This window comes from Cupressus sempervirens, chromosome 4, assembly GCF_028749045.1.
Source record: "Cupressus sempervirens isolate cs-2001-9-10 chromosome 4, ASM2874904v1, whole genome shotgun sequence".
Lineage (NCBI taxonomy): Eukaryota > Viridiplantae > Streptophyta > Pinopsida > Cupressales > Cupressaceae > Cupressus > Cupressus sempervirens.
Window position 1 is genome coordinate 351309101 of NC_143121.1, and position 72089 is coordinate 351381189.

The following is a 72089-nucleotide window of genomic DNA, read 5'->3' on the forward strand; positions in this document are numbered from 1 at the left end:
TCTTGAACCTTAGACACACCTCTAAGAAGTTAAGTACATTCTTCTTCCCTTTAAAGTACATTCAAATCTTGTTGAAGTTGTTGAGTTTTTTTATGTAATATCCAAGTAGCAGTAGTTAAATTATATACCATGTCTTCCTGAGTATCTTCAAATCTTAAATTGGGTTACATAATAGGGAAGACATCATCATGCTATAGGACCATTGTAATTCATTACTACCTCAAAAAATCTAATCCTATTCTTCATGGGACTCTTTCCCTAGAAGATTTGACAAAAATATGTTAGTGAACAAATTGTCTTTTCTAACTTAAAACAAAAATATACTCTATGCCCCTAGGTGGGACAATTCAATAAAGTTCACAATAGTGGGGCAGAGGTAAATGTTGTATTATTCATTTCCCTCTAAATTTTTATGGGTACAACTCCCTTTTCAAATGATTTATCAATGAATTCAAAGAATCAAAATTAATTTAATGCACACTTTTTCCATAAAGTTCTTAAGGAACACTCATATACTCATGCGTACTGAGGTAATGAATTACATATTCAGAACATCAATAAATGGAAACGTTTACAGTCTTTTCACAAGCAAGCAAGATTTAACTATGAATTCCAACTTTGCAACAACTCAAACTAATCTTTGGGAATGATAAATATATATGAACAATAAAGGAAATAGTAGTAGATAGCATACAAAATTAATCATCACATCCCACAAAGTAACCATGACTGATTTTGCTTCAAATGCAAAGTTTTAAAGCACAACAAATAAATAAATAAATAAATATATACATGTATACATCTATATACATGTATGTACATATATACATGTATATACATGTATATATCTATATACATGTATATACATGTATATACATGTATATATGTATATACATATATACATATATACATATATGTACATATACATATATATACATACATGTACATATCTATATAGATGTATACATCTATATACATGTATGTACATATATATATGTATATACATCTATATACATCTATATACATGTATATGTATCGATGTATATACATATATATATATATACATACATGTATATATATAGACATGTATGTATATATATGTATTTATATATACATGTATGTATATAGATACATGTATGTATATATATACATGTATGTATAAATATATACATGTATGTATGTATATGTATACATATATATACATACATGTATGTATACATATGTATGTAAGCTCTTTAATTCTATGGCTTTGTCCCAACATGAGGTTCTTGTTCAGATACAACATTAATTCAATGTTGGCTAGGGTGGTGAAGTCTTCAAAAGTGGGTATGTCTTTCTCCCTAATTCCTGTCACAGCATCATTAAAATTTTTGGTTAAAACCTCACGGTTCATATTGCCATCTTCAAACTATAGGATCCCTATAGGGTTAACAATCTACATATCTTTTAGGAGTTCTTATGCATCCCAATGATTTTAGCTTCTAATAATCACATTTCTTCAATGGCTCCTTTGTAAATCAATTCCTTCCAAACCATATTTCTTTTGAGGACAAACAACATTTTGGAAATATTATGGAAGGATAAGTTACTAAGAGGGTAGAAGTGAATTAGTAATTGATATAACTTTGAACTTTAATTACTAATCAATATTTTCTTAAATATTCTGATCTAATTGCATGCATGAGAAACTGAAAACATGAAAACATACACAACACTTTAACACACAAGATTTGGTGACCCAGAAATCTTCAAAATAGAAAGTAAAATTCGGGTGGGGATGATACCCACTAGATTTAGTACTGTAGTATGAAGTTGGCTAGGTAAGGCTTACATTGATCACTTTTGATGATCTACCCTATTAGAAGCAATAAAGACTACTAGGTCCACCCTATTAAAGGATTTACAAACATAAAATAAAGTATGCACTTAGAAAAGAGACTTGAACAAGGCTATTAGATCTACCTTGTTAGAGGATTTGACTAATCCACCTATTAGGATGAAGCAATAGTTGATCTTTGATCTACAACTAGGTTTTTTGAATGAGATTCCACTGAGTGTACAAATCACCTTACTGTGATAGATCAATATATGCTACTCCTTATATTGTTGTAGCCTTTGTAATTTGCTCTTCTACTTTTCTCTAATTACATTCAATTGTATTTCACTTCCTTTCACTTACATTCACAATTTGGATATGATACAATACAATACATATATACCAACCAAATTATAGAATTACAAAGTTGACCATAATACAAATTTACACAAATATTACAAAGTTGGCTCAAATGTAGACACTCACATTCTTAAGACTGACTTGATGAGGTTTTGGTACTCGGCATCCATTGTCAATGCTTGAGATCCTCATGCACTCAATAGATATAGAAGCTTGGTCCATATTGATCACTTCCAAGTATCCTTGAACTCGGTCTCCACTGGTGACTCAGTGAATATTGTGAAACTTGACATAAAACTAAATCACTTGATTCACACTACATGACTCAGTCAATGCTTCCACTATGAGCTCGGTATAAACTAAATCACTTGGTTAACTCTGAGTAGCTTAGTTAACACTAGATTCACATCATATCAAATATGAACTCAGAAAGCACTGCACAACTTTTTTTGCACTGGTAAACTCAACATGCACTAAGATGCTTGGTTTAAACTTCTAATCTTTATCATAATAGTAACTTCTTGGATCCAACTGAAATCTATCCAAAGGACTTGGTAGCAACTGTAGAACTTAGTAACAACTGAAATGCTTGATTTACACTCTTAACTATACAATAAGCATGGCAGATACTTACAATCTAAATAATTGTATGTCACTAATAAAAAGCTTGACTATTATGTCAACAATATCCGCCTTTGGCATTAGTGACAAAAATACTTATCATTCAAAACTGAATGCAAAAAGTTAATGAATGCCTTTATCAATAACCTTTTGATTCCAACATGGTAGAGTATACTATTTTTGAGATTTTTTAAAATTGATTTTGCAAGAGATATATTTCTATACACGGTAATGCTCCTTCATAGTATAATATAAAGTATACTATACATTTGATATGTACATCTAAATACATCTTCTCTCTGTATACAATATACATTTTCTTTACACTCGTCTTTCAATCTTATTCTGTTATCTTCTTACATATTTCTCCCTGATTTTCTTTAAATCTTTTTTTTTACATCTCCTCCCCTTTTTTGACATTAATGCCAAAGATTTATTCAATATATTTACAAAGTAATGCCAAAATGAGAGTAGAAGTTTGAATGTACCTTTAGAATAATCACCAAAGTCTTGTCCCAATTCTCTTGCAAGAGCTTGCAAGTATGTAATGCAATCTATACTTCTGTTGAAAATTCAATCATGTGGTTTGCAATGGAGAAGTTGTCATCATGGTTGAGCATTTTAGAATATGCAATATGCTTCTGCAATGCATCCATGTTTGGGAGAATCATGTTTTGAATATCTATCAATGTAGATCTAATTCTTGCCTCTTATCTAAGCAATTCTACCTGTATATATGTCAAAAATTTGATCTTTTTGAAATGAGCAGAGCTTTAACTTGGGTCAGGCTACAAATGATATGCGCTTGCCTTAAGATCCTCATCAATTTTAGACAATTTTTCATTTACTTCCTTTGCAAAATTTGAAATATCACACAATTTACCAAAAATTAAAGATTTACTTGTACAAGAGGTTTCTAGAGAGCCCAAAATAGTAGATAATTCTACTTGGTAAATAGAAATTTGTTGAGCAATAAGTTCTAAAACAAAAATTCTCAAACTTTTTTTTAGCTTTCTAAAATAATTTCTCTTGTCCATTTAAATCTTCATTATATTTATGGACTGCCTCTACTAAGTGATATAAAATTTGTTGAGAAGTATCAACCACTATGCCTAGAGCCTCTGCTAGAATATTCTTGGCATCCTCAATGATCTTAAATTCCATAACTCTTTCCTCTCTTAGCCTTTTTTGCTTGGTTTTCTTTTGGAGTAAGTCTCCAAAGTTTTGCATATGATCAGGATTTAGTTTAGAAATATCACAATCAGGAATCACAATTTCCTCATCAAGATCTACATCATCCTTCTTTTCTTTACCTTTACCCAAAAATTTTGTGCTTAGTTGAAGCTTAGTTTCAGCTATCCTCCCACTTATTTCTTTCTTGCTAGAAATGGAAATAGTTGTAGAAATTTTAGGATTCACTGTAAAAATTGATACTACACTCATTGAAATACTAGTAGTACAAATACCTAAAGTATCCAAAACTGATGTAGAGTAAAGAGTCTATAGCTCGATAGATGAAGTGTTTGACACTTCAGTCAATGTAGTGTTGAGCTACATCGGTGTAAAGATTGGTTGAGTGCTTCTATTTTTAGTGGTGGTCACATTCAATCCTACCGAGGTTCTCTCTGGGCTTGATGTTATCAATATTTTGCTAGCAGAGTGAGGAAGTGAGGCTATGATTGCTACAACAATCTTTACTGGGTCAGTCTCCTATGTATCCTAAGTATCTTCCTTGGTAGCCTCCTACCCTTGTTCTTCTTCATCCTCTATGTTATCAAAATTAGTTACCTCTTCATCATATTTGTCTTCATCTTTATCACTAACACTAACAACAAAATTGCTCTATTTATGAAGAAGATATATTTTCTTCCATGTATTTCTAGCATTCTTCACAACATGCTCAATGCCCTTCAACAATACAAAATAGGTGTTGAATCTCAAAGTAAAATTTTCTTCATTTTTCTTTAAAGATTCTTTCACCTCCTTCTCAGTTAAGCTCGGCATAAGTTGCCTCAGTGTCTGCTCTTACACACACACACACACACACACACACATATTGTAGTTTTCTTAGAAAATTCCCATCTTGGCTTAATCTTATCCATCAAAACACTTGGAATTTGAAGTGCAAGCTGGTCAGGTGAGTATTTCCACTTACCCATCTTGTCTATGACCATGTCTTCAATCTTATTTTTCTCTTCTTTAGTTCTGGTTTCATATTTCAATGCCTTGAAGTTTGTTATACCGGCTTCTAACTCCAAATCCTTCAATTTGTATCCTTTGTTTCATCAATATTGACCTCATATCCTAGAGTTTTAACCGATGCAATTCTAGGCCTAGCTTCCTATTGAGCTATCATTTTGCATGATGCTTAACAACATGAATCCTTTCAAACTCTTCTCTTGAAAATTTAATCTTGGAATTAACTCCAAGGTTTCGGGTGATCTTGCAACCTATTGGAATCCAATTAGTTAAAGATAAATGTGTTTGTTCACAAGGAGATCTTTTCTTGTTCAAACCAATTTTGAATAAAGTGATCAATCTACTTGAGGTTTCAAAATTAACCACAAAAGAGATATGTTTTTTTCTTTGGTATTTTCTATTTTTATGATGAATGCAATCTAACAATGCAACTATGTGAATTCCTAATTTAGCAAGGGGTTAGTAAAGAAAATAATGAAGGTAAGGTAACAAGAAGTTTAAGAAAATAACATGAAAGTAAAATCTTAACAAATATAAGCCATAGAAACAACGTGTCTGGGAGTTAAGATTTTGAAGAAATTTGTGGGTAACCAATGAAAGTAGGAGTGACACTTCCTTAATTCCATTTGACGCAATCATCAATGGAAATTTAGTAACCATAAGATGTTTCATTTTTTATCAAATCGCAAGGCCATGGAAAGTATACTCATGCGAGACAAAAAGTTATGTAGGAACAATATGATGATCTCTTCTCAAAAAAAGTACATTAGATGAATTTTTAGAACTGTAGCAAACACCAAAAATAAAAGATCACACAACTAGAAATAATGCAATAAACTTTTGGCTTAATCACATTCCATGAACATACATTCACAAAAATATGACACACTTAGGCAAGAATCACTACACTCCAAATATGAGCACCAAAAGCATATATTATTGCAGAATAATGATGGCCTTGATTACATATTACAATCTTGTATTTATAAGAAACATCTCCTAAATTTGTATTGAGATTGAGAGATATCTCTATGCAGTCATATGCTTCTAAACTAATAAAAAAAATCTAGTTATGTACAAATTAACTCTCTAACTAGTGCTTAGTAGGACTTCATACATATTTATATCATTAATTAGATGTATGAGTGTTTACATGTCTTAAAAAAAAGAATATATGAGAAAATAAGAAGAGGAAAGCCTCCAGTTGATGTAGGAGTGTCTAGAAGTGTCAAAAATAGAAGCTCCATTTTCACTAGGTGTATGTAGGAGTTAAACTGCTATTAGAATGTATTTTTGATGCATGGAAAGATCTAATTTTAGAACTAGCAGTTAACTATTGGTGCACCTTTGGAGAAGAAAACCTGGCACAATAGTGCACTAGTGCACCTACATGAATTCTTCAAAATCTTCTAGACATCATTGAACAAGTACACTTGTGCAACATCGCACTAGTGCACTTGCATGAATTCTTCAAGAATCTTCCAAAACACCATTGAAAAAGTGCACTAGTGAACCAACGCACCAATGCACCTTAGAGAAATTTGTGTAAGGTGCTTAGTTGACCAAAAAGTCAAAGTTCTCAATTTTGAAAATGGTTTCTGGGTTTTTCTCAAATGGGGTTTTAGATCACTTATGCATGCTTACTTTGATCCTTTTGATTATTTGCATCATCTTTATAGACAAACACTTTTATACATTTGAACTACTTCTACTTCTTCTATCTGAAATTCTAAGGCCCTCATGTTGAATCTTTTCATTTAATAGTTGCGTAAGATAAGGAACAAATTATAGTTCATGTGTCCAACCTCTATATCTTTGATCTATTTCTTCTCTCCAACTGCCCTATCCTTCCCAATGATAAACTAGGTGATCTAGATTAGCCAAAATGATCAAATGTTCAAAACCTTTTCATATCATTTTCTAACCATTTTCCTAGGTCTTTTTAACTAGGCTTTTCGGAGGTCTTCTGCTCAAAATTTCAAGTTGAAAGTTTCATTAGTCCCTAAAATTGGGTAGTCAAAGTCTCACAAAAGGCTCTCAATTTTAGGGACTGAAATTATATTTTTAGTTCTTTTTTACTACGGTGTAAATGATTTTGATTTCTGAGCTCTAGGTCAAAACTTATGACACAAACAAGTTAAGGATGCCTTTTCATCTACACAAAGAAGAAAACATTAGTCCAGAAGAAAAAAAATCAATTTAACTAAGCCTTAATGATGATGTGGACAAACACTAGAAATCCTAACTATTGAGAAACATCTAAAACTTGATTTTAATCCCTAAATGCACAAAATTATGCACCAGCCACATCTGATAGGTGCACTTGGTATGCCTTATTCTTTGCACAAGCTCTTAAGATTGGGTGCACAACAATGAACCTCATGGCATGCATTGATGTGCACACTATATTTACTTGGGCACAAAGATGGTAGGCATTTTAGGTATATAGCAATGCACCTAATTAAGTGCACTACTGTAGACCTTAATGTTGCATTTAGTTTATGGTTTTTAACTTTTTAGTCAAGGTTTTGATTCTTTTACAAATAGGACAAGGTGCATAGGTGCACACCTAAATAGGTGCACTACTGTGCACCTTAATTTAGCCTTTTGAATTCTTTTTGTGTTTGTTGTTAAGTGTAGGAGAAGCAAAGGAGGCACACCTAAATACGTGTGGTGCTGCAATGGTTGAAACTCATGAAATGAAAATGGAGGGAGAGAAGGGGGGTCAATCACACCACTTGGTGTTGCACATCACCAGGTGTGATTCGCTTGGTTAGGATCATTGGCACACTAGTGCAATTGATGAGGTGCATTGGTGCACCTTTCTTCTTTTTTTTTTTAAGGACTTGTTATCTTACAATTTTGATTCTCAAAATTTTAGTTTTCTAGTTGGGACCCAGACTTGACTAAAAACACTAGATATAAACCCTAAAAGAGACCAAGGCCCAGACTAGGGACCCGAAAAGCTAAAAAAAGTAGGGTGTCCCCATTTCTAATTGAAATGGGGTATGCATTTTAAAACCACAACAAATAGCCCAAACAAAAATAAATAAATGACAAAGGCATTTCTTCATTAGAAAACATTCATTTTCATATGTATCAAACACCAACTAAATCTTGGACATTCCAAGTGTATTTTGAGTCCTTTTATAGTCAAAACCTTAGCATCTCAAATCTCCAAGTTTAGTGTCTGTTTAGTGTATCCATTTCCTTTGACATCTTAGAATGTAGTCTACCAAAACTTCTGACAACTTGGAAATAATCTTCCACCCCATCTAATTCATTCGTCAAGAATCTTCACAAAAGTTGTTTATCAATCCTTTGTCTAACTAGATGAGAGAATTAATTCTAAGGGCTCTTAACGAGTTATCACTTTTCATTTGAAGTCCTAGGTAAACTTTTGAATATTTTTTTCATTTAGCTCACATGTCACCATTTGATTCTTCGATGAAGCAATTATTTTGAAATTGGATAGTTTATTTGGAGTGTGTATCGCTATAGCCAAATTACCTTGGAGTGTGTATCGCTATAGCCAAATTACCTTTCTCAAACTATGTAGAACCTTTCACTCAACACATTTTTATTTTCTTTTTGTGTCCTGACCACACTTAGACTATGTGGCCAAGACGTTGGTGTCATTTCTCAAATTTGATCTTTTGTGAACATCCCTTGCATTCCTCTTTTAAGAACTTTTTAGAAACTCTCACACCAAACAACAATCTTAGCAATTCCTATGAGAATATCCTTCTATTTGAACTATTAGGGTTTGGACTATCCCTTGCTATCTTCAACATTAGTTTGAAAACATCTGAGATAATTCATCTTTAAATTTGCAAAAGTATTAAGAACTTGTTGATCTGAAATCATGAATTCAAGACTGAAAGTCCCCTATTACTACAGGTAACATCTGTTCCTTGGTATAAGAAACAAATTCATTAAAATGTTTTGGCAAAGAAATACCTCTTCCCAAAATTCGAAACCAAAAAGTTGTGTAATAAGATACGTCAAGATAAAATCTTGAGTGCACCTAACCCCCAGACTGATGCAAGTTTGAAAGACAAAGAAACAAAACCCAAACAAAAAGACTCGACTCAAAGAGAACTAAGACCCAACTGGAAAGACTAAAAAAGACTAAAAAAAAAAAAAAGAAATAAAAACAAAAACACAAGCAAAAAAAAAAAAAAACAAAAACTTATATAAAGAGAACCTTGAATAATAAGAATGTGGGGTGGTTGTCAGTAGATTTCTCATGATGTGCAATACTAATGAACCACCTCATATAGTCCTAACAAAAATTGATTTGTCTTTATACTTAGAAAAATAAAATTTGGACAATTTTAGCTCAAATTCCAAGCACATGAAAATCAAACAAAATCATAAGTTGTGGTAGCTCTCCATGACCATGATTAATCTGGAAACAAGTTCTCATACCTTTAACATCATATTCAAATTGAAAATCATCAAATTGAGAGAGATAATACAAAAATATCACTTGATCTAGTGAGTCCCCCACCATAGGGGTACACTCACACATTGTAATCTCTCCTTCTAGTGGTCTTATCTCATGGTACAAAACTTCAAATGCATATGGAACACTTTAGGTTCCTTCAAACTAGAAAAAATCAATTGTCAGCCCTCCTTTTGAACTACATGATTCATTACTATCATCGACCAAGATGTTTTCTACCTCATATCCCAAATAAGCCTATTTAGAAACATGCCTTCCCTCCATTGTAATCTCCCAAGCTAACAAGAAATCAGGACAATTTTCTTCTAAATGGAACCCAAATGGATGGATTCTACATGACTCATTTATTCCATGGTTTGATATGTATGTAGAATACCTACAAATAAACATTTCCTCAGTCAAGCTTGAGACCAAATTGAGCACTCTATCCATCTCTTTTAATGACAAATCTTGTTTTGAGGGAGGTATTTTATCATTATCCAATGGGGAATCAATATCATAGTATGAAGAATTGGTATCTTCTTCTTGATGAGTTTCTGATTCAGAAATCTCATCAACCTCGAGATCATCTATATTTTCATCACTTTTTGCAACTTCAATGAGTTTTGGAACTTCAAATTTTTTTGTGTTCTTGAAATTTATTGGCATATCCACACTTATACAAACATCACAACTTGAGAGAATTTTTTTATTGAATGGGAATGCAAACTCCTCTTGATCATCTGTATCATTTTTTCCTCCTGTAGATTTATCACATGATTCAAACACCATTGTACGAAACTGTAAAGCTTATTCCTCTATGATTTTAGGAGGCTAATCCAAGACATCATTTAACCCGTATCCATTTTCACTTGGTCTCATACCTGTAATAGCATTATTCTCATTAGTGATGTTACTGTAAAGGCCAAAAATTTTGCTTTGATTTTGAGAATAATTATTCTCGAAAACAAGTCATCTTGGATGATTTCCTTGGTTTCTTGAGGAATTTAGCTTTATTTTGAGGATTTCATTGGATAAAAGAGACATCGTCTCCTTCATGGTCTTAAAGTCTCTAGCAATATTATTTTCTACTTCAACGAATGCAACTACCTTTTTCTCAAAGAAAGTAGTCTTTTGAGATTCATACCCTGAATATGCAATTGTTGGCATTAGAGTAGCAGTAACTTGCTTTGTGAATGTAATAGCCTCTTTGAAGACCTTTTCAATGGTATCAATTTTTTTTGTTGGGAGTCTTCTTAGAAAAATATAAGTTAATGAATCCATTGTTCGAATATAGATTTGGATGGCAACCTCTTGTGGTACAGTTTATGGAAACTTCATTCTTTGATATATCCTATAAAAGTGATATTAAACTATGAAATAGTCTCATGGGGATCCCTCTTAATTGAGATGAATTGATGATATAGGATAGCTAGATCAATATAAATCTTTAATTGATCCAAAAAAAATCTCTAAAAGGAGTTCCAGTCCCTTATTGATGCTGGTGGTAGATTGAGGTACCAATTGAATGTTATTTCCCCCAAACTGTAAGGAAAAAGGTGGCATACCATGTCCATATGCTGAATCTAGTTTTGATTATAGATCTCCTTGAAAATTTTAATATGTTTTCTATTGTTCATGATTCTCCATACATGAAACATGGGCAAATTTTTTTAGGATTTTTGGTTAGTCATGCAATGGACCAGTTAGATTCAAAGGCGAACTTTGGGCATTGAAGAAAGACATGGTTCATAATGATGGGAACGTGTGAAGTAGATTGTAAAGTGAATGAAGATTATGTAATATGTAATGCAAATGGGTGGAGTTCTTGGTATTCTTTTATCACTATGATGCTTGTGAAAGTGACTAAGTTCTAGGAACTTGTGTTTATTCTGGAAAAATGTAACTTTGAAGAAGCGCACTTTCTCAAAATAGTGCCCCTAGCATGCCTACACACCTAGCACACCTAACACACCTCTAAAAATTCACAAACTTAGTTTTTTTTTCTTCAAAATTGTAGAACTTTCAAATAGTAACTTTTTTTTTTGAGCCAAATGGTTTTTAGGCCCTCCTTCTAGCACCACTTTTGTTGAGCTATCATTTTGTATGATGCTTAATAATAGAAATCCTTTTGAAATCCTCTCCTGAAAATTTAATCTTGGGATCAACTACAAGGTTTCGGGTGATCTTGTGACCTATTAGAATCCCCACTTGAAGATAAATGTGTTTTTTCATGAGATCTTTGCTGGTTTGAACCAATTTTGGATAAAATGATTAATCTACTTATTGTTTCAAAATCAACCACAAAAGATATATATATATATATATATAAAATGATGAATGCAATATAACAATGCAACTATATGAATTCCTAATTTAACAAGTGTTAGTAAAGCAAATTAAAAAGATAAGGTAATAAGAAGTTTTTGCAAATAATATGTAAGTAAAATTCTAATGGACATAAGCCATAGAAACAATGCCTGTACAAGTTAAGCTTTTGAAGAAATCAACGGGTAACGAATGAAAGTAGGAGTATACTTCCTTAATTTCACTTATGCAATCATCAATGGGAATTCATAAATTGTAAGATGCTTCACTTTTCACCAAATTGCAAGGCTATGAAAAGTGCACTCATGCAAGATGAAAATTTATGTAAGAACAATATGATGATCTGTTCTCAAACTAAGCACCTCAGTGAAATTTGTAGAACAAATATGACACACTTAGGCAAGAACCACTATCAGGGTAAACTTTAAGAAAGCCACCTCCAAATCAAGAAATAAAATATTGGCGAATCTTTCATTATTTTGAAAAAACAAAATTATATCTATTGGCGAATCTCTCAATTTTTTATTCTAAATATGATTAATATTGGCGATTATTTTTTATTCATAATTTTTTTTGTATAAAATATTCATGAATCTCAATAATAATAGGAAGTTCATTAATCCCCATGTAATATTACAAATCAAAATTGAACATTTTTTACCTCATGGAATATTATGAGAATCATTACATATACTTTAAATCAATAATGAAAAATAAATATTGGTGATATATACCTAAAGTAACTAATAATTATGATAATTATTGGTTAGCTCAATTTAATTTCTCCAATAATATATTATATTTAGGTAATTCAAATCTATTCATGTAATGAATATTGTGGAAAATATTTGAGTTTAAATTTTTTAATAAAATAAATTATTGAGTGATTTTAAATATTCTATAACTAAATTTTATAAAGCTATGGTGATTTAGGTTGTATCAAATCTTAAATTGTTAGCCAAATTACTAGCCAAAAAATTCTAAAATTAGCTAATTTACGAATATTAGCCACTAAATTATACCCTAACCACTATACTCCAAATGCGAGCACCAAAAGTACATATTATTGAAAAATAATAGCGACCTTGTTTACATATTACAATCCCATATTTATGAGAAATTATCTCCTCAAATTGTGTTGAGAGTGAAAGATATCTATATGCACTCATATGCTTCTAAACTAATAAAATAAATCTAATTAAGTAGAAATTGACTCTCTAGCTGCTGCTTAGTAGGACTTTGTCCATATTTATATCATTAATCGGATGCATAAGCCTTTATATGTCTTAAAACTAAGAATACATGAGAAAATAAGAAGAAGAAAGCCTCCAATTGATGTAGGACTGTCTAAAAGTGTCAAAAGTAGAAGCTCCATCTTTGGTAGGTGTCTAGAGGAGTTAAACTTCTATAGGAATGCATTTTTGATGCATGAAAAGCTCTAATTTTAGAACTAACAATTAATTATTAGTGCAACTCTAGAGAAATGCACCTTAGAAGAAGTGCACCTGGCATAGTATTGCACCAACACACCTACATGAATTCTTTAAAATCTTCAAGAAATCATTGAAAAAGTGCACCTGCATGAATTCTTTAAATATCTTCGAAAACACCATTGAAACAATGCACCAACGTACCTCTAAACCCTTGAAAAAATAACAAAACACCATTAATAAAGTGAATCTATGCACCTGGCGTAGCAATGTATCAGTGTACCTCAGAGAAATTTGTGCAAGGTGCTTAATTGACAAAAAAATTAAAGTTCTCAGTTTTGAAAATAGTTTTTGGGTTTTTCTCAAATGGGGTTTTAGATCACTTTTGCATGCTTACTTTGATCCTTTTGATGATTTTCACCCTATTTATAGTCAAACACTTTAAATCATTTCAACTCCTACTTCTTCTATCTAAAATTCTAAGGCCCTCATGTTGAATCTTGTTATTTAATAGTTGCATAAGATAAGGAACCTATTTTTGTTCATGTGTCCAACCTCTATATCTTTGATCTTTTTCTTCTCTCCAACTGCCCTATCCTTTCTAGTGAGGGACTAGGTGATCCAAATTATCAAAAATGATCAAATGTTTGAAACCTTTTCATATCTTTTTCTTGACATTTTCCTAGGTCTTTTTAACTGGCCTTTTCAGAGGTCTTTTGCTCAAAATTTCAAGTTGAAACTTTCATCAATTACTAAAACTAGGCAGCCAAAGGCTCCTTTTTTTAGGGACTCAAATTAGATTTTTAGTTCTTTCCAATAGTGTAAATGGCTTTGATTTTTGAGGTCTAGGTCAAAAGTTATGACCCTGAAAACTTAAGGATACGTTTTCATCTACACAAAGAAGTAAACATTAGTCTGAAAGGTAGAAAAAATTAATTTAACTAAGCCTTAATGATGATGTGAAAAACAAACAAAAATCCGAAGTGTCAAGAAACATCTAAAACTTGATTTTAATCCCCAAATGAAAATAATTTCACACCAACAACACCTAATATGTGTGCCTAGTGTGCCTTATTCTTTGCATAAGATCTTAAGATTGGGTGCACAGAAGTGCACATCATGGGATGCATTGAAGTGCACCCTATATTTAATTGGGAGCAAATATGGTAAGAATTTTATATGTACAGAGATGCAACTAATTAGGTGCACTACTACACACCTTAATATTGCATTTGGTTTATGTTTTTTAAGTTTTTAGTCAAGGTTTTGAATGTTTTGCAAATAGGACAAGTTGCCTAGCTACGCACCTAAATATGTGCACTATTGTGTACCTTAACTTAGCATTTTGAATGCTTTTGGTTTTTTTTGTTAAGTGTAGGATGAAGGAAGGACGCACCCCTAAATAGGTGTGGTGTTGCAGTGGTTGAAACTCATGAATTGAGAATGGAGGGAGAGGAAGGGGTCTAGTGCACCACTTGGTGCTATGCATCACCAAGGCTGATCCGCTTAGTTGAGATCATTGGTGCATTAGCACATCTAATGAGGTGCACTGGTGCACCTCTCTTTTTTTTCGCAAAAAAGATTTGTACTCTTAGGATTTTTATTCCTGGAGTTTGGGTTTTCCAGTCAGGACCCAAATTTGACTAAAAACACTAGATAAAAACCCTAAAAAAGACAAACGCCCCAAACTAGGGACCTAATAAGCCAAAAAAAAAATAGTGGGTCCCCATTTCTAAGAGAAATGAGGCATGCATTATGAAACCAAAACACTTACTGAATGTACACTTTGTCACTATCTACCATGAAACAAATATCATCTTTATAATTATCAACTAGTTTTCTTGGAATCTAATATCTATTATTTATTTTCTCTTTGAATGCATCAAAATAATTGTCCATAATACTTGTTTAATTCTCACCCATTTTAGCAACGTAATCAATTAATCTGATAAAGGACTAGCAGATCTTTTCTCCAAATAATAGTAGCTTTTGATGGACATAATTTCTGAACATAGAAGAATAAACATATCAAGAGTGAACCAAACTTACATGAATTTTTCTTTGAGGTTCTAATGCTTTCCATGTTTTTGTTGAATTGGTTCAATAGTAACTCATCAAGGTCAAGAGAGAGGTTATTTTTTGACTACCTTGTAACCCAAGTCTATAGCTTTACATGACATGCTATTCAACTTGCTAGAGCTATATAGTTTGTGTGCTATGATGTGAATACTAAACTTCAGCTCCATATCAGTTACAATACTTATTTTCATTCCCCTTCCATCCCATTTGACAAGGGTTTTCTTCTCCAATTCAACCTAACTTAGGGTTTTAGTCATGTTTTCTTTGGTTAATGTGGAGAGACCAGTGATCCTATGGATAATATTATTTGTGATGAAAATTGGATATATACCTAACTAATGATGTATCTTATCCATTTGATTTGGAAGTCTCATAGAATTTTAGGAATATGTGTTAAACCTTTCACTTCCAAATGTTGGTGTTCTGGTTTCAGCACGACATTAACACATAGTCTTTCTAGGTCTTTATCCATTTCCAGAGTGCCAATATTGTGAATTGTGCATTTTAAATAAGAATGAATGTTGTTTATCAAGAGTACCTTTGGGAGGATTTGAGATTGCACTCCAGTTAGATCTAGGGTTTTTGCAACAGTAGGAATTAACTTGAAATCTAGCATCTTCCATTCCACACCTTTGATCAATATATCATAACCTTTCTTTGTTTTTTTACTGGTGACTTCCATCATTACTCGATAGGGCTTGAAATTCTTTCAACAAAAATTCATAGAAATTTCCTGGATGCTCAAAATTGCTCTGCACAAATAGCTCTTGAAAATTCACTATGAAAAATGACTTCAATTTCACCTTTTAATCAAAATTTTCCATAAATGCTTGGTACAAATGTTTGTTCAAGTTAATAGACTATCATCCACTTCCTTTTATTGAATGCTTGGTGAAGTCTTCATGACTCAGTATCCATAGACTTTAGTTACTCCCAACCTTGTTCAGTAGAGTCTGTGACCTAACCTTTCTCGGTAAAATAGTAACCCAAATTTACTCAGTAGTAGTTCCTATCTTTTACTTGGTGATCCCCTTGCATCTTGAATGCTAATTCAAATCTTTCATTCTACTAAATGGAATTGATATATGATGTCTTCTTTAGTATCAAAATTATAGTTCTCCTTTGAGAGATCAAGTGGAAAAGGTGGAGTCATCTAGTTCTTGAGTGACTTGTTCATCACAACTCAGACTTTAATTATTACTTTTTGAACCCATTGTTGTCTCATTTGTTTTTTGATGTTATCAATTTTTTTATTCTTTTCATCTTCAATTCTTCTAGTATACATATAGTTCTTGGAAAGATGACCAAGTTCAGTACAAATAAAACATTTTCTAGTAGTATCTCTTATTGTCATATGATGCTTTACACAATTCATTCCAATGTGTCCAAATTTTGCACAATAATGACATCTGCACCAGGCATTGTAGTCCCAACCAAATATAGCTTTCACAATATTTTCTACTAGATTCAGTATCTTCAATTTGCATTTGGATGAATTGTTTTCATGTTTGTTGCATTTGTAGCATTTTTCTTCAAACTTAGGTTTCTCTTTGCATTCATTAGCCTTATGACCATGCTGATAGCAAGTGTAGCACTTTCCATTGAATTTTCCTTTCCTATTGCTCCAACATTTATTTTATGTATGACCTATCTTTGCATAGTGATTGCAAGTAGCTCTTTGATTCTTTTGAGCTCCTTGTTTGAATGATTCACCTTCTTGTGTATATCCAATTCCTACTTTTCCTTTCTATCTATAATAACTTCACTCATTCAACTGATTTATGTCTACTTGGGATTTCATCATTCTTTCATTAGTTTTCCTTTCAAAGTTTAGATCATTCTACAATCTTTCATTTTATGATCTTAGATTTAGGATTTCTTCATTTGCATTAGTGAGGTGATTAATGAAGTCAGTTTTTTGAAGGGATAGATGTTGAGTCTCATTCTCTTTTCCTTCTATTTCTTCTTTAATCTTGCTTTTCTCTTCCATAACTTCACATAGCCTTACTAACTAAATTTCTTCCTCTCTTCTTAGTTTTCTTACTTCTTCTTGTAGTGAACCATTCTTTTCTAAGAGGTATTTTATTGCTTCATTGGCTTCATTTGAGGTGCTTGTTGAATGAAGGTCTTCAATTATTTCTATAGTGTAGAGAAGATTGTTGGTGTTTTATTATGATGTTAAAACAGTGCTAAAACTACTAGGCGACAAAAGGCTTAATACCTAGATATCAGTACATACACAACCTAAAGAATAGCCAATTCTCATTATCACTTGCATATGCAAAGTACTAGGACCCAACTCCAACAAAACCTTAGACCATTTTCTACTCTTTTGGCTCTGTAAAAACCAGTGCGGGTGTACCCGGGGATGGTTCAAAGATGGAACAATTGTATGAGAATTATTCTTAGTTCCATTTTGATTCTCATCTCTAAATCCTCAAACATATACGTAAATCTTACTGAATTGATAAACACATCCCTTGAACAGATATGGCCAAGAAATCTTCTATAGCTCTGCAGATGTTTCCAACAGCAATGGCTAAATGAAGCTAAAACAATCCATGCAGGCAAGTGCTAGCCAACTTTGAATATCTTACAAGAAATATAAGTAAAAATTGATTTTATGATGTACTTTGAAAAAACCAGTCATAATATACTTCTCTTTTGGCTGAAATACTTTCGATCAGTACCTAATCCATTGGTGATTCAGAGTCAAGTAAATTCTTAGATCTAATTTGTTGCTTTGCAACAAATTCTTATCAGCAATTCTTACCAGAATTTATCATTCAAAAATCCTTTTTAACACCTAAGCAACCTCATCACATTCATCAGAGCCTTTATTTAATCCATTGAATTAACAACAATAACAAATGGATGTACAGCCTTACTATATTGCAATCAATTGCATAAGCTTTTACTCACACAACATCAAGGTAGCTAAGTATTTAAAAGGAGACAAAATTCAGAAAAGAACAGATATGGGGACAGTTCATAATTTGTATTCATTTCCTTTGAAAATGGTATATCCTTTACAATAGACCCAGAAAGACCTTCAGAGAAGAAGCACAGTTCTTTCTACATTCATCTATATCTCAGAAATTTTGACAGAAAAGTATACTACAAATTTTCTTTCCAAAATGTTTGGACCAAAAACAGAACTAAGCACAATACTTAGTAAAAATAGAATTTGGACCATTCTTTAGCCTTGAGATCTCACTTAAATAGTGTGAGATGCAACAAGCTTCAGGCTAAAGAAGGTGACAGGTGTCCTTCTTTAGAAAGACAAAAACAAAAATAACAGAAAGGTTAATTACAACAACAATTCTTGGCGAGTCCCTTTCTGTTATGCTTCTTGGTTGTTGTGATATGATCTTACAATCATTCTTCATCTTTAGAGTACATACCCATAAGGTCTGTAAGTGATGTATCATCTTCTGTTACCTGCAAACTCACTTTAACCTGGGGATTTTCTCTGTCATCATTGCCGATTACAAAAGTAACTATTACTCTTACATCTTCTTCCTCATCGTCTCCTGGCATCTGCTCACTAAACTGATTTTTCCATCTATTAAAAGTATCATCATCTGGCCAATCAAAACTTAGGGTTTCTCTTTGTATCTTTATTAAAGAATTGGCATTTTCCTCTAAATCATCGAATTCTTTTCTCATAGCAGCATAGTATAATTGTACTTTTACCAGCTCCTCATTTGTCTTTGCCCAAAACCAATGGCCAGTCTCACTGATGATGTTTATTATTCTGTTATCAAATAATTCATCCATTTCCTTTTCCATTTTTCTTTTTCCTTTACTGTATCAACTGATTCTAAAGCACAAGGAAATAGGGTGAATTTTTTAGCAAGATATTTTGAAAAACAGAGTATCAATTTTCTCTGTAAAGAATCTCTTTTATTCTCAAAATTATCTAATTGATTCAATAAATCAAAAATTCTTTCAACCTGATGATAAGGCATTTGGACTGTAGATATACATATAATTGTGACATCATTATTTCTATATCTCCATTTATGTGCAAGAGAATCTAGTCCATCCTTTTCTTTATTCAACTCATCCATGAGGGTTACAATCCTTGTCAACTGATCATAAAAAGTTGACCATTGTATTTTATCCCTCAAATATGTCACACCCTACCTCCATTTCTCTTCCTGCTGATTTCTAAATTTTATCTGCCACTCATGTAATTTGGTTTTTTCTGCTTCAAATTCCTCTGCAGTATAGAATTGAGGTCTTTCCGGGGTGTCAGGTATCTCAATAATAGGGGTTAATCCCACAGATGACTGTGGAGGATATGCAATTCTCAGTGCACTGGATTCTCCCACTTTCCTCTTTCCATGTACCTTCTCTAATTGAGATACCTTGTTTTCCAACTCAATTCTCCTTTTTACCTCTTGGTTATAAGCATCCACCACTATTTCATATTTATTATGCATATCAATCATTTCCCTCTCTTCTCTTTCTGCAGTAGCCAAGGCAAATTTAGAATAATCCACATTCATGTGGGCTGCCTGTACATTTGAAGTATCAGCAACTCTCCTTACAATGATACTCCCTGTTAGTCCTGAATCATCAGGCTATGATGAAGTAGTTCTGGATCCTCTTCTCAGGGACCACATAACAAGGGCAGCTTGATCATTGCTGAATGTTGTACCCAAGAATTCCTCTTTATTTGGATCCTGGAGTCCTAAATTATTTGAAACGGAATTAAAAATTAATGCGTCAGCAATATCCCAATTGGGCAATAATAAAACATTAGCATTTTTTACCATCTGTCTTCCCTCATTAGGGGTTATATTTTGGAACTCTTGCACCATTTGTTCCTTTATTTGGTTTTGAATGGAGGTCTCATCCGTTTTTGGATGTTCTGTTTTCATATTCTTACACCTTTGCTAAAAAATGTGCATGTTTACCCTCCACGCAAACTGATGGAAAGCCCTAGATCTTACAAAATTGTTATCAGACAAAAAATGCTGACTAGCTTGTTCCAAAATAGGGTCCAATTCCCTTCCTCTGAAATTTGCTATAGTTAATTCAAAACTTGGCACAGGGGGTTCCCTTCATCAATTTCTGCTTGTGTAACAAAAATTTCTCCTTGTGACCCCATTTGTTCGAATTGCTCATTGGTGAGCTGTTCTTCCTCAAGTCTTATTGGGGTTTGAGATGGTGAGTAACTTTCATCAGGGGATTCTTCCTCCCTTATTATTTTTCTTCTTTTGGGAGAAGGTTCAAGGGGTCTTTCTTCTAGGACAGTGCTGGTGGATTCAACTATCTATTTTTCTTTATGTACAATGGGCACCTGCTGTCGAACAATAGTATATCCTATCTTCTTTCATACCACCAGTGGACCCATTCCAATGTTGGGGGTGAAACCCAATTTTCTCATAACTTCTCTGGCTTTATCTGGAAAAGAATTAATAAAATGCTATTTCTTTTCATTCATTACTTCCATTATCTCAGAGAAAGTACTCATGAGCTTATTTATCTTATCTGCATTGGTTGCAGCATTACTAAGAGGACTGTAATCTTTGTCAAAACAATTAATGAATTCTAAAAATATTGAATAGACTCTCCATTTTTCTTTCTTTATTTCTTGCTCATGGAGAGAATATTCATTTCTTATTATATCTTCAGGAAAAGAGAATTCATGCTAAACTAGACGAAGCTTGATTCTAAATCTAAGAGCAGAGTTAAAGAAACCTTCTATATCACAAAAACGAGAATGAGACACTGCCATCTTATATTGATCCAAAATTTTGTGGAGAAAGATCCACCCTTCTTTAGTTATCACAAACTGGTGGGCTATAGTACAAGTAGGAAAAATTGATCCTGTCCCCCTTTTGTGCAAAAAGGCCTCCTCTACTCCTCCCAACTGCCACAAAAATTCAGCTATCCCTACCTTTAAAGGTACCTGATAGGGTAGCACATGGGTTGTTCCTTTGAATCCATAGACCCTGATGATAGTTGAGACTGAATATGGGATAATATCTCCCCAATTATGTGAAACTTTTAGATTATGAGGTTTGTCCATAGGCCTAACAAGGTGCATTAACGCCTTAGGGATTCTGGGATTATCACTCAATATGAGGCATCTTAGTTTGGAGGCAAAGTGCCTATCAAATCTAACAAAGCTAGCATTTTCTGCTTCCCAGGTCATGTCTGCACTCCATAATTGGACTGGCAGTGCCTCCCCCTCTTGTTCTCTATTTAAAACCATTTCTTTACCAAAATAAGTGGCCCCTTTAAAAAGAAACATATGCATCAATAAGGATTATTGACCCCAAACCTTTTCCACCTTGCCCTTTGCAATCCCCACCAATCCCTGGTGAATCTCATTTGCCAAGTAAGATGAAAAATCAAAATTATTTCCACACCAAAAGAGGAGATTTGGGTGATCATATACATGAAGCTCACCGGAATAAAATCTTCTTCGCCCTCTCCGAAGACTCTGCACAAGGTCCTATATATCTCTACTGCCCTGGCATCAAAGCATGATTTCTTGAATGGTTCTTTAGAAGATGATGTTATGGTTGGGAGGCCTCCAATTCGGCCTATGTGGGCTTTCAGTGCACCCTATCTAACTATATCCCTTTTGGATATATATTCCTTTTCTAACTCTACCAAATTAATGGGCACATGATACATGGTGAGAGGTCCCAGACTGCAAACCTTCCTAATCTCCTCGGGACTGATGGTAACTAAAGCCTCACCATCCATTCTTCTCACTACCTTAGTGGCTTGGTCATAGATTTTTGCTATAGCTTCAAGCAGGTCAAAATCCATAAACACGCTGGGGACAACAAGCTTCCCAAGATCAAAATTCCATATATTGGCATGAGGGGCATATAACTTCCTTTTCGCAAACCATTTTTTGAATAAACTCAAACTGGTTTGAGAAGTTTGAGCATCCTGGACCCAATTACCCTTATCATACAATCCATCAGCTATCCTTAGCCTAGGGTTCAGTGAGGTTAACCTCTTAACTTGCACCGTTTCTACAGTAGACTCAGGAAGTAACTCAAGCAAATCATCATGCACATTTCTATCCAAATAGTTTATTGCACCTGTAAATCCCTTCTTTGGAGGCATCTTGGGCTATCTTTTTAGAACTAAAAAGCTCACGAAGATGATGGTAGTTTTACTTACTTGAATTTTGTCTCAATACTCCTCTGTATTCCTGCAAATTTTCTGCGAACAGACAACTTGACAATTTTTTATCAAACCTTGGCACGCTTTTCTTTCAGTAATGGCTTCTGCACAAGAATGGCTCCAAATCTTTTCTCACGTGAAATGAAACTGATGAAATCTCTCTGTATTATACTCTATTTTTCCTCACGGACGAAGCTTTCTTGTCTAATTAATACAGAGAGTGGCACTACATTTTTCATTTAAAACTGCACCGTCGATCTTCAAAGATCCTACGATCATGCGGTACAGAGAGAACAACTAGGAGTTATATTTGCCATGTCAGTTATTTTACCCAATGAGAACTTGCCACGTACAGAATTCTTTCTTTTGATGGTGCTTATATTTGGACCCACTGACAACAGAGAACACGTTTCAGAATGTCGCTACTTTGTTATGCATAAAGAACAAGCACCTTGCCATGGCAAAGCAGTGATAATCGTTGATCAGATCAAGAAATGATCGAAAGATACGCTACAGGGCTTCTTAAGAAAGAAGGCGGTGGGCCCAACTCGCTATGTTGCTATAATTATCTCCCTTGCAACTCTTCATAGCGAGGACACGATAGCCGTTGATCACTTACCAAATCAAAGGTGAAGAATAAACACAAGATCTCCTGATTTATATTTGCTATGTCGCTATAATTATCTCCCATGCAACTTGTCATAGCGAGGTAGCGAGCTCCGTTGATCCACTTCAAGCTGACGTTCAAGATTTTTTGTACATTCAGTCAGATAGGTATTAATGAGAATCAGATCTCTGCATAGTTGGCACATGTCAAAATTTATCATAGTCATCTATCATTCCACGTCATCAAAGATCTTGCCAATATTTTACCATTTTACGGGGCCTCGCTAACTCACTAACGGTGAAGCACCTGAATTTTCCGATAGCGAGGTAGTGAGCTCTGGCACTTAAAAGGATTCCGAGCCGGAGAATGCAAGGGTTACCCAGTAATTACTTCTGTTAACTAAAACTGATTCTGACAACGGTATTTATTACTGGTCATGCCACTTGGTGTAATTATGATACAAGCAAGATGCAATGTCATCATTTTCAGATTTTCACGTGGCCTCGCTACTTCGCTAACGGTGGAGTGTCTGAATTTTCTGATAGCGAGGTGGCGGAACGTCCAGAAAAACCAACATTCCAGCTCTGATGTCAAATATTCTAGTGGGTCCCTATCCTTTTTTGGATGGTGAATTGTAAAGTGTACCTGCACAATAAATCATTTAATAAGCAAATCTCTGATCACCGCATCTTCACTTTACGGTCCCACCGCTTAAAATATCTAGTACTCATTATCTTGCTATACTTAATAAGCATGCAACTCGTCATAGCAAGGTAACGCCAACGGTAGATCTAATCGGATCCGATGGTTGGGACAAATAGGAAGAAAGGTAATCCGGGAGAAAGGAAAAGGAATATGACAGCATATTCGTCTCTTTTGAAAATTCAAAATTTTGCGCTCGACAATTTATGAAGAGAGATGATACAGGGTTTATATGACGATTATTTCTTATGGATGGTTTATCCAAAACCCTATGCTTCACTTAGGCATAAAACATTTGACTTTTCTATGATTTAACTGAAAACTTTTACTACACAAAAAGTCAGACCAACAAAGATCATTCATTTTAATTGCAAGATCTTTTCTTCTTTTCAGGGATTGAGAGAGTTGCTCCTTTGCTTTCTTGAGTTGGGAAATAGCCATTTCCAAATCTAGCTTCTCATTCTCAATAGCCTTGTCAAGTCTGAATATCTACATTGCCTGTGATCTTTGCTCAAGCTATTAGACTTTTCTATGAGAACCACAAAAGCTCTAACACTAATTGTTGGAAATATTATGAAAGGCTAAGTTACTGAGAGGGGAGGGGTGAATTAATAACTAATAAAACTTTGAAATTTAATTAGGGTAAAAGCATAGATTTTGCATCACTATTTATGACACAAAAACCTATTTTGGTCAAATGTCATTTCTCTATCAAAACTCAATTTAAAAAAAAAAACTAAAAATACCCTTTTATAGATCTCAGATTCAATAACATCATTATATAATTTTTTTAGTTTTTTGATTCATTATAATATGCTATATTCTCAAAATATTACAAGTTTATATTTTAACATTTGAAAAGATGCTCCCTCAAAAAAGGAAAAGAAATAGTAAATCATATCAAAAAATTAAATAATTATATTTATCTCTAGAGGAGGAAATCCTCTTCACAAATATGTAATTTTTTTTCAAGAAGGTATAGATTTGATAGGGAAGTTTTGACAGGAGGAAAAAACTATTGGATTCTAATCAGGTCAAACTTGAGTACTTATAACAAAGAAAATATACATAAAAAATAATTATTTATTTATTTTTCACTAGCTATACATGTCATCTATAAGATATTTTAAAATCAGAACAAAAAAAGATGATTTGCATATACTTGTTTGATGGGAACTACACCCTATATTTTTTACAGTTAAAAAAGGGACTTGAAAATCAAATAAAATGAATAAATTATTACTTTAAAAAATTATAAAAATTATACGCACAAAATTCATCCAATTCTACACATTTCATAAATTTACATCATCTTCATATTTTAAACACAAATACCACTTTTTTGTTATTAATTTTGAACTATCACATTCTAATATCTTGTTTCTTTATAAAAGGTGACATAAGTTTGTGCTTTTACTAATTACCAGTTAATTCCTTCTTAAATATTCTAATCTTATTGCATGCATGAGAAACTAAAAACATGAAAGCATACACAAAACTTTAATGCACAAGATTTGGTGACCCAAAAACTTTCCAAATAGAAAGTAAAACTAAGGTGGAGATGATAGCCACTTGCTTTAGTACTTTGGTATAAAATTGGTTAGTTAAGGCATACATTGATCACTTCTAACAATCTTCCCTATTAGGAGCAATAAGGATTGATAGGTCCACCTTGTTAAAGGATTTACAAACATATAATAAAGTATGCACTCGATAAATAGATTTACACAAGACTATTAGATCTACCTTGTTTAAGGATTTTACTAATCCACCTATTGGGTGAATTAGTAGATTATCTCTAATCTACAACAAGGTTTGCTGAATGAGACTCTACTAAGTATACAAATCACCTTATTGTGATAGATGAATCTTTGTTGCTCCTTATATTGTTGTAACCTTTTTAGTTTGCTCCTCTATTTTTCTCTAGTCACAATTCACTTCCTTTCACTTACATTCATACTTTGGATTTTATACAATACATTACATATATACCAATCCAATTATAGAATTACAAAATTGACCATGATATAAATTTACACAAATATTACAAAGTTAGCTCAAATGTAGACACTCGGGTTCCTAAAGATTGATTCAGTAAGTTTCTGATGCTCAACATCCATTGTTAATGCTTGGCATCATCATTCACTTAGTAGACATAGAAGCTCGGTCCATACTAATCACTTCCAAGTAGTCTTGAACATGGTCTACACTAGTGACTCGATGAATATTATGAAACTTGGCATATAAATTGAATCATTTGATTCACATTGCATGGCTCGATATAAACTTAATCACTTGGTTAACATTGAGTAGATCCGTTAACATTGGATTCTCATTATATCAACTGTGAACTTGGTTAGCATTGCAAAACTTGGTTTGTACTAGTAAAATTTCCATACACTGAGATGCTCGGTTTACATTGTTGATATTTATCATAGTAGTAACTGCTCGGCTCCAACTAAAATCTATCCAAAGGACTCAATAGCAATTGTAGAACTTGGTAACAACTGAAATGATTGATTAACAATGTTAACTATAAAATAACTATGGTAGATACTTACAATCTAAATAAGTTTATGTCACTAATAGAAAAATTCATTTTTATGTCAACACAACATGGATGAATCCACAATTTACATAAGATTCTCATTCGAAAACTTCAACACTCTGTATTTTTCAACTTCATGAACTTGGAAAACTATAGCTTGGCATTGATTTATATCAGCCTCCCATATTGGCACAAGGGTCTGAATTTCACTTAACAACACTTCTCCTTCTATGTACATGGTAGTAAAATCTAGAATAAATTTACTACCTTCTTTAACTATAGATCTCATCCATTCTTTTATTGCATCTAGGAGTAAATTACCCTATTGCATTTGTTTAACTGATTGTTGGTTGTCTGATGAATTGGGGTTGAAAGATTATGAAGTCTAAACCAATGGGAGGGTGACCAAATTCGTTAGAGAATCTATATAAGAAACCATAGTTACTACCAGTGCCTTTACATCTTTCTTTTCTTTACTATCCTTTTGAGACGTAGTCGACATGTGGTCTACAAATTGTTTGAAGAAGTGATTACTAGTGTCTCTTGTATTGGCCCCCTATTCTATAGTGGTAACTTAAAAACCTTTAATGTCAATTTCCCTAGGCTTGCCTTTTTGTTTGTAGGTAACGACCTTTGCTTTTAATTTTCTAGTCATCACGTCCTTGACCAAACACACATCAATCTTCATCTTATTTCTTTTAGAACCATAGGCTGCATATTTGGTGATGATATTTTTAACTAGTGTAGACACTAGCTAGGGACTCCATTTCTTACTGACCAAATTAGCCAACCATGATAGTGGGAGAAGTTATAGGCCCTAGATTTTGTCTAGGAGGGTTCATGAAATTAGGCTTATCTATCTTATGAGCTTCTATTAGCTACACATGACCATCTTGAGTATCCGAGAAGGAGAGGTCTTCCCCTTGATCTTGTTCTTGAGTCATCATTTTCTCCTTTTGAATATATTACTACATGAGTACCTCATATTTATTTATAGACCTGGTCCTAGGGGTCATGATTTTTTTAGGAGACATTAAATTATTTTTTGTTTGTTGGGAGTAAGGTTTCAACTGTAACATGAGATGAAATAGGGATGCTAGAAGTTAATGATTCAGAGAAAGAAACCACTTTTGAGTATTCTACTATTTGTTTTTCATTGATAGTTTTCATGATTCTTCTTCTTAACTAGTTATCTATATGGGTGAGAATAGATTTGGTTCTCAAATTTATATCATATTTTTCCCGTTGACTCCAGTCCACTTTTAATTTCTTTAGTTCACTTTCCTCCTCCCATCTTGATTCAATAATGTCTGAACCATCATTAATTACCCCTTCTAGTCAAAATTTCAATTTGAGAGAATTAATTTGTGACCATTTTAGTCTTGAATAATACCTTTTTATCACATCTTCCTCATCATTACAATCTTGCCACAAATCTTCCAGCTAAGGAACTATCAGTGATTGACATTTTAAGCCAAATATTTTAGCTATAAACCCTTTGCTATAAAAATTCCTCCTTCCCTGATAGGATCCAAAATTGAAACTAAGTAAATTACTTCCAACCACTGAGGAAGTGATCATTTACTATAGGTTACATAGCCAACCTTAATAGGGAAAATTTTCTCCCACTTCTTCTAAGGTAGTTTATCCTTAATCACTGAGAACAACTTCCTATAATTCTTAGCTATAATAAAACAATCTAAACCATATCGACGTAATCTCACTGGTTCTTCTTTGGATCCCCTTATTGATAAGTATGTGAACTTAGGAAATTGAATGAAATATCTCCCATACATTTCAACGAGTCCTTGGGCCTATGGGGATATCCTTGGCATGGGTAGTTTTCTAAGGTTCAAATGCACACATTTTAGGATAACATCATGTATTTTCTTGAAATCTTCTAGTATGCTATCTCATTGAAGTAGGGGATAATGTTGATAGAGATTCACATTTTCCTTCCAAGTTTAATGAGGAAGAGAAGTGATATTGATGACACATGCAATACAATAGGTCATATAGGAAGACATATAAAAATATTCTCTAGATACCTTAGAGTGTTTGAGTTGAGTTCTTAATGAATTGGCTATCAATTCTTCCCAATCCAATTACTGTTCTCCTTTTAGGATAATTTATATATAATGGTACATCCAATCCTCAAAGAGAAAAATATTTGTAGAACCTTTCACCAGATGCAATAAAACCATTAGGTCATGAACATCAGGCTTCATATGATCCTTGGTAATTATTTTGGGCAATCTTGAACTACCTTTATAATTATTCTTTGTCTATTTCCTAGCAAAAATGTTATGTTATTTGTCTGGACTTTGTTGTTATTCAACCAAGGACTGGGTAGAACTAAAAGTAAAAAATGTACATTCAAATAGAGCAAATACTAATGAAATAGTCTCCAAAGAAATGAACAACACTAGTTCCTTGTATTTATTTAGAGTACTCTTGGTTCTAACATCGTAATGATAAATGCACTTTGGAGTAACTCGGGACTCAAAAAGGTAGTGGGAAAAGCCATAGCTTCAACTAAACCACTTATTATAATTTCTAAGCAACCATTACCCTCATTAGCTTGTTCAAGGAAATTTTCCTATAGCTTTTCAACTTTGACACCTTCCAAATTAGTATAAAAATGATAGGCCTCTTACACTCTAATTTGGAAATAATTAAGTAGAAATGCAAAACAAACCTCATTTTAAGCAAAGGAAATAAAAACCCAACACTATTTTTGTGCTTCAAAACATATAGAGAAGAATAACAAGTGGCTTCTTTTATTCTCACCTATAGTCTGCTTAGAGAAAACCAATCCTCTTTTCTTTTCTTATTGTTGTTCCATCTTTAATTTTCCTCTTAGCATGATAAAATAATTAAGTTGGAGACATATGCATCTAAAGGAAAGGAGACATACTGGTGAAAGTACCACCTCATAATGAGGTATTGATGGCAATTTCATTGCGGCCTGATTTGTATGCTTGAAACTATGACAAGAAACCTTCATTAAATGATCATCTTTGTGGATGTCCCTGCAACAATTACAAATCTCTGACAAATAATCTGACTCCCAAATGAAAGATTCCCCCTTTTTGTATCATGATGGAAATGGATCTTTCATCTCAAACAAAAATAACTCAAACAAGATTCTCAATCATTACTCCTAACATCTCAATTAATTCCTCGAGAACTTGTTGCCCTTTTCCAATCATTAGCACTCATGCGCAGAAAGGAAAAAAGCCTTCAATGAAAGAACTATTTAAACTACAAACTAAATTTCAAAGAGGTTCAAATAGATATCTCTAATATAGTTAGGGGGTCTAGCCTATAGAAAAAAATTAGTACCAAAATCGTTTAGTCAAACTAGTTTCAACTACTTCAGACCAAGGTTCAAAGAGGTTCAAAGCAATTCAAGAAATAAGAAATATGAAAGAAATCATAGGATTAATCTCTATATACTAACCCTGATGATATTTATAAGATACGAGACCATGAAGGGCTATTTTAATGTCTAATTTCAAGTTTCAAAAGAAACTAGAGAAAGTTTTTTAAATATGACAACTCAAAAATAAGGATAATAGGGGCTTTGATTGGGGTCTATGAATGGGGAGTATAGAGAGAACTTAGAATGTTGGGAATAGGTATGAATCAAACTAATAGGTGTTGAGTAATTGTGAAAGAATTTTCTAGTGGATGCCAAGCAAACTAATAGGTGTTGAGTAATTGTAAGCATGTGTTGAGCACCAATAAAATCTAGTTGATGCTAAGTGATTTTACAATAGATGTTGAGTAACACATTATGTGTTGAGCATCAGTAAATTGATAATGTTGAGCTGCTACATTATGAAAAAGATCAAAGATTCTCCAAATAAAAGCCAACAAGTTTGTTTTCTTGGAACTTGTGAATTAGGAGGAAGATAAGATTGATGAGTTGGAGGCACATAATCTTATGTAAACCATTTTGGAGGCAAATTCAAATGAATTCTAAGAGAAGTTTCTAGAGAAGACAAGATATGGGATAGATACATTGTATCTTGCCTAATCCATCGAAAACCCTAATTGATGAGATGGATAATGAGAGGAAAAAAGAGTTCTAATTCCCTATATCTAGGAATGGCTGGTCATAAAGCAAACAAAAAAGGCAAAGGTCAAAAAATTATTTTGGATGTGAAAATATAACAAGGAGAAGGAAGAAGGGTTTGCTTCATCAAGTGATCTAAGTAAGGAAGTCTGCAATGGAAAACTAAGCAAGAAGGATTAATGAAGATGAATGCTTGAAGGGTGAAAAACTTGTTAGAACTAAAAAGATTGGAAGCCAAGTAGAATTGAGGATTGAATAGTGATCTGTAATCTACAAGTAGGGTTGCAAGTTGTATCAGATCAAAATCTATTATTACTATCTAACAATTGTATTAGATTAGGGTAAATCTTTTGGTGAAAGGTTGACTTAATAGTCATTGAAAATATTTTAACAGTGTGGCATTCCAAGTGAATGGCCTAAAGTCCTCTAACAAGGCTCACTTTTAATAGGGTGATTGAAATCCCTTAATCGGGTAACATTTAATAGTGTGTGATGTAACCTTTAACAAGGTTGGCCTTTAATAGGGCATCCCTTTAAAAGAGTGAGAAAGGAGTAGCATGTTACTGGTGGTTTTTCACAAATTGGGTTTCCACGTTAAATCACTATGTCATGTGTACTGATGGATGTGTTATGTTTTATTCTTTACATTTCTACATGATAGTTTAAGTCACAATGATTGCATGGATTATTAAGAAATTTTTATGCATTTACTAAATTATAAAAGTTTTTTTTGGACATCTGGACCTTGAATAACTAATTCACCCACCCCCCCGCCCCCCCTCTCTCAGTTATTCTAAAGAATTTCAACAATTGGTATTAGAGTGCAGTTGCTTAAGAGGATTAGTTTCAAGGTACTAGAAGCATAAAGATCAAGATGTCAAAAAGAGAGGTACCCAAGCTAAATAGAGATAACTTTCCTGCATGGAAAATTTTGATGAAGCTTCTCCTTGGAGGACTTGGAGACTATGCACACACTTGCATTATAGCAGAACATGTTGATCCAGCATGATGTAGGAAAATCTTGGGTTTCCTTGCAATCCTACACTTTTGTTCTTTCTACTTGTTGCAGCCAAGTTCTTAGTGGATCTCAAGCATTCAGTTGATGCTGAGTCATTCCTTTGATTGTTGAGTTCCTGTGGTTACCAAGTAAACTCTTTAGATGTTGAGCATTCTTAGTGGCTAACAAGTTCCTTTAGTTTCTGAGTGAATTCCTTTGGGTGCCAAGTTCCTATTGGTGCCAAGTGATTTCCTTCATGTGCCAAGCTTGTGTGGGTGCCACGTGCCAATTTTTTGGTAGTCTTCATTTGTCGTGTTGTCTATGTCTGGTTCTAGTTTGGGCCGACTTGGATTGCATTTAATTTTGGTATAGATAGTTTTATTTTTTGATCTAACTTGTGGCTTTCAAGAATCTTTTGTAAGCCATTTTGGCAAGTATTTAAAGAGGTCTAGGTTTGAGTTTAGGAAGAAGGAAGTAGGAGGAAGGGGGCAGTTAGTTAGAACTTAGAGAACTTAAGAGGATCGAGTAGAAGATGCAAACTTGAACTTGGCTGTCTAAAATGAATATATTTGGCTGTAATCCAAAAGGCCTTACAAATGGGCATGTATGCTAAGTATTTGATGAATCAATAAAGATATTCTTGTTCCCTCTCCCCTTTGTGCTATATTTTGTGTTGTTTTTTATGTTGTGTTAACTCTTGCAAGGTGGTTTGGATAGCTGGGTGAGCCCTTGGCCCTAGTTATTTGTCCCTTTGCCTACATCAGGTTGTATCTAAGCTCAAGGTTTGTCCTTGTGAAGATTGGATTATGTAGAACCTTGATTTGGATTTGGTTGTAGGGTTGTAGATTTGTATATTTGACCTATAACTTGTAGAGGGTTACGATCTTGCAAGAACCTAATTTGTAAAGACGGTTCATGGTAGAACAAATGTCAATGATGCTATATTGGATACATTGAGATAGATTGCAACTAGATTAGATGCTATGGAGATAGCCCAAAGGAGAGGAGCACATCTTGATGATGTAAGTGATGATGAAGCAGTAGCACCAAACCCTAATCAAGAACTTGAAGAAGAGCAAGGTGAAGCTAGATTGTTGAGAGTATTATCTAGAGAAAATTCAAAACCTATTGTAGAAGTTGTTCCTTATGATGGGAAATTGGATAAAAATGTTGTGTTGGATTGGATCTTTGATATGGAGAAGTTCTTCAAGTATGTAAACACTCCTGATAATAGAAAAGGTGAAGATTGCAGTCACTAGGTTGAAAGGTAATGCATCACTATGGTGGGAACACTTGCAAACTAGTAGACAAAGGAGAGGAAAGGAAAAGATCAAAACTTGGCCAAAGATGGTGAACAAGGCAAAGAACAAATTCCTTTCTACTGATTATCAAGTTAGCTTGTTGAGAAAGATGCAAAATTTGAGACAAAGAGACATGAGTGTGAAGGAGTATATTAACGAATTTTATAGATTGAATATTAGATCTAGACATGTGGATGATGTTGTTGAGAAAATTGCTAGATACATAAATGGATTGAGATCTAGAATTCAAGATGAGATAAGTTTTCTGAAGTTGGAAAGTCTAGAAGAAGCATATAAATATGCCTTGAAAGCTAAGGAGATCTTGACAAAGAAGCATGAATAGAGGCAAAGAGGTAGATGTGGTAGATTTCATAGAGGTAGAGGTAGATCTTATGGAGAAAGTGATAGACCTGATAGTTCTATGTAGGACAAAGACAAATCTAAATGGAAGAATGAAGACAAAGGCAAGATCAAATGGAAAGGTGGTAATTCTTATCGAGGAGGCACTAGTTCTTACTGAGGAAGAGGTAATTCTTATTCTAGAGGTGGATTTCATGGTAATTGTTTCAGATGTGGTAAAGAGGGACATAGATATTTTGAATGTAGATCCTCTGAAAGTGGACAAGGTAATAGAAATGTTATGATTCAAGGAGATGATGAGGGTTCACCAAGTGGGCCTAAGGCTAGAGAAAATTTGATGGTGAGAAGAACCTTATGTAATAAGGGAAGTGATGAGGAACCTATTTTAAGGAGAAGTCTTTTCAAGACAAGATGTAAGATGGTTGGAAAATGCCACAAAGTGATCATTGACAGTAGAAGTTCTACAAATCTGGGATTAGAAGAGCTAGTTACAAAGTTGTAGTTGCAAATGCTGAAACATCCCAAACCTTATCATGTTTCATGGATGAAAGATGAGCATAAGATATTGGTACGTGAGCAATGCCTTATGAAGTTCAAAATTGGACCTTACTTTGATGAAGTTGTGTGTGGTATTATGCTGATGGATTGTTGTCATATTTTTTTGGTTAGATCTTGGAAATATGATAGATATGCTATGCATGATGGAAGATTGAATCAATATACCCTTTGGGTGAATGGGAAGAAACAAATATTGTTGCCTTTGATAGAAAGTCCAGATGAAGTGAATCACCTCATCAAATATTCCACCCTTTGAATCATAAAACACCTCATGACATCTAGTCAAATAAAATATCATAAAAGAGTACAATGACTATGGTTCACATCCTATTTTGGCCAAGTAAGAATGTAGTGCCTACCCCTAGTTTGCATTTTTGCTATTGTGGATGAACTCTTTTAGGATAGTTTTATGTTGATGATTATTAGTGACATTATTTTGAGATTATTAGATATTATTTCAGATTCTGTTGATATATGATGAGATTACTTGGTACTTTATATTTCATGTATGTATGATGATTATTATAGTGTTTGTAGTTATTAATGATGATTACTAAGATGATTTATTATCATATGTGTTCTCTTATGGATACTTACCCCATAATTGCATGTGTATGGTGTGCGTGTTTTTTTTCTTTCTATATGGCATTTTTGATGTGGTTAAGGAAGGAAGTTGTAGTCACCTGCTAGTCGGGATCTACACGATGCACCACTTCCTACCATTGCCTATTTAGCTTAGTTATATTGTGTATGTACATGTGTGGATTTTATGTAGGTTGCAGGTACTGAGTATCAACTTCCCTGAATTTCCTAGATGAGTGTACCCTATCGCATTATCTCAATAGTAAGAGAGGAGAGATAAAATTCTCAAGTCTAAATCCCAACCCTTTAAGCCATTTGTCTTAATTGAAAATTAGGACAAGTATCCGAGTTGAGTAACCTTTGAATATGTCAGATGACGTAATTCATGATATTAACCCCTTAGTTTGATTTTGTATGTGTTTTGCTATGATGGGTTTTTGTATTTTACTTTATGAGTCTTTGGGGTATTTTCTACTAATTAAGTCTAATTAAAATATTTAATTAAATAGAAAATTATTATGGTATTTTAATATTTTAATTTTATTTAATTAATTAGGAAATTAATTAAATAAAAAAAATTAAATTTGAAGATAAAAGTTATAAGTTTAAATTTGGAACGTGATAATATTTATTTAATTTAATAATAATATATTTAGAGTTCATTTTTAAGTAAATGCTAAATAATAATATTATTATTTAAGTTAATAAATATTTTATCAATTAAATTTTTGAAAATAAATTTAAAACTGGAAAGGATATTAAAATTTATTAAAGATTCTAGATTGCGTGATGTGTGCATGTGATTAAAACATATATATATATATATATATATATATATATATATATATATATATATATATATATATATATATATATATATATTAAGACAAAACAAGTGGATTTATTAAAGTGAGTGAATGAGATTTAAAAATTAATAAATTAAATTGAAAAGAGTAAAGTGAATATTAAATTCATTAATGTGCATTATTTTAATATTTATTCACATAGGAGTTTGCACTCTAATTATGCACATGTTGTCTACACTTAGGAGTTAGCATATTATTTGAGGACATGGTGTCTACAACATTCTAGAGACCTCATCATATCTATCTTCTTGTCGTGGAAGTTACATGTTTAGTTGTCATGCTTATCTGCTATTTCTTTCTAGACACATTCTAGATGCATCCTAGAGGCCTTTATATAGAGGCTCTCCTAGTGTGTATGGACAAGCTTACATGCATTCAAGAAGCTCATATGCTTCTACAAGCACTTCTAGTCACTTGGGGGGGTTCAGTTCTTGGAGGAATTGTGAATGTTGGAGAAGGAAGGAATCTTTGGAAAGGAGAAGGTTCTAAGAGGAGGAGTTTCTCACCAATTTTTTGAGGCATAGCGAATGAGTATTAGTGTTCAGGTAGGCACTCATGATTATTTTCCATATTTTATTATGCTCTTTCCCTTCTTATCTTCGTCACATCTATTATGCATGTCTGAATAATTCTCTATGAATGAATCTTCAATTTTGTAATTCGGGCATGCATAATGTTTCATCCAATTATGGGAATTAAAAATATTATTGCAATCTTCCCTTAGTAGAATCAAGATTTGGAAATTGATTCGGGTTTGGGTTCGAATTAAAATAGAATCTTATTATTATTATGCATTATTAACTAATTAAATTAAATTAAATTAAATTAAGATTAGTTAATAGTAGAAGGAGTCTAATTAATTATTAGTCAATTTTAGTAAATGGATTTTTAAATGAGGGAAAATTAAATGAAAAGAGATATTAATAAGTGTTTAGTGGAATTAAATAATTGAATTATTAACGAGATTGATTTTACTTAAAATCAATGAAGATTATTTTAAATAAATGATTGTTCTTGAAGTGTTTTAAAGAAATTGTAAACTAATTATTTGAAGGTTGATAAGTATTCTTCTAATAATTTGAATAATGGGAGATGCTTCTTGGAATTATTAGTAACATTTATTTTAGTAAAATAATGCAATGATTTTATCTAAAAGTCAGTGGGAACTAGTTCAATGATTTAAATAAGTAAATAATTATCTTTTGACTATTTTAGAAAATTAGTTTGAAATAATGGAGGGATAACTGTATGTTTTAGTCGAAAAGATAAATGGGTTGACTTGGATATTAAATGAAAAATCTTATACACTTGAAGTATACTTGAAACAAAAATTGAAACCTAATATTTGGCTTAACCAAGTGATTCTAAAAGAAAACTAAAATATTTGTTTGTATCTTGTTCTTTATGCTATCCATGTTTGAGGTTTGGGTGGTCCTAGAGTGTTGACCAATTAGGATGTCTACCAGAGGCTTGGGAGCTATGCAAATTTGATGGCATGTTGATGTTATTTGATCTCGATCTTTTTAAAACCCAACCATGGTAATGGGATGGTATGCTCTAAGAGATGTTGGTATTTACTAATTGTTATTGCTTTCTAGTTTTCTTGTGTGAAGCTCAGGTGTATGTATTTGAGATACTTGACTTAACCATTTTTGATTCATCGATCAATCATACTTGGATTACTTTCTAGACGCCATAATGGGAATGAAGTGTTGATTTATTCTTAATGTTGTCATGTTGTGACATGTTTTGACTCAACCATTTTGGAGTCTTTGATCAATATTATTTATTTTGAGATGCTTTTTGGTTGCTTTTTGAGAACCAATGGATATTGTGATTTATTTTGAAATTCCTTACGATTGGTTGTTGACAACTGATGGATATTGCGATTATCATTGATACCTTTAGTTTCCAATAGAGAAATATTGTGGTCATGATTATCAATGGATGCTTTTTAGTTGCTCATGGAGATTTGATGTTCTTATTGTGGATTATCTTTTGGTATTTTTTTAGTCGCTTGTATAAGACTGAGGTGATTTTTTTGATTTATGATTCCATGAGCTTAGAGTAGGTTATCTACTTGTAGTGTTGAGAAGTGGCTTGCAATGGGGGCCAGGGCCCTAAATGACTACTAGGGTAACTCATTGTAGGTTGTTTTAATAAGTGAACACATTTATGCTAAATGGGGATTAAATAAACCTAATAAGATAATTGTATGTTCTCACCCATGCCTCAAGTGCTAGTATAGACTAGGATGGGAGTAGAGAGAATGCTTGGTTATGAGCTTGCATTCTGTAGTATGCCTCATTAGTATGAGAGGATACTAGTGGTCGCATAGGGATCACTAGGGGTTTGGGGTCTATTAAGAGACTACCAGGGTAACTCTAGCGTGATTCATGTGATGACACTTTCCTGCTTTCATAGTAGGTTTCCTACGTGTCATTGTGTGCCTTCAAGAATTAGATGTCATTTTGTGTTAGAACCTCGAGTTAGTGTACTTTTAGGATTCTTGGTCTTAGAGAGTACTTGTGTTATGTGATTTTTTATCTTGTGTTATGTGATTTAATATCCTATTTGGGAGTTGAGACTATCTCCTCAGCACGATGGCAATGGGCCATTTAGGTTCCACGCGGTCGAGTGGTAGTGCTTTCTCACTCTTACCATTTGAGATCTGTCTGAGACACTGTGATTGATGCATTCTTTGTTGGCATCTATCTTCATTCTGTTCATGGATTATGACGGTGGACACGTATCCTTATATTGATGATTAACATATGATAGATGATGTTATTTACTCATCTTATGCTTTATTCTTGAATGTTAGATTTCTTTATGCATATGATGTATTATGTTTTAGGAGTGATATCCCTACTATGATAATGCTAATGATCTATTCGGTGACTTGGGATGTTACGCGCAGGGGATGGCTAGGGCCCACGATGGTCTGATGATGCTATTTATGGTTGGGAGGAACCGTGCATTTAGATAATTATGTGTTGTGTTTATGATTTATGGTTATCTTTTACGATGGATGTTTATATCTTCTATGATGATGTATCATGTATGGAATTTGGTTTCATTTACTTTATTGCACTTGTATCATGGATTCGATGAGGATGATGTATCTTTATTTTTACATATGTATATTGTTTTAAGCCTTTCATACCCTATCTCATGTATAGTGGATGATTGAGCATCCTACATTTAATTGTCAAGAGGCATTCAAAAAAAATGTGTAATATGGACATTGGACTTTCTATTTATTCTTTCGTGTGGATGTGGTAGTTGTTAGTCTTAGTTTTAACTAAATTAAATGTGACTCAACATCTTGGGATCCTTAAGGAATGTAACCTATTATGTATGCTTATAGTTGATTGTATCTTATTGTTTTCACTACTATGTGTTTGATATGAATGGTTTATCTTTCATGTTTTAAAAAAAAAATTGTTTGGAAAACTTAGTAAAATTTTAGATTAATTCTTTTGGATCCCTTGGCAAGGCATTACAAAGAAACTAAAAGCTCATCATGAAATAATCACAATTAGATTCCAAATCAACCATATATAAATACTACCTCATGGAACAAGATATACCAAAAGAAACTGAAACTATTTCCAATTTTAAATTATTAGAACAAACACTTTACTATTTGAAATTTAATTTCACTATTATATATCACACCCAATTTTTTTTTAAAATAAAAATAAAATTGAAAATAAACATTCTCTTATTGATTAACAACATTAATTAAATATATTATCATATAATTTTATAAAAATATAAATTAAAAAATTTCTAATGTTTCTAATTAAAATAGTATTATTCAATAATTACCAAAGAAATAATCTAAATTACTAAATTAGTTAATAACTCAAAACAGTATAGACAAAACAAATCAAGTTTAAAAACATAATAACTTTTACCTACCCCAAATAAAGTATATCAAACAAAACTTCAGTTTTAAATTTAATGGGGAAAAGGAAAGTGACGTGCCTTCCATATAAATTTAAAAGAAAACTTTAACATTGGTTGGGGAGAATAGTCACATAGCCCCTACCCAATTTCCTTTGGACTAACCAATTAAATGGTGCTTTATGATTTTGCCTTTTTTTTAAAAATATAGTAATTATACTTTTTAATATTCTTTTTATTATGTTTATGAATTTATTTATTTAACATATATATACAATTGGTTGATTTTTATTTTTTGATGGAATGTATTGACTGATGTAGAGCCACACCTTGGAAAACTCAGGAGGAATCAGTCACTCAACTGAGTTGCTTCAAGGGGCATCTACAACCTTCAGGATCACACACTAAAATCCAACATGACAATATATTAAATGAGTTTCTTCATACACATTTAAAATGAATTTACATGGACTCCCTGTCGTCTCAATCATGTTCTATTCCCATACAATATATATGTGTAACAACTGCGACATGAACTTTCAAGAACATACTATTGCCACACCGATATATTACAACCACCCATTGTGATTTGAACCGACTATTCTTATCATTATTATTATTATGAAAACACAACCAGAGATACCCTAGACTCAACTCATAAGACTCCTATAACCATCCACTAGATTCAATAAAAAAAACTTTGAAAATAAATTCCCCAAAATATCTTCTTGCTACCTTCGGATAGACCCGCACTCAAACATGAATAAATTTTGAACAAGAAAATATTTACTCAATCCAACCATTGATATTTGGCATAACTATGTTTCAAACAACATATAAAAATTTGAGAGAAATCCAACGGTTCAAACCCGAGATACTGACCCCGCATCAGAGTACATTTTTTCTGCAATTGTTATTCCCTAAGCTGATTGCCATGAGAAATATATGAAGCATAACAGTAGAACCATAATCTTGGAAAAAATTTAGGAAACCAAAGGAGACATAAAACTTTCCATTCCTCCCCAAGTTTGAATCATTTTTTACATAAAAGATTGGCTTTTTAATAACCAAAGATTGACTGGCCTTGCTGTACAGTAGGAATAAAAACATTTTCTTTACCATCTAAGAATAGGAATCTGAAAGACGTTTTACCATCAATACCATGCAACAATCATGGATATTCTTGTAACTACCTATTATTTATCACCAGTATTCGATGGGATTCTCTTTAATTATTTAGCACAACTATGAATTAAAACAACTATTCTAATTTTAAAATCCACATACCTGGTTCTAGGTGGCTATATCTGGAGAGCTCATCAAATTGCTACTCCAGGTATGCCACCACATGTAGGACATTATTGAAAACATTTAAATTTAAAACACACACAAAACATAAAAGATTACTTATCATATTTTTTGCTCTGCTACTGCAGCATACTCCCCTGTAGAAAGAATCTCAAGTCCACTTGAGATGAGATTTTGAACGGATGAAACATACTTGTTGATTTGTTTCTCATCCATCCAAATAGCCTCTATCACTGGTTTGTTCTTCCATTTGAATAAATACTGAGTGTATTTTTGTCTGCGAGTCTTCTTTATTTTTGTATCTAGGATTTTCTCCAATTGAGGTCGTGTTGGTTTAGGTACTTGTTGCAGATCTTCTGATACCGAATCTTCATGTACGGCTTGTGTTTCAGAACCTTTGTATTGTGTGAGATTACAAACATTAAATATGGGTGAAATACCAATGTCTGTAGGTAACTGAATTTTGTATGCATTATGTCCATATTTTTCCAGAATTTGACAAGTACCAACCTTCTTGGGTAGTAACTTTGTATTCTTCATTTGAGGTAACCTTTCTTTCTTCAAATATGCCCATACTAAATCACCAACTTTGAATTGTACTTCTCTTCTTTTTTGATCGGCAATTTCTTTGTACTTCTGATTTGAATTCTGTAGCTGCAACTTGACTTGATCTTGGACCTCTTTAATAGCCTTAGCAAATGCTTCACCATGTGAACTACTCAAAAAGGTGTTGGGAAGTTCCCTCAGTTCGAGAATTCCTCTCGAATGTGTACCATACACGATTTGAAATGGAGATTTCCCTATACTTCTATTCACTATGTCATTGTATGAGAATTCAGCTTGAGCAAGTACGGAATCCCACTTTTCTCCATGTTGTTTTGTAAAGCATCTTAATAGATTTCCCAAAGATCTATTGACAAATTCTGTTTGACCATCGGTCTGTGGGTGATATGCAGCTGAAAAAGATAAGTTTGTACCAAGTTTCTTCCAAAGAGTCCTCCAAAAATGACCTACAAATCTGCCATCTCTATCTGAAACAATATTCAATGGTAGTCCATGAATTCACACTATCTCCTTGAAGAATAAATCTGCAATGTATGATGCATCTTTGGTGGATTTACATGGTAAGAAATGTGCCATTTTACTGAATCTATCCACAACAACAAAAATGCTATCATACCCCTTCTGAGTTCTTGGTAATCCCATAACAAAATCCATACTAATACTTTCCCATGATCTTGAAGGAATAGGTAAGAGCTGATAGAATCCTGCATTGGTACTTTTACCTTTACCTTTCTGACAAATGGTGCATTCTTCCACAAATTTCCTTACATCCTTTTGTAACTTTGGCCAAAAATAGTTTCTATGAACTAGCTCTAAAGTCTTATCCAGTCCAAAATGACCAGATAATGCCCCACTATGTTTCTCCTATATGATATTATTTCTCATTGAACACTTTGGGATGCAAAGTTGTCCTCCCTTGAACAATAATCCTTCTTGAACCAGAAAATCAGAATATTCACTATTGTACCTCTCATCCAAATTAATACATGCCTGATAAATGTCTTTGAAATCAGCATATCAACATACATACCTTTCAGATTTGAAATGCCTGTAGTTTCCAACTGAATTTGGGATGTAGTTAGAGTTCTCCTACTTAACGCATCAACAACCTTGTTGGTGACTTTCTTCTCATGCTTAATAGAAAATATGAATGCTTGCAATGTCTCTACCCATTTCATATGCCTATGATTCAACTTCTCTTGACTATTTATGAAACTAAGTGCCTGGTTATCTGTGTATACAATGAATTCCTTGGGTAGCAAATAGTGTCTCCATTTCTTCAGGGATTGAACAAGGGCATACATTTCCAAATCGTATGATGAATATCTTTGTTTGGCTTCATTGAGTTTCTCACTGAAAAAGGCTTTAGGTCTGTCTTTTTGACTAAGAAAACCTCCTATGGCTATGTTGCTTGCATCACATTCTATTTGAAAGACTTTATTGAAATCAAGAAATGCAAGCACTAGCTGTTGGGCCACTTTTTGTTGAAGAAGTTCAAAGGCTTTATTGGCTTCTTCTGTCCAAACAAATTTACACTTTTCCCCTCCTTTTATGGTGTTCAAAATAGGTGCACAAATTAAACTAAAATTTTTGATAAACTTTTTATAAAAAGTGGCTAAGCCATGAAAACTTCTAACTGCTGCAATAGTTCTAGGAGTTGGCCATGAAAGAATTGCACTTACCTTATCTTGATCCATCTTGAGTGTTCCTTTTGAGATCACAAAGCCAAGGTATGTTAGTTCCTCTCGCATAAAACTACATTTCTCCATATTGATCATTAACTTTACCTCTTGTAACCTTCTCAACATTGAATCTATGTGTTTCAGATGCTCCTCTTTTGTTTTGCTGAAAACCAAAATGTCATCTAGATACACTATCACAAACTTTCCTGTAAAATCTTTCAAAACTTCATTCATCAACCTCATAAACTTACTAGGAGCGTTAGACAATCCAAATGGCATTACCTTCCATTCATATAATCTCTCATTTTTCTTAAATGTTATTTTCCATTCATCTCTTGGCCTAATTCTTATCTTGTGATACCCACTTTTTAAATCAATCTTTGAAAAATATCTTGCTTTCCCTAAACAATCCAGTAAGTCTTCTATTCTAGGCATTGGAAATCTGTACCTTATAGTGATCTTGTTCAGTGCTCTTGAATTTGTGCATAGTCTCAATGTTCCTTCTTTCTTTGGTGCTAGGACTGCAGGTACTACACATGGGCTTACATTTTTACCAATCAAACCAGCCTCGAGCAAATCTCCAATTTGTCTTGCCATTTCTTCATTTTTTTGTGTTGTTAGTTTAAATGCCGCATTGTTGGGTAATGTTGATCCTGGTATGAGATCAATACAATGACTAATTTCTCGCACTGGTGGGAGACTTCTTGGTATTCCATCAGCTATAATTTCTTTGTACTTGTTCAGAATTGGTTCCACTTCTTTAGGCACCTTTTCCTTCTTCTTTTCTGTCACTTCCACCTTCAAGTTTGAAGACTCCATCTCTAAATTTTCTTCCTCAGTCTAATTTTCAGCATCATTCTGTAATTTATCTTTGAGTATAGGAACCAGTGCAATGAGTGGACACTTCTTTCCTTTCACTTCTTTCAGAAATTCTTTCTTACCCATCACCATAACTTTGGCTTCTGCGGGTTTGGATTCTTCTTGACTTGGCTCAACTAAATGTATCAATTCAATGACCTTTCCATTCTTTGTAATGGTATACGTATTCTTCACTCCATCGTGATGTGCCTTGAGATCATATTGCCATGGTTTGCCAAAAAGTAAATGGCATGCATCCATATTAACAATATCAAACAATAATCTATCTTTATAGGCTCCAATCTGAAATTCCACCCAAGCTTGCTCTTCTACTATAGTCTGTTGTCCTTTATTTAACCAAGATACTTTTTAAGGATACAGGTGTTGTATTCTTGGTAGCTTTAACTTTTCCACCATTTCAAGAGACACAAAATTTTCTATAGAACCAGAGTCTACCAGTACCTTACAAACTTTTCCTCCAGATTTATAAGTAGTTCTGAAAATGGACTTCCTTTGTGGTGGTTCTTCTTTGACAGGCATTTTCAACAGTGTTCTTCTCATCATAAGTGCTTCCCCCTTTTCTGGATAACCATAACTTTCAGAATCTTCTTGTATATCAAATTCTTGTGTCAGGTGTATTCTCTTTTCACCATGAGTACTAGAGCTTGCTTTTACTGGACATTTGTGTGCCATATGACCTTCCTGATTATAGTTGTAGCATCTTATTGGTCCATTTGTTCTTCCTGGTGATCTTCCTCTAAAATTTGGCCTTCTACCTCTAAAACTTCCTCTGAAATTATCAAATTTGTTAACTTCATTATGCAGCTCTGTTTGTGGTTGAAAATTTGGACTTCTTCCTCTAAATGTACCTCTTCCTCTGAATGGCTGCCTTCCTCTGCCTCTATTGTTATTTTATTGTCTCCTTTTGATTTTATCTTCCACCTTTAAAGCCAGTTGATAGCACTTAGCTACGGTGTTAGGACTCAGCAACTGCAACTCTTACTATATGTTCATCCTCAAACCATTCAGGTATCTTACTACCTTGATACTCTCAGGTTCTACAAATTTTGACCTTAGACTTAACTTCTAAAATTCTTTTGTATAAGTACAGACATCCATATCCCTTTGTCTAAGGTTCTGCCTCTTCTGATGCAACTGTACCTCATAGTCTTTAGGGAGATACGCCTCTCTTATCATTGACACCATCTTCTTCCATGAAAAAATCTTCCTTTTATCCTCTTTTACCCTTTCTTCCTGTACAAAATTCCACCATGTAAGGGCTACTCCCTTCATTCTGGACTTAGCCAATTTAACTTGCTGTGATTCTGAAACTTTCTTATATTCAAAATGATTCTCTAAGGCTTCAATGTATTCCAACACTAATTCAGCGTTCATCTTTTCTGTAAACATAGGTAACTCAACGGGTTTTCCTCCCAAAGCCTTTAAAGCTTTAAAAAATGGCTTCTCATTCTCAGATATTTCATCTTCCTCATCCTTGGGTACTTCTTCCTCCTCTTCTACTTCTTCTTTCATTTCTTTCTTCTCAACCATAGTCTTCATGTGTTCCAACTTACTGGCTAATTCTGCCAATATCCCCTTCAACTCACTATTCTCTTTCTGGAGAACTTCTTCTTGCTCCTCGACTTTCTTCGCTAACTCTGCATTGGTCACCATCCTGCTTGAACCTATTGAAGAATCTTGATCAGGGACACTCAAGATATAATTTTGCAACCTGCAACTCTTTGGCTTTGATACCAAAAATGATGCATAGCCACACCTTGGAAAACTCAGGAGGAATCAGTCACTCAACTGACTTGCTTCAAGGGGCATCTACAACCTTCAGGATCACACACTAAAATCCAACATGACAATGTATTAACTGATTTTCTTCATACACATTTAAAATGAATTTACATGGACTCCCTGTCGTCTCAATCATGTTCTATTCCCATACAATATATATGCATAACAACTGCGACATGAACTTTCAAGAACATACTATTGCCACACAGATATATTACAACCACCCATTGTGATTTGAACCGACTGTTCTTATCATTATTATTATTATGAAAACACAACCAGAGATACCCTAGACTCAACTCATAAGACTCCTATAACCATCCACTAGATTCAATAAATAAAACATTGAAAATAAATCCCCCAAAATATCTTCTTGTTTCCTTCGGATAGACCCGCACTCAGACATGAATAACTTTTGAACCATAAAAGATTTACTCAATCCAACCGTTGATATTTGGTGTAACTAGGTTTCAAACAACATATAAAATTTTGAGAGAAATCCAACAGTTCAAACCTGAGATATTGACCTCGCATCAGAGTACATTTTTTTTGCAATTGTTATTCCCTAAGCTGATTGCCATGAGAAATATATGAAGCATAACAGTAGAACCATAATCTTGGAAAAAATGCAAGAAGCCAAAGGAGACATAAAAATTTCCATTCCTCCCCAAGTTTGAATCATTTTTTACATAAAAGATTGTCTTTTTAATAACCAAAGACTGACTGGCCTTGCTGTTCAGTAGGAAGAAAAACGTTTTCTTTACCATCTAAGAATAGGAATCTGAAAGACATTTTACCATCAATACCATGCAGCAATCATGGATATTCTTGTAACTGCCTATTATCTATCACTAGTATTCGATGGGATTCTCTTTAATTATTTAGCACAACTATGAATTAAAACAACTATTCTAATTTTAAAATCCACATACCTGGTCCTAGGTGGCTATATCTGGAGAGCTCATCGAATTGCTACTCCAGGTATGCCACCACATGTAGGACATTATTGAAAACATTTAAATTTAAAACACACACAAAACGTAAAATATTACTTATCATATTTTTCGCTCTGCTACAGCAGCATTGACTATACTTTTTTCCAGTAAGGTTTTTTATTACTTTTTTCTTATTTTGAATCGATTATAAAAAAAAAGTAAATAAACAATCTTGAAAAATATAGATATTATATTTTACATATACAAATCTATTTTTCAATTAGTATTTTTTTTCTTTCAAATAGAAGAAGATCTAAAATACAAGTTTACTTATCAAAGTTTAATGGAGTCATTCAATCAATATACTTTTAATCTTTTATTTTTGTTTCTCTTATAGCATAAGGAATAAAACACATTTTAAATAGAGGGATTCAATCAATTGCAAGTTTTATCAATATAATTCATCAGTCAAACCCTAGCTGATTTTAACCTAATTCTCCATCTAAATTCATTCGTATAAACAATTAAGATTCTAATTCTTTTAATCATACAAATATTGGAAAATAACTAGAATGAAAAACAAAATTCAAGCACCCAATCAAGTACAAAGCAAACAAATCTTTTCCAATGAAAATGCATTCACGAGTTTTTCTAAAACCTTACATCACACTGATGTTATAATTTGATAACCAAGTGAAAATCCTACTGCAAGCAAAATTCTTCAAGCCACCAAAATGTCCTTCAATACCAAAGTTGCTCCCCAGAAGACATGTATACAATAATGACCCGAAAACCTTCTAATATAGAATTCTAATTACCTTTTAAGGTTTCTATATCAACTCGTTCTAAATACCAAATATTTTATTTTATTATTCCTTTCATGCACACAATTTTTTTTTTGTTAAAATATTCTTTTATTATAATTTATTTATTCCTCAACTTTTTTAAAAAAAATCAATAAATGGCCAAAGCCTAGATTTATTATTATTATTTGTTGGAATTAATTATTATTATATGTTAAGCAAAGGTAGATTTGAACCCATGACCTCCCACATAAGAGGTTCGCAAGTTACCATTGCGTTGTAGACTTTTTCTTATTTATTCCTCAACTTTATTATTTAAAGTAATTTCATAAAATAATATTTATTTATTATTTAATTAATAAAGATAACTTAAGTGTATTATATAAATGTCAGTAATTCTAAGTCTTTATTAATTAAATAATAACGCTACACCAAAATTAGAGTTTAATATATATAATATTTAGTTTTCAAATATTTTTTAACATAGTTTTCTAAAATTAAGACTTATAAATCAAATATTTTAATTTAACTAAAAATTCATTTAATCAAAATAATTCCATAAAATGCAAGATTACTCCATTTTAACATTTTTTTATTTTTTAAAAATTTAAATAACATTTGATAAATCAATATCAACGATCGATCCAAGAATCATAAATAACTAGTCTAATGGACAAATCACCAAGTTAGACCTCAAGAAATGCATAAGGAAGAACAACAAAAACAAGAATCAAACCACATATGCATAAAAGACTCATGGGTTTCAAAATGGGTTGACAGTCAATTACGAGTCCTCCTTTCAGGATAGATATTTTAGGCTATGGATGGGATTGGACCTAATCATTATCTTCCCATTCTCACCATTTGAGTATTTGTAATAGGGCATGCTCATCATGGCAATTTAGGGAAGTCAATGTCTGGTACTTGTGTCCTACATAAAAGACCAACATATACATGTATATAAATATATCTAAACTAAATAGGAAATGGCAAGGAGTGGTACATCATGTAGACCCTAACTAGTAGGTGACTATGACTCCCTCCCTTAACCACATCAAACACATTAGACAAAAGATAAAACAAACACCTACAAGTATGAGGTAAGTATCATAATAATCACAAGTCAAACATTGAATGCTCAGATATAACAATGCATCATTACAAATATAAAATGGTCATTATTGTTTAAAGACACATTATAAGACATTGTCATGAAAGCAATCTCAATTACTAACCAATAGTCCTTAAAGCATAATCATTATGAAAGTATTCAATCTAGCCATAAAATCATGTCATAGAATAATTTCATATAATTGTAACTCAAATATATCTAAAACTAAGATGTACATGAAAATATGTCTAAAAGAGTTGAGGACATAGAACAAAAAGGAAAACCATGGGTGGGCACTACAGAATCATATAAAAAAAATCAATGCATGTGTATGAGATTTAACACGTGGTACCCTTGTAATGGATTTAGCATATTGAAAAAGAAAAAGAAAGAGAGACCAATTCTTAAGAATTCTCACTTCATTAAAGAAATCAAAAGGTGTCCATGGAGAATCTATTTCTTAGGATTGTGTATATTCAATTAATGGATTCATTAGATGTATGTATATGCCTTCAAATAAGTTCATGACAAAAAATATGAGCAAAACGTATGTCCCTATGTTAAAGTCATTAATAACACTTTAACAAGAGAAATAGATTTAACATGGTATATACATATCCACTTAGATATCATCCCACTATTAAATTTCCCAAATAAAAGACAAATCAATGAGATTCATCACAAAAAGTATAGAAATGTTGGAGGAATTTAATATTAAACAAGATATTTAGAGGAGGGAGGCTGGCAAAGGGGGATGGATTAGGATCTTAAACTAAATCTTAAAAAACCCAATTACTAATTTCATGCCTAATTCATCTCATATCTCAAATGTAACATTTAAAACTATAATTTTTAAAGCATAACATCCATGATAGATTCAACACATAACACAAATGATTTGGTAACCAAGAAACACTTTAATGTGAAGGTAAAACTAGTGGGGATGAAAACCCACAAATCTTCACTGTTGCAACAATAAATTTAACCTAGTATAGTTACAATATTTAATCATAATATATGATCTACCCTATGAGGGGTTTTCCTTGTTAAAAGCTTCAAGAATGTTAATTCGTACCATGTTAAAGGATTTTACACTTACAATCAAGTAAGGACTTTGTTAGGAGATTTACATAGATCTGTTAGGATCACTCCCCTAAGAGATTTAACCCAATTCCATCCTATTAAAATTGTTTTAGTAACTAATCCTTAGTTTTCTCTATAAGATTATTTTGGGTCTCCTCTATATAATATCTTGACCTTATCACTCAATCTAATATCTCCATTCAGTCTTTCACTTCTTGGATTTGTCTCTTTGATCTCCTTTAAGACCTTTTTCATGTTCACTCCTTCACTTGTTCATATACACTTTCATTATTTCATGCATTCCATCTCTGTCAATCCTAGGGTTAGAAATCTCCTTAATATATGCTCTTTAGATGTTCTAGATAAAAATCAACAATTTACAATTCATCTCCTTTGGTCACTTCTTTCTGATTGGTTGATTTTCCTTCCTCATGATCATTAGCTTCTGCAATGACACATATTATCCATCTTAATTGTCTCTACAAAAATTAAATTTCATTTATAAGTTGTTCAAAATGATTTAAGTAGTTGTTTTTGCAATTACAAACTCATATGAAAAAAAATTAGTTTTCTTGACATCTAAAGGTGCTAACACTCACTGGTAAAATACATTCATACTGGCACTTAACTTCTACATATATTTTTCTTACTATTTTCTCAACAAAATTTTTCCTTTCAATTTACTTGGTCTATACTATAATAGGATGGCTTACATATGTAATTAAAAATTAGTAACTTGCTTGACATGTAATGCAAAATAATTAGGTCCTTAAATGTTTGGCCTTTACTAGATGACTTGGTAATAGTGATGATTGTTCATCCTTTCTTAGTAAATTACAAAGTGTTTTGACACTAATAGGAAATCATAAGTGTAGAGATCAAAAATTTCCCCCTTTCACATTAGTGGAAAAATACTTTGTCATGAATAGTCATTTCATTCAAAAATACCACTCATGAGATGATAACCTAAATCTACAATCAAAATTTACCAATGTTGTTCCATTTGATGTCTTTGACTCTGATTTCTACTATTTCTCCTTTGATCATTTCTTCTTTCATTTTCCACTTGTCTTATTTCATTATTTTCAAAAAAAATCAATATTTCCCCCTTTTGTTGTCACTAATGGCTTGGGGCTACTGGGGTTAGCTTGTTCTTATAAAAAAATGCTTATGGCTTTCCAAAAAATTTGCATAGCCTTTAATTCCATTAGTCCTTTACCTTCTGCAAAACTTGAAATTAAATTTCTAGCTCAATAGCTAGATCAATTAAACCTTCAAAATATAAAAAATGTGTGTCCTTCTTCAAAATAGTATGTTCTATAGAATCCAAGTGTGGTAACAAAAGGAATTGAATTAATATCAAATTATTCCTTATTTCACTATCTCTAGCCATGTGCTCGACTAACCTCTACTAACATGATGCAATGTATTGTATGAGAGTGAGCTTGAACTTGTATTGTGCCCAATGAGATCACACTTTCCCTAATATTAGCATGTAATATGTCAATAGAACATTGATTTTCTAGTGTCAAAGACTCAACATTAAATAACTTCATGTATAATGAAAGAATAGTCTTCAAATTTTCTTCTAATTGAGTGAATAAATAGGAAATATCTTCTTGTCTATTTACAAATTCATGAGATAATTTCTCTGATACTTTATGCTCAAATCTTCTCTCTAACCACTGCATCAATTTATCTTTGTTCTCTATGTCTTCTAATTGAACTTTATCATCTATATATGCTAACTAATCCAAAATTGGACGCTAATTATCTAAGTCATTTATGCCAAATGCATTCACAAAAATGTCTGTAACAATGCGTAATACATGTTTTTTTCTTGAGTGCTCTTTGTAGTTGTTCTTGTTTTGCGTTGCAACTTAGCAAGGTTTGTAATTCTTATATTTTCTCTAGTGTCAAGTTGTTCAAGGCATACATAGGTAAATTAATTACCTCTTCTAGGCTTAATAACTCATCAACCATCTCTTTTGAGTGAGTCATAATATGAGATCTTGGGGTTGTATCACTTGGTAGTGATATTTGCAATAATTTCCCCTTGTCAATTGATCTTGATAATTGTTGATTCCTCCCTTGATAAGGTGTCATCTGCTTCTTAGGTGTTGTAGTCAATAGTACTGAAGGTTTTGCACTCAGTAGTTGTACAAGAGCTTGAGAAGCTTCTTTCACTTTTGGTGTCACCTCTTCTTCTGCCAACTTTGTTCCCTTGGCCTCTTCTAACTTCACCTCCATTTGAATAATAGGAAAACAAGTTAATTGTGAAAACATAATTATTGCCTTTCCCTTCTTCTTGGTACTTGTATCCTTTGTAATAGATGTAATCTCAAAATTATCAGTCTTAGTACAATCAATATTTAAATAATCTACAATTTGTAACAAAACTAGATGTGTACAAGGTAGTGTTGTATTTGACTTTAATTTTTGCATGTCTTCCTCAATTAGTACATATTGATTCTATGGAAGTGTTTAGAATACATGTTGGATGGTAACAACCTCATTTTGGTCACACTAACCTACCAGTTGCCTAATTTATTATGTTAGTTTACCATCTTCTTCCTTATAGGAGTCTTTAAATTCTATTGTATCTCTATCATCTTAGACTTGTACTACTAGAGTAAGTAGTCCAAATTCTTCTTTCCACATATACATATTGTCTTGCTCAACTTCATGAGCTTTATTTTTCCAAAAAAAAAAATTCCCTATCCCTTGCCATCAGTTTCTTTTCAAGATCCTTTAGGGCTATAGACATATTTGTCTTCCCTAAATCTGGCATAGCCTATACCAATGTAATTTCTCTTATTTTATTTCTTGTAGATAATGCCAACTTCCATTTAGGTGTAAAAAGCACAAATCTGTGTCACCCTTTTATAAAGGAAAAGGCTAACAAAAGTATAACCATTCATCTTCAATGACATAAAATTGATAGTATTATTTAGAATTTTATTATGAAGTATATTAATGAAAGGTGTACAAATTTATAAAGCTTAGGATTATAATTTTTAATAATTATTTGGAATAATAATTGATATATTTTCTTAATTTTTAAAGACAAATTTTTACATGTTGAAAAACACAGAAAAATTAGGGGTCTAGTTCCCACCACAAAACTATACGGAAATAAATTTATTTCCATTCAACCTTAGATTATGTTATAGATAACATATATAGGTAGAATAATCAAAAGGAAATTTTGGCTTTAGACCTATGTTTTATCTTTTATAATGATTCAAATTTCAACTCACCTAAAATTGATAGATTTCATCTCCCACCACATTTTTCAAAACAAATCTATTATAACCAAAAGGAAAATTACATATTCTTCAAGAGGACTCTCTCCTCTAGAATGTCATGTAAATTTATTTATTTTTGATATGATTTAATATTTTTTCCTTTCTCAAAATTGACATCTTCTTGAGTGTTAAAATACATACTTGTAAAATATTTTAATTATAATATAGTATATCTAATTAAAACACTATAAACTCTATATGAGAATATTATTGACTCTATGCCCTATAAAATGGTGTTTATAGGTTATTTTTAAAAAAATCATAAAAAAATAGAAAGAGTCATTGAAGCATCATTTTTTTGAGATAATTTTATTTCTTTAGTAATTGGATATAAACTAGCATAAAGAATGCATTTAATAGACATTACTAGTTGGAGAAATGTGATACCATATATAACTTTGCTAGAATGAATTTTCATAGATCATATGTTTGAATAAAATTTATTTTTAGATACAAATACTCAAATTCAATCGTTCTGATAAGTTAGCATGAAAGGTGACATAGCTTTGGAATTTTACCCTTTGAATCATCTATCCATTCATACAAGCCTATCAGGAATCCATCACCCAATTACAAGGGCATACATCTAAATTTGATCATATTAATCATAGCTTCTTCAAGCTTAACTTGATCATCATTATTCAAAGAATCATAAGTAATATCCTTGAATCTTGCAATATTTGTTGATTCTCTAATAGTTTCACATTCCTAATCTACAGTCATTAGAGGGAGACTTTTCATGATATGTAATTTTCTTTGTTCATCAGACTCAATTTCTTCATCATCATCTCCTTCCTCCTTTTTTCCTATGATCATTTTCCTGCTCTTTATATTCTATTTTTGTGAGTTAGTCGGTGTTATCTTGGATGGACTTCCTTTTGATTTCATGACTAGGGGCTAAGTTGTCTTTGATCTAGTTGTGATTTTTCCTTTTTGCTACTGAGGTGTAATAACCTTATGTGCAACTTTACTAAGATAATATTTCACATTTGTATCAACTATTACTACTATCTCCTTCTTGGTTTCCTTGGGCTCGACAACAACTAGTTCTTTTCCTATGCCTTCATTAGCCTTAATAGGTTGTCCTAATCCTTCACCTTCTTTGCCTTCCTTATCCTCAAGAATCTTCCTCTTTCTTTTCTTTTCATTTTTGGACGTGCTAGCCTCTATAGTTAGTTCATCCATAATTATCTTATATGTGCCAAATTGCTCAACATTTGCATCTTTATCTTCAATTAAAAGTGCAGTCATTGCTACTGTAAGCTCATCAACATTAACTTCATAAGGCATATGCATTAACCATTCAATCCTTGGTAATACTACATGTGCATGTACAAAATTTATATCTACTACAAAATATATCTCATCATAATATTTAGCTATGACTAATTTGGGGATTCTCATTTTGTTTCTTATTTTGATTTTGAATTCTTCAAAAAAAATCCATTATGGCTTCAAAATTTTCTTCCAACCTATTAAGTCATTTAGCTACTCCATAGAAGGTTGGATTCTATCCCATGCTATCGTCCAAATAGTAGGGAATGCATTTTGTACATGTAGAAAAAAATATAAATACTAGCAAAGATCCAAACTTACATGATGTATTTGTTTCTTTCCTTATAGCTTCTAGGATTTTTGTCAGTTGTTGTAGTTGTAGCTCCACAATGTCATAAGCATTATCCCTTTTGATGATTTTCTATCCCAAATCTATTGTAATGTAGGACATGCTATTCGATCTACAAAATTTTGTGCTATTACACAAACTACAAATTCAATCATAGGATCTCCAATCCCATCAATTGGCATCCCTTTACCATTCCACTTGGCTTTGGTTAATTTCTCGATTTCATTCCTTACTACACTCCTTATAGTTTTAGGTCAATTCAAGGTAGGGCATCTGGTAACCCAACATATTATAGCCTTATTGATTTTGAATTGTGCTCCCTCTAACTATATCTTCATGTCATGGATGTGACTAAGCACAAATTTTATCCATTCTACTTTGAAAACTTTTAGAAAACCAAGGGCAAGGGTAAGCTCTTTCTTAGCAATGATTTTGTTTTCATCTTTCAATACTCCACTGTTTCATAGATTCTCATACGCTACCCTTATCTCAATATCTCCAATATCTCCTACTTTACATAGATAATAGGATCTTACATCCTCAATAGTTAAAACTTTGGCTAGAATTAATGAAAAGGTGCCAATATCATCTTTAGTCTTCTCAACATTTACATTGTTCCTAATATTTGGTGGAGAAGATTGGTTGTTCCTCACAATTTGAGTGTTGCTATCTTTCAAAATTTCTCTTACTAATGTCATTTTAATCTAGGGTCTTGAAAATGAACTCTTCTAATATATCATTAGAGAAAAAATTACTCAGCACTGAAAATAACACTTACTACTATTATCAAGTTTGTTAATGCTCCATTGTGATTCACTTGTTTCATTTATAAAGTTGTTAGATTGACTAATTAATCTAATTTAATTTATTAAATTACCTTTATTGTAGCCTTAAGATCACACTTTATGAACTTTTTAGTTCCATTTAATAAGTAATTAGTAATTATTAAATGTCATTTACCTTTCGGGTTTCCCTTTTAGGTTTTTGATCTCCTTCGATAAGGATTGATCTTTTATAATTAACTTTAATTTATTTTAGTCTTATAATATAATTTTCATATTCTCAAAGCAAAACCCTTGCCTCGTCTTTGATTTTTCTTCTCTGTAACCAGTTCTTGCATGCAGGTAATCTTTGGGCTTTGTGAATTTGTATTGCTCAAATCACCTTTCTATGGTGTTACAATCAGAGTGTTATACACATTTCTTGCAACCCATTTAAACATTAACTAATGAAGCACATCGAGCTTCACATGAAATTTACTAGGCATCTAATTAAGGATGGTGCTCTAAGCTTGGAATACATTCCCACTACTAAGTAGGTTGCATACATCTTCACTAAAGCTTTTGCATCCCTACAATATCTTCATCTATGTTCTATTCTTGGGGTGAAAGAAGTTATCCTTAGGGGGTCTTAGTGACAAGCCATTCCTTCCTTCTTTTCTTGCTATCTCTTTTTGGAGTAGGGTTTTTTCCATGTGGTCTTCCATGTTTCTCCATTTTATAGAGTATATCATCATTCCCTGTTGTTAGGACCCAAGTTTTCTTTCAAGATTACATTGTATTTCACTTGCTCTTTTGTATTGTTTGTAGCTGCATTATTTCTCATCTAGTTGGGGGGTTCTTAGAGTAAAGCATTAATTAACTTTCTTTCATTAAATCACCTCTACTCCCTTCTTAAGATTTCACTTTGTGAACTTTGAATTTCTATTACATAATTAATTAGTAATTATTAAATGTCATTTACCTCTTAGGGTATTTCCTTCTAGGTTTTCAATCTCCTTCTATAAGGATTGATTTTTTGTAATTGTCTCTAATTCTTTTCAGTCTGATAATATAATTTGCATATTCTTAGAGAAAAACCTTGCCTCTTCTTGTTAGAATATTTAGAATAACTAAGAGGTGGGTGAATTAGTTATCCAAGATCTAGATGTACAAATAGAACATTTTAGCACTTAACTAATTCATATCCATATATCCTTATGAAAAATGCATCCAGTAATTCCATAACTTAGTAGGTCGCTATCCTAGGTCAAAATAACTTTGTAGAAATGTAAATATTAAAAACCAAAAACTCATTCACACAATTTGACACAAGTATTTTACATGGAAACTCAATTTGGAAAAAACCAATATTAACATGATACCAATTTTCACTCTTCTAAAGTGATGCCATGTGAAAGGCCAACCTTGTTAAAGGTTAAAATGCATACTATTAAATGTAACCTTGTTAAAGGATTTCAATAACCCTATTAGGAGTTAGCCTTGTTAGAGGACTTTAGAACATTTTATTAGAATGTCACCCTATTATAGAATTTACAAATGTTTGTTAGGTCAACCTTGATGCAAAGGATTTATCCAAACTTATACAGTTGTTAGAAAGTAACAATAGGACTTGATCTAATAACAAAATAAAACTCACTTGTAGATCACAGATCTCTGGTTCAGTTCTCTATTCTAATTGGCATTCATACTCTGCATCTTTGAAAACTTTTTCACCCTTCACGAATTCATCCTCTTAATCCTTCTTGCTTTGTATACCAATTGTAGATTCTTCTATTTGGCCACCATATAAAGAAACACCCTAACACCTTGTCTTCCTTAGGTTCTTGCACATGCCAACTATTTCTTCTGGCCTTGTATCCCCTTATAAAGAGAATTATAATCTTTTGTAGCTCAATCACAATCATCCATCTTAGGTTTAGGTTAGATCTATCAAATCCTCCCTCTTTCCATTTTGTTCCCTCTAGAAACTTCTCTTACAATCCTCCTTAGATTCACCTCAAAATAATTTATTTTGAATTTTGTGCCTCTAGCTAATCAATCTTATCTTCCACACACTTCACATAATTCATGAAATCAACTTTGTTGACTCATATTTAGTGAATCTTCAATCAAAATTTTATTGTTGTCACTCAATAATAATATTCTTCTGATGCTTGACACACACTGCCCAGGTTACTCGACATCTCCTAACTCTTCCTCGCTTAGTCACTACTATTATTTCCTAATGCTTGATAGTTACTAAATTTCACTAATTCTTGATACCTACTATATTTTTTGCTGCTTGGCACCTACTCATTTCTACTTAGCTTGAATAAAATTTTCTCAACTTACACTATTTTCTTAGCTAGGCTTGGTAGACACATTTTATACAAAAACTACTTATAGAATTAGCTAAAGTAACCATTAGTTTTAGCCTTAAGTAGATAAAAAATACATCATATCATCCATGTCCTACTTGGTCTTAGTGCTCCTTTTATACACCAAATAACTCAACCTTTCTCTAGGTACTTTCTTATCATATCTTTTCAAATTCTCTTCATCAATCAAACAAATGATAGCATTTAGACCAACAAGTAGTTGTCTTATTATTAAGTAGCTAGTTTGACATCAATGAAAAAATAAAGTGTTCCATGATAGGTTCCATACTTCAAACAATATATTTTCAATAATCTCCCTCTTTGGCATTGATGAAAAACCAATACCAACAACAATACCAAAAAGAAACTTAATACCTTTTGAAACTCTCGCTCTATCAATATGTGTGATGCAAGAGTATCAAGTTTGGATTTTGGTGGAGCTATAATTTTCATGGATAGGGATGTGTTGGAGACACATTGGGAAACCTCTCCTCATGATTACATAGAGATTGGATGGATTGATTTGAAGTTTGAGTAGTTTTTACCTTGCTACTAGGAGTGTGTTTTTTTGGTTTCTAGGTGCTTGTTGTAGGCTATGAAACTAATCATCCTTAACAAGTTAGAGGTTGAAAAATTTAGGGATTGAAGAGGGCCTAGAGTAATATCTATGGTCCAACAAAAATCTTTTAATTCATTATGAGTTGGGAGATATCCAATTCTCCTATAGTATCAATTTCTAGCAGACGACACAACAATTTCTTGTACTTGACTTTCAAGATGGATGCACACTTTTCCTTGAGGAATCAGCCTTTTTGAATTTAAGAGGTTGTAGGGGACATAAATTTATACCTATAGTTCAAAATTAAAGTTCTAATTTAATTGGAGCTAGGAGATATTGTGATTTTACTCGGATATCAATTTTTGGACATTTAATTGTTGTTGTAGGTTGACTTGTGGGATTTAATTTATGTATTTGTATTTAGTTTATATTGTGGTATGACTTGTGGCTTAGATTGGTATAAGTAGGGGTTGTGGTGGAGCCTTATTCATTCATTTAGGGAATGATTCATGGAGAGTAGTTGAATAGAAAATTTTCTTGTGTCTATGGACAGAATGCTGAATGTGAGGCAATTTACACTTGGGTCTTGGATGAAGTTGGAGCAGAGCTATGGCTATAGCTACAAAACAAGCAGATTGCTTGGAAGGCTTGTAAGAAGAATTTTAGATTTCCTTGGTGGTTTCTTCTAGATTGTTGTTGTGTTACAAATTTGGATTAGCTAGGATTAGCATTGTGAGTTGGATCTTAAGGGATCTTGTAGAACTGATTTTGTAATTGCTATTTATAATTAGCCCTAACCCAGAAAGCCTTATAGCTGAGCATATTGAATGTAATTAGTTATGTTTTATAAAAAAAATTTTATGATTTGGTATTAGATATTTCATTATTGCTTCTTTCTATTATATTTCCACTATGTGGTTGATTTCTAGGGGCTAGTACATCTCCTTTGGGGATTCTTGTACCTTGCACTATATTAGATGGTATCAGAGTGAAAGCTATTCCTAAGTGTGTAGACAAATCACCAAAGTTGAGGTAGTTTACACTAGGACTTGGGTTGGAGAAGTTGATCTAAATTAATGTTGATGTTTTGGTGGATTGTTATTTGTAGAGTCCTAAATCTCTTGGTTACGAGGTGGGAGATTGTGGTTCTGACATGCAATTATAGAGGGATTGTAGATGGATCAATAGTTGTGAAGATGGGAAACTAATCTTCTTGAGACATGATCATAGAGAATTTGTGGATTATAGATCCATGGTCTTGGACTTTTGATGTGGTTCATGATTGTTCATGTGATGTGGTATGTTGCGATTTGACTTGCAAACAATTCAAGGTTGTCACAAGGAGCTTGGGAAGGATTTATTGTAGAGGGTTTACAAAGATCTTGAAAGATGGTTCCTAGAAGATTGGACCCTAGGATGATTATAAATATCTGTGATATAACTAAAAGGAGGATTAATGAGAAAATAGCTTGGGTGGATGTTGTTTTGGATGCTACTTTTTCTATAAGAGTTGAGGAACTGAAGAAGGAAATTGTATGCTACTAGGATTGGTGTCTACCAATCAAAAAGAGAGTTTTTTGGCCAGTTAAGAGACTTGTTCATGAGAGAAGATGGCATAGAAAGGATGAGGTTGGTTTTTTTGATGAGTTTGTGGAGTCTGATGCAAAATTTTTAGAGAAGCTTGGAGGTTGTTGCTGAAGATATTTCTAACCTTGTTGATGTAGTGATAGAGGTTCATTTTCATGATCAGTTGGTTGATTCTGACATGGAAATTGTAGAGCACTTGTTCATGGATGATTCAATTGCTATTGGTGATGAGTTGTGTGTTGTAGAGCATCTTTTTGTGAGCAAATAGATTACCAGTGTTGTGAATTTGGAATGTTTTGATGGAGATATACATATTGCTATCAATATGGAGTTTATTGCTATTGTTGTGGATTCACTAGTTGCTGATATGGATGAGGGTTTACTGATTAAGCATTATGTTTAGTTTGTTCCTAGGTGAAATCATGTTGATTGGGTTGCTGATATGTAATTGATTCTAATGTTTCAATGGATGGATCATAGATTTTGGATTTTTAGATTTTTTCTATTGACTTTGATGAAGTGAAAGCTTTTGGTAAAGATGAAGTTGGATGCAAATCTTTCTTTGGGTATCACAGTATGGGACATAATTTTCCATTTACCTGGGAAGTCTAATGTAGGAGCTTCAAGTTTGGATTTTAGTGGAGCTATGCTTTTCATGATTAGGGATTGTTTGAGACACATTAGGGAACCTTTACTCATGATTTCATAGACATTGAATGGATTGAGTTGAAGTTTGAGAAGTTTTTACCTTACTACTAGAATTATGTTTTTCTTGATTCTTAGTGCCTATTGCAAGCTATGTAACTAACTATCTTTAATGAGTTAGAGGTTTTTAACTTTAGGGATTGAATAAATCCTCGATTAATATCTATGATCAAAGAAGCATCTTCTAATTCATTATGAGTTGGGAGATATGGAAATTCTCCTATAGTATCGATTTATGGCAGACTGGATGAGAATTTTTTGTGCTTGAGTTTTGGTATGGATGCACACTTTTCCTTGAGGAATGAGCCTTTGTGAATTTAAGAGGTTGTACAGGACCTAAATTTCTACCTATCTTTTTGAGTGTGAGTTCTAATTTAGTTAGAACTAGGAGATATTTTGATTTTACTTGGATATCAAATTTTGCACATTTATTTATTGTTGCAGGCTAACTTGTGGCATTTAATTTATGTATTTGTATTCTAGGATGACGTGTAGCTTAGATTGGTATAAGTAGGGATTGTAGTGGAGTCTTTATTCATTTATTAAAGGAATGATTTGTGGAGAGTAGTTGAATGGAAAATTTCCCTAAGTCTATGGATAGAGCACCAAACATGAGGCAGTTTACAACAAGATTTTGATGGAGTTGTGAATGTGTGGATAGAGCACCAAATGTGGGGTAGTTTACACTTGGCTCTTGGATTGAGTTGGAGTATAGCTAGGGCTAAGGCTATAAAACAAGGAGATTTCATGTAAGACTTGCGAGAATAATTTAGATTTCCTTGGTGGTTTCTTCCAGATTGTTGTTGTGTTACAGATTTGGTCTAGCTAGGATTAGTGTTGTGAGTTGGATCTTAAGGGATCTTGTAGAACTAATTTTTTAATTTCTATTTGTAATTGGACCTAACCCAGAAGGCCTTACAGTCAGGCATATTACATGTAATCAATTATATTTTATAAATAAATTATTATGATTTGGTACCAGATCTTGCATTATTTCTCCTTGTTGCTATATTTCCACTATGTGGTTGTTTTTTGGGGGCTAAGACATCTCCTTTGAGGATTCTCCTACCTTGCACTACATCAATATGTCCTTCCTCTATATAGGGTAATGAACTTTTTCAATCTCCTTCAATGTATCTCTCCCTCTGAATTCCTTTCATATCCCCCTCATAGTGTTTATTCCCCTCATTCTTTTCTTCAAATGTATCTTATATGTATATCTCTTCTACCTCTCTAGTATGTTTCTCTCCCTCTTTGCCAACAATGCCAAAGACTAATCATCTCAACATGAAGATATTATCAATTTAGGTTCTCCCTCTACCACCTTGCTTGTGACTAAAATTTTATTGTTCCTTGATTACTTTAGGAAACTCCTAAATGAAGATGCACTGCATCAAATTTTAAAATATGACATTCAACTAAATTGATGCAGGTCACTATTCTTTCTTCTTAAGAAACTTAAATAGGGTTACCACCCCTAGTTTACCTCTTAGATACTCATGTGCATGCTTAGGTAAACCTTTTTTGAATATATTAGTTGTTTGTTCCTCTGTATTCACATACTCCATTCTCACTTCTTTGTCTTGAACCAACTCTCTCAAATAATGATATTTGATAGCAATATGCTTTGTCTTTGTATGCATCATAGGGTTTTTAGAAATATTTACTTGTATTGCCATAGTAGATTACCATAGTTTTAGTTGTTTCATGTTTCATACCTTTGAGTAGCTATTTAATCCATACCATATTTGTGTAATTCACTACAACAGCCATATATTCAGCTTCAACAATAGATTGTGATATAAAATTTTGCTTCTTACTAGTCAAGATAACTAGTCTCTTTCCTAAGAAAAATGCTCCACCACTTGTACTTTTTGTATCATCAATATTTCTATCCTAATCAACATCTATACAGGCTTCCAATTCAAACTTATCATTCTTCTTATAATATAGACCATAGTCTTATGTTTCTTTTAGATATCTCATTATTCTTTTAACAACCATTGAATGATTGTCCTTAGGATTTGTAGAGAATATTGCAACAATCGCAATAGATAATACAATGTTAGGTCTACTATGAACTACATATTTCAATTTTCCAACCATATACTTGTACAATGTTCAATCAACCTCAATAGAATCATCAATATTTCATAGTTTGTGTGTTGCATCTATAGGTCTGCTAACTAGTTTTGAATATTCCAGGCCAAAAGTCTTTAAGATCTCCTTTAAATACTTAGACTGAGTAATGTAAACATCATATTTCATTTGATACACTTACAAAAAAACAAATAATTTGATCTCTCCAAACATAGACATCTCAAATTCTTTCATCATCTCATCACTAAATGTATTACATAATGCATTTTGTCCTCAAAATATGATATCATCAGTTACAAAAATTTCAGCCAATAAAATTCCTTTACCTCCTTCAGTCTTCAAGTATAGATTATTGTTGCCATTATTCTTTTCAAAACCAATCTTTACAAGATACGTATACAATCTTTGATTCCAAGCTCTAGGAGCTTGCTTCAAACCATATAAAGCTTTGTATAATCTACATACCATATTATTGTTATTTGGATAAAAAAATTCATTAGGTTTTTCAATCTAAACTTCTTCTTCCAATCCATTTAGAAATGTTAGCTTAACATCCATTTGATAAACTTTGAAACCTTTGTATGTAGAGTAGAAAAGAAAAGTTCTCACACCTTCCAATCTTGCAACAAGGGAAAATGTCTCTCCATGGTCAATTCCTTCTTCTTGAGCATACCCCTTTCAAATTAATCTAGATTTATTTCTTGTGACTTCACCATTATCATCTAGTTTATTTCTATACAACCACTTGGTTCCAATAACATTCTTGTTCTCTGGTCTAGGAACAAGTGACCATGTTTTGTTGTTCTCAATCTGATAAATCTTTTCATTCATTGATTTAATCCACTCTTCATTTTCTATTGCATCCTTCACTAACTTAGGCTCATGCATGCTTAACAAACATGTATCACATCTTTACTTGTTACTTGTCATTGGTTTGGCTTCTTTGTCTCAAATAATTTGTCTACCAGGATGATGTCTTCTGACATATTTTGACAATCTTAGTTCTATTCTACTTTCTACAATGGGTCTGCCAAATTTTGAATTATTGTGCACTTATCTATTAGGTAACTAGTCATTCCTTTCATGTACACTAATCTTAGTATCGGAATGTACATTAGCTTCTAACTTTAACTCAACTCTCGAATACAACTTGACATTCATTGGATGTGACTCGATAGTGACTGATAGTTGATGTTGTTGGTTTATAGCTTGGTCCTTAGCTTCATCATCATTCATGTCTTCACGGAAGTACACAAATTTTTTTTGGTCTTTAGGTTCCTTCTTAGGTTCAGCTTCATGCACCTCTATATATTCATCAAACTTTACATTTGCACTTTTCACATTTTTTTTAGTGTTAGTATTTAAACACTTATAAACTTTTCATCTTGTGGAATAACTGGGGAATATTCTTTCTTCACTTTTAGCATCAAATTTTCCATTTCTATCATTCTTAAGATTGTAAGACTTGCTTCCAAATACCCTAAAATATTTTACATTGGGTGAGTATCCATACCATAGTTCAAAAATCATGGAATTTGTAGCTTCCTTGACTTGTACTTGATTCAAGGTACAAACAATTGTTCTGACAATGTCATGCCCAAAACTACAAGGCAAAAACACACATTTTTTCTTTTGAAATTAATAATTAAAATGCTCTAAGTTCGATCTGGTTGAATTCATAGTTAAAGTAAAGGTTCTCTACATCTCATCTTAAGGTTATAATCTTGTGGAGGAATACATCGTTAAATTTTGAGCTCTCGTTATTAATCTAATCTCGACATTTGTTACATTACTACATAATTATACTTAATCTAAATTTCTTTAATTAGAATCTAATTTTAGCAATTACTATCCAATTCTTGATTAAAGCTAACAAAATTACATTTAATTAAATATTTAGAACACTAACTAAAACATAAACTAACTTTTCAAAAAAAAATGAAAATTTAAAACAACTTTAACAAAATACTTTCAACTAATACTACTCTAAAGATATCAAGTGAATCTTATTAAATTCAAATTTAATTAAATATCAACTAACTAAATCTAATACCCACTCACTAAATATAAATCAATAATACATTTAAACTAGTTAAAGAATCATATTAGTATAGAACTACAGTTATACTAATTTAAATGATGATAGAACCTATAAATTAATATTAATTTAACATAATAGTTAATTCATAACAAAACTAAACTTATCATTTTAATTCTAATACAATCACAAATCAAATACCAAATTCAATTAACACTAAGTTAACACTATAATTGCAACTAAACTATATTAAAATATATATATTTAAAAATACTAACTAATTTAAAATCTAAACTATATTACATTTAATATTAATTTAATACTAAACTAACTTAATCTATAACTAACTTTAAAATAAAAACTTTAAAACTAACACAACAAACTAACCTAAACATGTAACTCACATTCTAACTTAATTCTAAAACTAACTAAATTTGATATAAATTAACTAATAGCTAACATCAAAATATACCCATAACATCATGCCAATAAAAACTAACTAATTAAAATTATTAATAAATAAATCAAAAAAAAACTAGACTAAACTAACATATTAACTAAAACTAATTAACAAAATAAAACTAACCTAACAAATACTAATCTTAACTATACTAAACTAATGCTGATCCTATAATAATAAACATACTTCTAAACTTCTACCCAACATTAATACTTACCCCTATACCCAATGCCAAGTGGGTGTGACAGGGGGGACCCTCTTCCCAATGGGTCGCGCACTGCCCAAAGGCCTACGCACATAGACCCACCCCCTTCCCCAAGTCTTATGCATGGGATCACGTGCTGGGGGAGGATGGGAATAATGGGGGGGGGGGGAGTTTTAAGGGTTTAACTTTTGCATTTTTATTGCTTGGTTGACTTCCTTGCTCCCCCACCTTACCATGATTCGACCGCTATACTTGTTGGCAGGTGGTTGGGGGTTTTGAATTGATTTTGAGTTTTTTTTTTTAAATTAAATGAATGGACATAAAGTTCTAGGCTTAGTGCCTTGCCTCCTAGCCTCTAGGAGTTAATGGAAAAGTTTTATGGTCGAGGGATGACAACAAAAATCTCCATTGAATTATTTTTAATTTCAAAAGTAAATGATTTATATTCCTTTCGAACAATTTAATATTAAATTTTAATTGCAATACAAGGAATAATTCAACTAATATTCTCTGTATCATAGGGGGAATTAAAATTTCCTCGTACATTTTCCAGAGAGGGCTTTTTTTTACTTGGAGATGCACATTTTTTTTTGAAGTCCATTTAGTGTGAGTGTTGACAAATTATATATTTTCTTGTTATACTAGGAATGGATCAAAGCTATTGACAATATTCATTCTTTTAACAAGTATACCAAAACAAGGAAGCACACAAGATTATATTTTGCCTTTCTCTCTCAAATTTTTTTTTTTTTAATTTAATCATTATATAACAAGGGATTATAATGTATCTTTTTTTTTTGAATTCAAGGAAGTACATAACCTCTTAATCAAATTGATTTTGTTCATAATGAAACTAACAATTAAAGTGATAACCTTGTGATCACAATGTAGGATTAGAATACTTTTAAAACTTAGACATCAATTTGGAACTTCAACATAACAAATTTCCTTCCATTAACATAATTGAAAAACTTGGAAATTCATAATTCAAGACATTATCTAACATTCTATTTTTTCACATACATATGCCAAAATTGAAATCACATGAGAGTATTGCGAGAAAAATATCATAATCCTTTCCTTTCTCTATTATTCACCCTAGTTCAAGGCTCCATCGGGAAAGAACCAGTAAGAAAACCCAATGTCTTTGCCAATACATCCAAATTTAAAATACATCTTTACATAAGATTACAACTCAAAAGAAATCTCTTCAAAATCCTTCACAAGAACTCTCTTCCAATACCTTAAAAATTTCAAGAAAACATAAGGAGAATGCAAGGGCTGATCGGGGGTAAAATATTACAACATCAATAGCAATTCAAGCATACACCCCAACCCAGTTATTCACAATAGGTCCAACCATAGAATGTCACTAGGGGGGAGGTGGATTTTCTCAATGGGAGACATCAATCACTATGCCATATCATAGCCCTTTCGAGGCTAAAACTTCAAGAACTTCTGTTCTTCTACAAGGCCCTTTTGAGGCTAATACCAAAAGGATTTTCATTCCATTCCATAGTCAAGAAATTCACAATATCAACAAGGCATGTGATGACAAGTAGGGGCCCATACACCCTACCATCTTTCCCTCCTCTCACCATGAGAGGAGACTCTACACCATTGAGGTCCAACTAAGGCCCTACCCCCAGAGATGGTCACTTCTTCCCTATCCAAGGGTGAGTGATGCCAAAACAATCCCCATGAAATCCTCTCAAAACACAAAACATCAAGACAAGCATAAGAATGCATCAAGAAACAAACAATAATCCCTCAAAACCCATGCCAACATACAAGTAAGCACAAACAAAGAAAAACACATCAACTTATACATGATTTAAGCATAGAAAACACATGAAGAACAATACAAAGGAGTGAAGAATCCCCACCTTCACCAAAGAGTTATGGTAAATGATCCAATTGAGAAGAGGTCTTTCCTTCCTTGCTTCAACCTTCCAAGACTCCTCTCTAAAAGTACATATTGGGTAACTAACTTCCACTACTCGAAGAAGGGCCTCTAAAATAAGCCTCAAACTCACCCACCTAAAAGGATCAATAACTTCTCCCACCCACCTACAAATCTAGAAGCTCCTAACTAAACCCACACTATGGTTAAACACTAAGTGGAGGTGAAGTAAGGAAACTCATGGTAACCACTTGCTTTTTTGGCACAAAGGTAAAATCAGACTTTTTGAGTGATCTCAAAAGTCAATAAAAGGGGCTTAGGGGTTGGAAAAGACCCCCAACCCATACCCATACCCCTTGGGTATAATTATTTCATGTATTAAAGCCTTAGGAATAGGTTTGGAACCAAACAAAAGCTAGGAATATATTTTAGGATCATCTAACAACTCTAGAAATGTAGATTAAACACTAATCTAGATTAGGGTGACTAAACTCGATTAAGAATCAAATTAGCAAAAGAACACAAACTTAATCCGACTTAGGTCCAAAGGTTACACAGCTAACCCTAACTAGCATGTTGAAGAACATAAATAATTCATGAGTGTCAAGTGACACTAAAAGAACACAGTTACGAACATTAACATTTACTGATCACAAAAAGATACATACATACATCTCAAAATTAAAATACTTGAATTATGAAAAACAAGGTTTCCAAAATTATCACATAGAGATCAATTCTATTCCTCCATCGATTTTCTTGGCTAAATATCTGCACATTGATTGCACACATTAGTAGTCCCATAAAATCACATATACACATATATATACGTATCAGAAATTCACATAAATTTAAACATACATCAATCAGGGTTTCTTTCATCCTACTTATATCCTTAATCATAAAGATTCCAAAATCAATGTGTTAATCGTACATTTTACTTAATTTATCAACATAATTATACCTAAAACCTTAAATGACAAACATCAAATATCTGAAAGTAACATCACACAGCATGAAATGATATAATATATTCTAAGCATCAAATAATGTCTCGACATCTCGAGTCATGAGTATCAAAATAATAGTGTAACAACTAGGGCTACGAAGGGTTGGGGCAAGGCCTCACATCCTCCCCCACTAGGCATGAACTTCCTCCTAGAGTTCATCAAAAGATAAGGGTATTGAGATCACATTCATGCTGCATCCTCCCAAGAAATCATGACCTCATCATAACATTCCCACTAGACCCTAACTTGGTCAAGCTCTCGAGCTCGAGGAGCTAGGGTCTGTCGGGCAAAAATATGGATAGGCTCTGGTGCTAACTAGCTGACCAACTCCACTTGTAGCCTCAATAACTGTATCATGATGGTCAATCTTGCGGTTGTCAACCGTTGCGAAAACTCTATGGGACCTGCCCATGTCTCCAACTATTGGCTCTGAAAAAGCCCCTCTCTTACCACTGGATGACTATCCTTGCAGACACTCTCTAGCTATATGACCCATGCCACTACAAGTCTAGCATGGCCCTTGGGTATAAGATCATGTATCTTGTGATCTTGACTGTTGTGGGCTTCCTGACCTGCTAGACCCACTGTATCCACCCCTAGAGGACTGTTGAGTCTGCACTGACTGTGACTATGGGGTATGTACTTTCTTATCTTTCTGTGACTGCCACTACTTGGGCTTAGAGCCCTGATAACCTTGTGAGGGTTCCTGTTGCTACTACTGAGATTATTGGCCCTTAGAGGACCCTGGTGTCTAGTTCTAATTCCCTTTCCAAGGGGGTTTCTACCGAGTAGAGTTTTGATTCTGAGACCGATCGTGTGATTCCTGTCTACCTCGAGTATCCTCTGCCACTAGTGCTATCTCCACTACCTATCTGAAGGTGGTAGGGAAGGCCATCCAAATTGGACCCTGAAGTGAGAAATTCAAACCCATGATAAAGCGATGTACTCACAGTTTCTCATCCTTCATGTATTCCACATAAAGAAGGAGCTTGAGAAAATTGCTCTCGTACTGAGCCACTATAAGACCTCTTTGATAAAGAGAATGAAACTCCTCTATTTGTTTCTATCAAAAATGCTTTGACAAGCACCTCTCTCAAAATCTCTCTAGGAATGATTCCCATGTGAGGGTATCCATCCTCACTCCTCCTATAGTCTCCTCCAAATGCCACCAATTGGAGGCATCTCCTCTAAACTGATGAACTGCTAGGTGTGCCTTTAGATTACTCCAATAGGGTCATAATACAAAGCACCACTGTAGGCTCTGCAACCATTCCTCTGCTACTATTCCCTTAGTGGAACTGATAAATAATGGTGGCCCAAGTCAAATCAATTCCTTGATATCATCTCCTACATGTCTAGGAGGTTTGTCAAGTGGGGGTCTTCTCTGGTGTATTGACTCACCTTCATGCTCATCCTGCCCCTCTAACTGTCTCGATGGGGGACTCCTAGTCCTCTCTCTGCATTTGGGCCCACCTCCTCTGGCCCCCTCTACTTCCACTATAGGAATCTGCTAACCTGGCTAAACCATAGGTACTACTCTCTGCTGAACTACACTGATCAATGTCTGAAGTGCATTCAAAATGTCCTGGTTTAGGTTAGGTGGTGGTGGAGGTGGAGGTGGTGGTGGTGGAGGTGGTCCATGCTCCTGTCCTGCTCTACCACCTCCCACCCTACTACCTCTGCCTCATCGGTTGCTTCGACTAACAGGAGCCATCATACAAAATTTAACGTTTAGTTTAATTTTAGGAAGCACAATGGTTTAAGGTTCCTAGTGTTGAAACACGGGCTCTGATACAAAAATGTTATGCCCAAAACTACGAGGCAAACACACACACACACACACACACACACACACACACACACACACACACACACATATTTTGAAATTAATAATTACAATGCTCTAAGATTTATCTAGTTGAATACATAGTTAAAGTAAAGGTTCTCTACATCTCATCTTAAGGCAGAACATCATTAATTTTTGAACTCTCATTATTAATCTAATCTCAACATTTGTTACGTTACTACATAATTATACTTAATCTAAATTGCTTTAATTAGAATCTAATTTTAGCAATTACTATCCAATTCTCGATTAAAGATAACAAAATTACATTTAATTAAATATTTAGAACACTAACTAAAACATAAACTAACTTTTCAAAACAAAAACAAAAATTTAAAACAACTTTAATAAAATACTTTCAACTAATACTACTCTAACGATATCAACTGAATCTTATTAAATTCAAATTTAATTAAATATCAACTAACTAAATCTAATACCCACTCACTAAGTATAAATCAATAATACATTTAAACTAGTTAAAGAATCATATTAGTATAGAACTACAATTATACTAATTTAAATGAAGATAGAACCTATAAATTAATATTAATTTAACATGATAGTTAATTCATAACAAAACTAAACTTATCATTTTTATTCTAATACAATCACAAATCAAATACAAAATTCAATTAACACTAAGTTAAAACTATAATTGCAACTAAACTATATTAAAATATATATATTTAAAAATACTAACTAATTTAAAATCTGAACTATATTACATTTAATATTAATTTAATACTAAACTAACTTAATCTATAACTAACTTTAAAACTTGGCTAGTCAAATGATCTCCCTCCTCGTTTTGATCAACGGCAACATCCTCTCTCTCTTGGATAATCTCAAAGACAGGAACCAGATGGAGGAAGATGATAAACAGAATAGAGACAAAGATAGGCTGGATGTGGATAAAGCCAAGGACAGCACTATGGAGTAGGAATTGACGAATGCCCAGGATCATAAGGTAGAAGAGCAACAAGAGTGCGCCGAAGCTGCCCAGACCATGCTCGAGATGGAGAAGTAGTCTGCTAGGTTTGGTCTCTGTCCTTTGGTTTTTGTTTCTCCTGGCTTTGGCTTTTTGTCTGGTCTTTGTTTTTCTGGTTGGTTCTCTGGCATTTTTAGTGGGTAGCTATTTCGGGCTGGGCCTTTGGGCTTATTTTCAGCCATAAGGATTATGTTTTGGCTGGGCGATTTTTCGGTTATTTTCAGCCTTTCTTGTTGTTAAACTTATGGGTTTCAGGACCCCTTAAAACCTGTTTACCTTATCAAAAACTAACTTTAAAACAAAAACTTTAAAATAACACAACAAACTAACCTAAATATGTAACTCACATTCTAACTTAATTCTAAAACTTATTAAATTTGATATAAATTAACTAATAGCTAACATCAAAATATATCGATAACATCATGCCAATTAAAACTAACTAATTAAAATTACTAATAAATGACAAATAAAAAAAAAATAAACTAAATTAACATATTAACTAAACCTAATTAACAAAATAAAACTAACTTAACAAATACTAATCTTAACTATACTAAACTAATGCTGATCCTATAATAATAAACATACTTCTAAACTTCTACCCAACATTAATACCTACCCCTATACCCAATGCCAAGTGGGCGTGACATGGGGGACCCTCCTCCCAATGGGCCACATGCTGCCCAAAGGCCTGCACACGTAGACCCACCCCTGTCCCAAAGTCTTATGCATGGGATCATGTGCTGGGGGAGGATGGGAATAATGGGGGGGAAAGTTTTAAGGGTTTAACTTTTGCATTTATATTTCTTGGTTGACTTCCTTGCTCCCCCACCCTTACCATGTTTTGACCCCTATACTTGCTAGCAGGTGGTTGGGGGTTTTAAATTGATTTTGATTTTTTTTAAAAAAATTAAAAGAATGGACATAAAGTCCTAGGCTTAGTGCCTTGCCTCCTAGCCTCTAGGAGTTAATGGAAAAGTTTTATGGTGGCGGGATGACAACAAAAATCTCCATTAATTATTTTTAATTTCAAAAGTAACTGATTTATATTCCTTTTCAAAGTTTTAATATTAAATTTTAATTGCAATACAAGGAATAATTCAGAGAATATTCTCTGTATCATATGGGGAATTAAAATTTCCTCATACATTTTCTAGAGAGGGTTTTTTTTGACTTGGAGATGCACATTTTTTTTTTGAAATCCATTTAGTTTAAGTGTTGAAAAATTATATATTTTCTTTTTATACTAGGAATGGATCAAACCTATTGACAATATTCATTCTTTTAACAAGTATACCAAAACAAGGAAGCACACAAGATTATATTTTTCCTTTCTCTCTCAATTTTTTTTAAAAAAATTTAATCATTATATAACAAGGGATTATAATGTATCTTTTTTTTTTGAATTCAAGGAAGTACATAACCTCTTAATCAAATTGATTTTGTTCATAATGAAACTAACAATGAAAGTGATAACCTTGTGATCACAATGTAGGATTAGATTACTTT